The sequence below is a fragment of the Ranitomeya imitator genome, chromosome 5 (genome assembly GCF_032444005.1).
Source record: "Ranitomeya imitator isolate aRanImi1 chromosome 5, aRanImi1.pri, whole genome shotgun sequence".
In the NCBI taxonomy this organism is placed as follows: Eukaryota; Metazoa; Chordata; class Amphibia; order Anura; family Dendrobatidae; genus Ranitomeya; species Ranitomeya imitator.
Window position 1 is genome coordinate 427354793 of NC_091286.1, and position 72089 is coordinate 427426881.

At 43.4% G+C, this 72089-nt stretch overlaps 1 protein-coding gene across 1 annotated transcript; it reads right to left on the bottom strand.

The window, feature by feature from the left end:
- Window positions 1-12934: 12934 nt before the first annotated feature.
- Window positions 12935-34026, bottom strand: CLDN1 (claudin 1). The gene is made up of 4 exons (XM_069727109.1): window positions 33645-34026; window positions 23811-23975; window positions 20480-20564; window positions 12935-14732 (listed from the first exon to the last, which is right to left on the bottom strand). Exons 1-4 carry the CDS (start codon window positions 33865-33867, stop codon window positions 14567-14569), a joined length of 639 nt encoding a protein of 212 aa, XP_069583210.1. The 5' UTR covers window positions 33868-34026; the 3' UTR covers window positions 12935-14566.
- Between the last annotated feature and the right edge of the window lie 38063 nt (window positions 34027-72089).

The following is a 72089-nucleotide window of genomic DNA, read 5'->3' on the forward strand; positions in this document are numbered from 1 at the left end:
TTTCTAGACAGAACAGAAGCATCTCTACTGGTCACAGAAGGTGAAAAAAGTGTCAGAGAACCTCCAAAAGCAGATGAGTGGAAGCATGTGACCAAAAGAAGCAAGAAGACCATGGAGAAATCACCAACCACACAACTGAAGAACCGATATCAAATCTTTGTAGAGGATGAAGATGGCACACCTAAGGATGAAGCAATACCAGCAAGCAAAAAAGAAAAGGGCACACAGCAACAAGTGACAGCAAAAAGTACAGCCAAGAAGCAACGAAGAGTGGTGGTGGTGGGAGACTCACTACTGAGGCACAGAAGCAGTCATCTGCAGACCGGACATAACTGCAAGAGAAGTATGCTGCCTTCCAGGTGCGATGATCAAGGATGTGACCGATAGGATACCAAAGCTCTTCAGCTCCAAGGACATCCACCCATTTCTTCTGATACATGTTGGCACCAATGACACGGCAAGGAAGGACCTACCAACAATCTGCAAGGACTTTGAAGAGTTGGGGAAGAAAGTAAAGGAACTGGATGCACAGGTAGTTTTTTCTTCTATCCTTCCAGTAGACGGGCATGGCACCAGGAGATGGAACAGGATCCTTGATGCAAACAACTGGCTAAGACGATGGTGCAGACAACAAGGATTCGGATTCCTGGACCACGGTGTGAATTACTTGTACGATGGACTCCTCGCCAGAGATGGACTACACCTCAACAAACCTGGGAAACACACATTCGCCAGAAGACTCGCTACACTCATCAGGAGGGCGTTAAACTAGAAGAAGAGGGGACGGGAAGAAAAACATTAGACTTGAACAAAGAAGACCCAGGAAAACATACTCAGAAGGGAGGTAAGAACATTTCTAAAACAATCCACAGCGAGGAGATTGGAACAAAACAAAATCCTCTAAACTGCATGCTCGCAAACGCCAGAAGCCTGACAAACAAGATGGAAGAACTAGAAGCAGAAATATCTACAGGTAACTTTGACATAGTGGGAATAACCGAGACATGGTTAGATGAAAGCTATGACTGGGCAGTTAACTTACAGGGTTACAGTCTGTTTAGAAAGGATCGTAAAAATCGGAGAGGAGGAGGGGTTTGTCTCTATGTAAAGTCTTGTCTAAAGTCCACTTTAAGGGAGGATATTAGCGAAGGAAATGAGGATGTCGAGTCCATATGGGTCGAAATTCATGGAGGGAAAAATGGTAACAAAATTCTCATTGGGGTCTGTTACAAACCCCCAAATATAACAGAAACCATGGAAAGTCTACTTCTAAAGCAGATAGATGAAGCTGCAACCCATAATGAGGTCCTGGTTATGGGGGACTTTAACTACCCGGATATTAACTGGGAAACAGAAACCTGTGAAACCCATAAAGGCAACAGGTTTCTGCTAATAACCAAGAAAAATTATCTTTCACAATTGGTGCAGAATCCAACCAGAGGAGCAGCACTTTTAGACCTAATACTATCTAATAGACCTGACAGAATAACAAATCTGCAGGTGGTTGGGCATCTAGGAAATAGCGACCACAATATTGTACAGTTTCACCTGTCTTTCACTAGGGGGACTTGTCAGGGAGTCACAAAAACACTGAACTTTAGGAAGGCAAAGTTTGACCAGCTTAGAGATGCCCTTAATCTGGTAGACTGGGACAATATCCTCAGAAATAAGAATACAGATAATAAATGGGAAATGTTTAAGAACATCCTAAATAGGCAGTGTAAGCGGTTTATACCTTGTGGGAATAAAGGGACTAGAAATAGGAAAAACCCAATGTGGCTAAACAAAGAAGTAAGACAGGCAATTAACAGTAAAAAGAAAGCATTTGCACTACTAAAGCAGGATGGCACCATTGAAGCTCTAAAAAACTATAGGGAGAAAAATACTTTATCTAAAAAACTAATGAAAGCTGCCAAAAAGGAAACAGAGAAGCACATTGCTAAGGAGAGTAAAACTAATCCCAAACTGTTCTTCAACTATATCAATAGTAAAAGAATAAAAACTGAAAATGTAGGCCCCTTAAAAAATAGTGAGGAAAGAATGGTTGTAGATGACGAGGAAAAAGCTAACATATTAAACACCTTCTTCTCCACGGTATTCACGGTGGAAAATGAAATGCTAGGTGAAATCCCAAGAAACAATGAAAACCCTATATTAAGGGTCACCAATCTAACCCAAGAAGAGGTGCGAAACCGGCTAAATAAGATTAAAATAGATAAATCTCCGGGTCCGGATGGCATACACCCACAAGTACTAAGAGAACTAAGTAATGTAATAGATAAACCATTATTTCTTATTTTTAGGGACTCTATAGCGACAGGGTCTGTTCCGCAGGACTGGCGCATAGCAAATGTGGTGCCAATATTCAAAAAGGGCTCTAAAAGTGAACCTGGAAATTATAGGCCAGTAAGTCTAACCTCTATTGTTGGTAAAATATTTGAAGGGTTTCTGAGGGATGTTATTCTGGATTATCTCAATGAGAATAACTGTTTAACTCCATATCAGCATGGGTTTATGAGAAATCGCTCCTGTCAAACCAATCTAATCAGTTTTTATGAAGAGGTAAGCTATAGGCTGGACCACGGTGAGTCATTGGACGTGGTATATCTCGATTTTTCCAAAGCGTTTGATACCGTGCCGCACAAGAGGTTGGTACACAAAATGAGAATGCTTGGTCTGGGGGAAAATGTGTGTAAATGGGTTAGTAACTGGCTTAGTGATAGAAAGCAGAGGGTGGTTATAAATGGTATTGTCTCTAACTGGGTCGCTGTGACCAGTGGGGTACCGCAGGGGTCGGTATTGGGACCTGTTCTCTTCAACATATTCATTAATGATCTGGTAGAAGGTTTACACAGTAAAATATCGATATTTGCAGATGATACAAAACTATGTAAAGCAGTTAATACAAGAGAAGATAGTATTCTGCTACAGATGGATCTGGATAAGTTGGAAACTTGGGCTGAAAGGTGGCAGATGAGGTTTAACAATGATAAATGTAAGGTTATACACATGGGAAGAAGGAATCAATATCACCATTACACACTGAATGGGAAACCACTGGGTAAATCTGACAGGGAGAAGGACTTGGGGATCCTAGTTAATGATAAACTTCCTGGAGCAGCCAGTGTCAGGCAGCAGCTGCCAAGGCAAACAGGATCATGGGGTGCATTAAAAGAGGTCTGGATACACATGATGAGAGCATTATACTGCCTCTGTACAAATCCCTAGTTAGACCGCACATGGAGTACTGTGTCCAGTTTTGGGCACCGGTGCTCAGGAAGGATATAATGGAACTAGAGAGAGTACAAAGGAGGGCAACAAAATTAATAAAGGGGATGGGAGAACTACAATACCCAGATAGATTAGCGAAATTAGGATTATTTAGTCTAGAAAAAAGACGACTGAGGGGCGATCTAATAACCATGTATAAGTATATAAGGGGACAATACAAATATCTCGCTGAGGATCTGTTTATACCAAGGAAGGTGACGGGCACAAGGGGGCATTCTTTGCGTCTGGAGGAGAGAAGGTTTTTCCACCAACATAGAAGAGGATTCTTTACTGTTAGGGCAGTGAGAATCTGGAATTGCTTGCCTGAGGAGGTGGTGATGGCGAACTCAGTCGAGGGGTTCAAGAGAGGCCTGGATGTCTTCCTGGAGCAGAACAATATTGTATCATACAATTATTAGGTTCTGTAGAAGGACGTAGATCTGGGGATTTATTATGATGGAATATAGGCTGAACTGGATGGACAAATGTCTTTTTTCGGCCTTACTAACTATGTTACTATGTTACTATGTTACTATGAGTCTGACCGGTGAAGTCGGCTACGGCGTTGTTAAGCGCAAACTCTGCCCATGGTAGCAAGGATGCCCAGTCATCCTGCCTGGCATTAACAAAATGTTGTAAATATGTGACCAGGGTCTGATTGGCCCTCTCTACCAACCCATTCATCTCGGGATGATATGCCGAAGAGAGATTCAACTCAATACTGAGTAGACAACAAAGCTCTCTCCAGAATCGAGACGCAAACTGGGGATCCCGGTCACTAACAATTTTGTCTGGCATACTGTGTAGGCGAAATATATGTTTGATGAACAACACAGCCAGAGCCCGTGCAGAAGGTAGCCGTGGAAGAGGCACCAAGTGCACCATTTTGGAAAAATGGTCGGTGATCACTCAGATAATGGTGCAGTTACGAGACTCGGGTAACCCCACCACAAAGTCCATCCCGACCATCTCCCAGGGCCTGTCCGCCACCGGCAGAGGGTAAAGCAAACCAGATGGCCGTTGCCGAGGGGACTTGTTCTTGGCGCAAGAGACACACGCCCGAACATATTCTGCGACATCACGAGCCATATGCGGCCACCAGTATGTCCTCGCTAGTAACTCAGATGTCCTTTTGGAACAAAAATGTCCACCCACCCTGGATGAATGTGCCCAATAGAGAACCTCCGGTCACAAACTGGATGGTACAAAAGTCTTACCCGGAGCCACAGACTCTAGCGAAACCAGGCCCACTGTTCTCAAGCTCTTGGTGGGGACAATAAGCCCGAGGCTCCTCTTCCTCCTCCACAGATGACACAACAGAGCGAGAGAGAGCATCGGCCCGAATATTCTTCTCTCCAGAAAGGAAATGGAGGGTGAAATGAAACCGGGAGAAGAACAAGGACCATCTGGCCTGGCGAGAATTCAACCGCTGGGCTGTCTGAAGATACACCAAATTTTTATGGTCTGTGAAAACTTGGAAGGGAAAACGAGCTCCCTCCAAGAGATGTCTCCACTTCGAGAAAGCCAACTTCATGGCTAGCAACTCCCTGTCCCCGATGGAATAATTCCTCTCTGCTTTTGAGAAGGTCTTAGAAAAGAAAAAGCAAGGATGCTTCCGACCTTGAGCATCCTTTTGGAAGAGGACTGCTCCAGCACCAACAGAAGAGGCATCCACCTCCATGAGAAATGGCTTATCTACATCGGGGCGATGTAGGATGGGAGAGCTAGTGAAGTGTGACTTTATGGAGTTAAAGGCCTTGGAGACCTCCTCAGACCACAATTTGGGATTTGCCGCCTTCTTGGTGAGGGCAACCAAGGGAGCTACCAAAGTTGAGAAGTGTGGAATGAACTGGCGATAATAATTAATGAACCCCATAAAGCGCTGCACCGCTTTGAGAGAATGGGGTTCCTACCAGTCCATCACAGCCTGTAGTTTGGCAGGATCCATAGCCAATCCCTGGGCAGAGATGATATAGCCTAGGAAAGGTAAGGACTCCTGCTCAAACATACACTTCTCCAACTTGGCAACGAAGAAATAGATGATACACGGTCAAACACAGTATCATATGAAAATACAAACTTTATTAATAGTTACTAAAAACAAATGCATGGAAGGTGATACAGATAATGGCGTCACAGCGAAAACGCCGCGACAGAACGCCAGAGGCGCGTGCACAGGTATACCAGTCCTCAGTACCTAATATACATAGATCTAATCAAAAAACAAATTAGAATGTACAAAAGAAACCTAAAAAATAAACACAACAAACTGAATATAGCAATGTGAGACATTATCACTATAGGGTAGGAACCAAACTGCTGGCAGAAGTGCACTAAGAGTGATCAAAGACCTTACGCAAAGGTACACCTGATATATTATCAGTGTACCATGTCAACATCTATATTGGGTATAGAACCACTGTCGCACAAAGTAGCAGTGAGATACACCGCCACCGGTCTATAGTGTAACACAGATAAATATACCGCCGCAGAAAAGTACCCACCGCAAGAGGACTGGAACTCCCGTGGACGCGCCTCCGCCCCAACTTCTCCAACTTGGCATAGAGGGAGTTTACCCGTAGAAGGTCGAAGACTTTGCAAACATCTCTCCGGTGGGAGTAAATATCTGGAGAGTAGATGAGAATATCATCCAGATAGACTACGACCAAGGTGGAAAGCATATACCGAAAGATGTCATTCACAAAGTCTTGGAAAATGGCTGGGGCATTACAGAGCCCGAAGGGCATCACCAGATATTCATGGTGCCCATCCCTGGTGTTAAAAGCCGTCTTCCATTCGTCCCCCTCACGGATGCGAATCAGGTTGTAAGCACCCCGCAGATCTAATTTAGTAAATACCCTTGCTCCCCGAAGCCTATCTAAGAGCTCAGATATCAAGGGCAAAGGATACTTATTCTTAACGGTGATGGCGTTAAGACCCCTGTAGTCTATGCATGGACGCAATTCCCCATTCTTCTTCTGCACGAAGAAGAACCCTGCCCCAGCAGGTGGCACTGAATTCCTAATAAATCCTCTTGCCAGATTTTCCTGGATGTACTGTGACATGGCCTCCATCTCCGGGAGAGATAACGGGTAGACTCGACCCCGGGGAGGCTCAGCACCAGGCAAGAGATCAATAGGACAGTCATAGGGGCGATGAGGCGGAAGGGTCTCCGCCGCCTTTTTGGAGAACACATCTGCATAAGACCAATACTGCTTGGGGAGAGAGGATAAATCTGCGGGTACCTCTGTAGTAGCAACCTGAACGCACTCCCTCTGACACCTACCCCCACAAGATTCACCCCATCCCAGAATCCTGCCTGAGGACCACTCGATATGAGGAGAGTAGTACCGTAGCCAAGGTATCCCCAATAGAACCTCATCTATTCCCTCAGGAATGATGACCAGAGATATAATCTCCTGATGGAATGGCGACATGGACAGAGTAAAATGGATGGTCTGGTGTGTTATCTGTGACCCATTCACCACTCGTACCGTTACTGGTTGAGCTAGCATAACCAGGGGTATTGCATGACGTTGGGCAAAGGCAGAAGACATAAAATTACCCTCTGCCCCAGAATCCACGCAGAGCTCTACCGAGTGGGAGAATGAGCCTAAAGTAATTGTCCCCTTAAAGGTCAATTTGGAGGCAAACGTCGCCGTGTCTAGTGTACCTCCACCAACTACCACTAGACGCTGACGTTTCCTCGACCGCTGAGGACATCTGGTGGCAAGATGCCCTGACTGCTGGCAAACATGACAGACCTTGAGTGCATAAGCGGTCCAGGACTTAGATCCCGCTCGTGACACTTCCATGGCCTCATGTGACTCAGGAACCTGGACCGGAGATTCCAGCAGTTTGGCGAAGGTGGGAGCCAACCAGAATCTCTGCCTACACTGGGCTTGCTCTAACCTCCGCTCGTTAAAACGGAGGTCAATTCGAGCAGAGACAGTTATTAGCTCCTCCAGTGTGGCAGACTTGGGTCAGGAAAGCGCTGTGAAAGAGCATGGCGCCGCACTGGCGGTCACAGCAATTAAAGGCTGTACTGTGTGCAACGTGCTGATGGTTAAGTCCGGCGCTAGGTAGCAATCATCCACCTTCCGTGAGCAGTCATACAATAGGGAGGGGATTTTAAAGAACGACTTTCATCCATCGACATACATCCATCAACACACACACATTATCAAGACTATACTAGCACATGGCCGTGCGGCCATGTGAGCCTTAAATAGTTGCAGCACGTTTAGGACCTTCAAAGAAGGACCAATGGAGTTGCTGCAGTACCTGAGCATGTGACCCAAGATCTCCACTGAGAGATCTTGCCCTGGGCATGCTCAGAGTGCAAAACAGGACTTAGTCCTAGCACCCACAAGGACCTTCCAAGAAGGACCAATGAGCTAGCTGCAGTATCTGATCATGTGACCCTCGGTCTCCACTGAGAGATCTCACTCTGGGCATGGTCAGAATGCGAAAAGCAGGACTTAGTCCCAAAAGCGTCTGCTCGCCGCTGCCCAGCACTGACTACAATGGCAGAAGCAGGAAATGCAGCAGTAACTCTATTAACAGAGGGAGACTGAGCAAGATGCTGGGACCGACGTTTCCGCTGAGCAGACTCCACTGCGGCTGGAGAAGAATGGGAGACCGCAGTGGAGATGGTTCGAGATTCCCCCTGTGCAGAAGCGGGAACTCGTCACCTAACACTCACCTAACTACAATCTTTAATCTCTCCCTCTCCTCTGGCATTTTCCCCTCCTCCTTCAAACACTTTATCATTACTCCATTACTAAAAAAACCCACCTTCGACCCATCCTCCACAAACAACTACAGACCAGTCTCCAATCTCCCCTTCATCTCTAAACTCTTGGAGCGACTGATATACTCCTGCCTTACCCGTTGCCTGTCCACTCACTCCCTCCTAGACCCTTCACAGTCCGGTTTCTACCCCCTACATTCGACAGAAACTGCACTCATCAAAGTGACCAATGACCTTCTGACAGCAAAATGTAACGGTGACCATTCTCTGCTCATTCTTCTCAACCTTTCTGCAGCTTTGAGCACTGTTGACCACCCTCTTCTACTCTCTAGGCTCCAGTCACTTGGCATTAAGGACACTGCTCTCTCCTGGTTCTCCTCCTGTCTTTCTGACCGCTCCTTCAGTGTTCTGTTCTCTGGCTCCACTTCATCTCCTCTTCCTCTCACTGTCGGGGTACCTCAGGGCTCAGTTCTTGGCCCCCTTCTCTTCTCTCTCTACACGGCCCCAATTGGACAGACAATCAGCAGATTTGGCTTTCAGTGCAATCTTTATGCCGATGACACACAACTATACACATCCTCCCCTGACCTTACCCCCGCTGTACTACAGAACGCCACTGACTGTCTGTCTGCAGTCTCCAACATCATGTCTGCTCTCTCTCTGAAACTCAACCTCTCCAAAACTGAACTTCTTCAGCTCCCACTATCTACTAACCTCCCTAAATCTGACATTTCCCTCTCCGTGGATGGCATCATAATAACACCCCGGCAGCAGGCGCGCTGTCTGGGTGTTATGTTTGACTCCGATTTCTCCTTCACCTCCCATATACAATCTCTTGCCCGCTCGTGCTGCTTACACCTAAAGAACATCTCTAGAATCCGCCCTTTTCTCACCATGGAAACAACAAAAACCCTCACTGTCGCCCTGATCCACTCCCGCCTGGACTACTGTAATGCTCTACTAATTGGCCTCCCCCTAACTCGACTTTCCCCTCTCCAGTCTATCCTCAACGCAGCAGCCAGGGTCGTCCATCTGGCTAGTCATTACTCAGATGCATCTGCTCTTCGCCAGTCGTTACACTGGCTGCCCATTCATTACAGGATACAATTCAAAGTACTTGTTCTCACCCACAAAGCTCTCCACAGGGCGGCACCCCCATACATCTCCTCCCTCACTTCGTTCTATCTGCCTAGCCGACCGCTGCGCTCTGCAAATGACTTTCGACTAACCTCTGCACTAATCCGTACCTCCCACTCCCGACTCCAAGACTTCTCCTGTGTTGCGCCAATCCTCTGGAATGCTCTACCCAAGATATTAGGACCATCCACAATTTGCATAGTTTTAGGTGCTCGCTCAAAACACAATTGTTCAGAGCGGCCTATCACATTCAGTAATCAAAGTCATGTTATGTTTGTGTGTGTGTAGCCCATTCACTATCCCCATCTATCCCCCACCCCCTGAAGATGGCTGGACCATGATTGTAAATACATCATTGTAAATACACACCTGTACTTTGTATCTCCCCCACCTCATTGTAGATTGTAAGCTCTCATGAGCAGGGTCATTTTATTTCGCTTTAATTATTGTATTGTTAACGTTGTTACTTATGACTGTTGTGTTTGAAACTGTTAAACTGTATAGCGCTGCGGAATATGTTGGCGCTATAAAAATAAATATTATTATTATTATTATTATTATTAAGCATGCTACTCACATGAAACGTGCTAACTACTGCGTACTATACACTCAGCACCTGCCTCTAACTGAAACTACTAAAGTTAGCTCCAGTTTCTTCAATTTGTCCATTTAAAGGGAATCTGTCACCAGGGTTTTGCTATGCAATCTGAAAGTATAATAATGTAGAGACAGAAACACTGATTCCAGCTATGTAGTGCTGCTGCGGGTTATCCACCATTGATGTATAGAATACCACACTATTCTATACATCAATGGTGGGTAACCCGTAGCACTATACACTTAGGTACTGTCCTTGTGAGGAATGGAGCAATGCGGGGGCATGACAGGGAATGAAAGGAAACTTCTTCCCCCCCTCATATTTGTATTGTATATACCCTGCTCCTGTCCGAGGCGAACCTGCTGCAGTGAACTTCTAATATACTGGTGAGGCCGAACCATTTTATACTGAGCACTGGTGTGCACGAGCACTTTATATAAGTATGTGGTTTATATAATTGTGTGTCACGTTTCTTTCCAGAGTGTTTATTTTAATACTATCCATTAAAAGTAAATTTTATTTACGGGAAACTGTACAAGCTTTATTCCTAAGCCACAAAAGGTCATTGCTAAAGAAGCTGGCTGTTCACCGAGTGCTGTATCCAAGCATATTAAAGTTGGGTGGAAGGAAAAAGTGTGGTACAAAAAGATGCACAAGCAACCGGGATAACCGCATGAATGCTCTTACTGAACATACATTTCAGTTGGCCAACATTTCACATTTTTAAATCATTTTTCAAGCTGGTGTTATAAAGTATTCTAATTTATTGAGATAATGGTTTGGGGGGTTTTATTGGCTATAAACCATAATCATCAACATAAACAGAAATAAACACTTAAAATAGATCACTCTGCTTGTAATTACTCTAATAAATAAATACATTTCACTTTTTGTATTGAAGAACTGAAATAAATTAACTTTGTGATGATATTCTAATTTTATGAGAAGCACCTGTATGTTTGTAGCACAGCTGTGTATGTATGCTATGGATATAGCAAAGCTGTAGTGTGTATTTTGGTTAGAGCAGAGCTGTGTGTGTGTGTGTAAGCAGGTTACGGGATGCATTGACGTAAAAAAAGGCAGAGCAATGGTTAACAATTTAATTTAACAGTAAAGATACTCCTCGCAGGGAGATGAGCAGTTAAAGAGCAAATGATAGGGAAATAGACAACAACATTGTGGTAACAGTCCACTCAATAAACTTATCGTGTTTGTGGCTTCCTCTTCCACAGATGATCCGTTGAGGGCTGTAGTCCCTGTAACAGCCGATGCAATGTCCTCTCGAGAAGATTGCACAGCTCACGATATATCTTCTGGCTGCAGTGGGCGGTCTCTGGTTTTACTCGTTGAGCCAATAGTCCATGAACTTGGGCAGCCAAAGTCAAGGGAGTTGCGTACAGTCTATTGTTAAGGGGGATCTGAAGTGTGCTGTCCACAAAGAAGGCCACAACGAACAGTCCTTAACACGGCCCCCGTTCCTATCGTGTGCAGCACTCAGCTCAACGAAACCCAAGGCCCTTCCTCTGCTGCTGGACTCAGTGGCGTGCTCGTGTAGAGCCGCCCGTGGTACACTGTGGTGCTGCTGCACGCTAAGCGGAGCACGCTGCGCACACACCTGCTCTGTCCCCAGCAGCAAGAAACTGCCCGTCGCACTTTTCTGTTTGCCACGCCCCCCTGCTTCTGGGTGAAAAGGTCTGCCCGGTTCCCTATTCTTTCCAAGACAAAACCTGGGACGCAGCCACAACAGTACGGGTGCCCGCAGCCCAGTCTTCCTCCTTTCATGTGAACTATGGATTTTGCAGAGATGTGAGTGTATACTATGGTTGGAGCGGAGCTGTGTGTATAAAACATGAATGCAACATTTATCAGTGTACTTACTATATATTTTAGGCTCTGTTCATATCTTCTTCCGAACATGTTACAGCCCCCTGTATGTGTCCTTTGCCATATGCCAGACCAGAATGCTTTTCTCTGTTCCAGTGTCATGCCTCCAAGGGAGGTGACCCATGCAGATACTGAGCCCACCCACTTATGCAAGCCTGGTCCTGACTATCCAGCCTGGCCAATAAGTAGGTGATCTATTCATGTTTGCACCCAACCTCTTCTACATGCTATAACCCTGATAACTTTATTAAGAAGTGAAAATGTACATAAAAGATGCTGAATACAGACTATGAAGGCATTTCGGTTGAATATGCCATTAATGTAATCCTCACTGATATAGGAAAGTGATCTGTCTAATCCTCTTAACTTTTTCTAGATGTCATATGGTCAGTTATTTTCTATACAGTACAGTCTTCAGAATAATCGCAAAGTGGAACAATTGCATATCACAGTTATAGGTTACCACTATAGGTTAGTACTGCCGCTTTGCTGCCCTGGGATCTTGGGATCCAACAAAGGGCAACATCTACAAGGAGTTTGCAAAGCCTAAAAGTCTCCTTACACTGGCTTAGCCCTTTCTACAAGGAGAAATGTCCCCCCTTAGATCCCTAGGAATAGGCCTCTAACAGACACTACATACTTACATTCCGGTGTCTGTCCTCTCCGGCGCTCTGCTTCTCTGCACTAAGCGCTGGCCGGAAAGCACAGCGGTGACGTCACCGCTGTGCTTTCCGGCCGCTGCGCTTACACAGTGCAGAGAAGCAGAGCGCCGGAGAGGACAGACACCGGAATGTAAGTATGTAGTGTTTGGTTTTTTTTACGTTTACGCTGGTAACCAGGGTAAACATCGGGTTACTAAGCGCGGCCCTGCGCTTAGTAACCTGATGTTTACCCTGGTTACCAGTGAAGACATCGCTGAATCGGCATCACACACGCCGATTCAGCGATGTCTGCGGGAGATCCAGCGACGAAATAAAGTTCTGAACTTTCTGCGCCAACCAACGATGGCACAGCAGGATCCTGATCGCTGCTGCATGTCAAACACAACGATATCGCTATCCAGGACGCTGCAACATCACGGATCGCTAGCGATATCGTTCTTTGTGAAGGTACCTTAAGTATTGTGGAAAGGATTGTTAGAGGGTCAATATTAACTTTTAAGATTGCTACTTCCAACAGGTGATGCTAGATTTCAAGTTCTCTTTCTGTCTGAAGAGGCAATTTGCATAAAGATATATATTTATATGAGCAACATGAATAAATTTAAAACTTCAGTCAATAAACAAAATACCTTTTGGTTACTGTAAAAACATGTCATTTATTTAAAAAAAATATCACAAAAACATTCAAATCAGGTTCATTATAATAAGGAATGCACCACCTCCAAAGCTCATTGCCATGTGAGGATCGTTACCCTTCTGCCTCTTAGGACGCTTGAGATTTATCACGTTGACACTAGACAATACATATTCCTAATACTCTAAAATCCAAGTGTGGCGAATTGATATTTTAAAGAAAGAAAAATATACTTTTGGTATCAATTGCAAAGCGAATGTTATACATATATACATACAGAGTTTATTAAGGATATTGTACTTTCGTGGCTTTGAAATTATTGAATCTTTGACAAGACTGCAGAGAAATACTCTTCATCTGATTTCGCACCACAAAGCCTATTGTCATTTCCAAAAGAGCTGCAGGTCTGTGACACTTGTCTGGACTCATACAGCTACGTTCTCATGTGTTCACCTACTATTAAGGAATGGATAGGAAGAGAAAGCATTCATCTGAGCTATTTCAGCACATAAGAAGATTTTTTTTAAAGTATTTCCAAGGTTTGTTTTTTAAAGATCAGTCACAATAGTATTAAAAGAAAGGTGCAGATTGAGGAATTGGTTGATGTTTCTTTATTTTTTGCTAGTTTTTTCATATTTAGAGTTTTTTTCAGAGAGTCAAGACTGTACGTACCATAAGGGATGCCATGGGGTCCTGACAAGAAGAGGTCCAGCCAGATTGACTGAATCTCCTCTCTTCAGGTCCTGCAATAGTAGCAAATAGGATTATGGGATATTTACCCAGGGATCTTAAACATGGGCACCAAAAATATGAATTAATTCTGTCCCATGATGTTAGAATTGTGATAGCATTAACCAGCACCAAAAAAAGTCCCCTTTTAAATTATTGCTCTTGGGCTCCTTTCTACTACTAAACTATTATTTATAAACTATAAACTACTATACTACTAAACAAAGCATTTTTTTTTCAAAATTTAGTCCCAAGAAAACTACTATTACATAAAAAGACCATCGTTTGACACTAAGAAAATATCTCTATTTGTCAATGACATCCAAGATATAATGCGGCTGGCTTGAACAGTGGTTCATTTAATACAATAAATAGTCTCTTAGCTCTATTTAACTATGACTAATGAGAGGTACATCCCGTAATTCCAAATTATGCAAAAAATAACCTTTGAGATTCTGATATGTAAAAGTGCTTAATACTTATAAATGTATATATCGGACAGTAATTAGTGATGCTCTATATGTTATTAATATAGAAATGCATTTTAATGACCTTTTTGCATGATTTCCAATCTGTTCTTTATCATGACTGATGACTACATTTCCATAAATCTACTTATCAGTACATGGGATTTGTACATCTGGGAAATTTGCGATTTTGTTTTTTACTTTACTTTTCGTTTTGGACTTCCCATTGCCTCGTGACCTTTTAATCACCACTCAATTAATAAGTTAATAACTTTCGACGTTTCGAACCACTTTTCTTTCAATTACTAGAATCATGGACTGTGTTGCTGGTAAAATAACAGGTAATTTTGGCAAGTGGGACTATTTCTCTAGTGGCAGTAGGAAAAAAGATTGTCAATTCCGAGTGAAATATTTAGGCAGTATCATTCTGATTTACACGTAGTCTTTTCCTGAAGGTGCTGAAGGTGCATTTTTGTTGTAGCTTCTTGGTGGGTATGAAGTTTCTCTTCTGGGGCAAGAGCAGCACAGAAGAGCACCTCCTAAAATGGCAAGTGCAGCTCCAGCCCAGCCAATAAATAAAGCTGGACCAAACTCATACCTAGGACAAAAAAGAAAAAAAGATATAATTGTCTGCAGCTTTTGCATTTACAAAATTTATGATTTTTAAATGAGTAGTATAACTAGGTAAAAAGTTGATGCGTTTCAAGTGGAAATAGACTAAAGCTACTGATATAGCTTATTCATCATAGTTTCTCCAATGTATAGATTTCAGTTGCAGTCCCAGGGTCTAATCAGCTCTATTTCCACATTGGGTTTCAAACAGAAGAAAGATTTCTCCTCCCTCTATGTCTTGATAACTTATCTGAGAAGGCTGGTTCAGAGACAGAACCCTTTTTTGGCTATGAATAAACAGAGATAGAGAACGGCTTAAGGTACTGTCACACTAGACGATATCGCTAGCGATCCGTGACGTTGCAGCGTCCTCGCTAGCGATATCGTCCAGTGTGACAGGCAGCAGCGATCAGGCCCCTGCTGGGAGATCGCTGGTCGGGGAAGAAAGTCCAGAACTTTATTTCGTCGCTGGACTCCCCGTAGACATCGCTGAATCGGCGTGTGTGACACCGATTCAGCGATGTCTTTGCTGGTAACCAGGGTAAACATCGGGTAACTAAGCGCAGGGCCGCGCTTAGTAACCCGATGTTTACCCTGGTTACCATCCTAAAAGTAAAAAAACAAACACTACATACTTACCTACCGCTCTCTGTCCTCCAGCGCTGTGCTCTGCACTCCTCCTGCTCTGGCTGTGAGCGTCGGTCAGCCGGAAAGCAGAGCGGTGACGTCACCGCTCTGCTTTCTGGCTGCCCGGCGCTCACAGCCAGACCAGAGAAGCAGAGCGCCGAGGACAGACAGCGGTAGGTAAGTATGTAGCGTTTGTTTTTTTACTTTTTAGGATGGTAACCAGGGTAAACATCGGGTTACTAAGCGCGGCCCTGCGCTTAGTTACCCGATGTTTACCCTGGTTACCGGGGACCTCGGGATCGTTGGTCGCTGGAGAGCTGTCTGTGTGACAGCTCTCCAGCGACCAAACAGCGACGCTGCAGCGATCCGGATCGTTGTCGGTATCGCAGCAGCGTCGCTATGTGTGACGGTACCTTTAGTTTATGACTTGAGCCTGTTAGTCAGCTGTTTCCATACTCATCACAGACCAAACATGGGGGTAAGGAACCTTTTATCTGTGTCAGAACCATTTTGGAAGTGCCGGGTGCCTGGGACTTGCTCTACAATATGGACATTGAGGAAGTGTAGTGCTGTTCTACTTTGAGACTAAAGAAGGACATAATAGACTCTTATGAAGCCAACTTCAGTCTCAAAGTAGAGCATGCACTCAGCTAAGCATTTCTGCTCATTGCCTCTACATGCCAATTATTTTTAACATTCAGTTTAAGGGTGCATGTCCAGGGTCCGGATTGCCGGTGCTTTGGACGGAGCGGAAAACCCGCTCTGCCCAAAGCGCCGCCCCCTTCTATACGCACGGTGATTCCGGAAGTGTTCATTGTACACATCCGGAATCGCCGTACCCTATACATAGGACCCTGTTATTTACCTTGCGGCCGCATGTCTGGAAACGCAGGGCCGCCGGATGCGTGCTCACACACATAGTGGAGACAGGATTTCATAAAATTCCCTCCACTATGCTGTAACATCTTGATGCTGCACGTTGAATGCTGCGGCTGTACGCAGCGTTCAATCCGCAGCTAATCCGGATGTAATCCGGCACATGGACACTTACCCTAACAAAGGAAAACATTCAGATTGAGAAGAGGTTGTTCTAGTAGTAAATAACCCAGTTAAAATATATTAGTAAGTTCAATCTATTTCCACGTGAAATACATTCAGACAGCTTTTTATCTAGCTGGACAATCCCTGGGAGGCTAGATCTGGATGAAATATTGTTCATGTTGCTTGTAATCAACTGATCTCACTATCTTCTATAAGATCATGAATTAACCCTCTACAGTTTCAGTTGTTAGGTGTGTCTTGGCTTCATGTATCAAAACCATTAGGGTTTTCAGTATTTTACATCAAATATATAGAAAAAAAATAAAGCTGAATTTTGACTGATCTCGAAAAAAAAGACAATTTTAGGGTATGTGCACACGTCCGGATTTCTTGCAGAAATTTCCTGAAGAAAACCGGAAATTTTCTGCAAGAAATCCGCATTTTTTTGTGTTTTTTTTCCCGTTTTTTTCGCGTTTTTTTTTTAGCATTTTGCAAGCGAAATTAGCTTGCAGAATGCTAAAGGTTTCCAAGCGATCTGTAGCATCGCTTGGAAAAGTGACTGACAGGTTGGTCACACTTGTCAAACATATTGTTTGACAAGTTTGACCAACTTTTTATTATAGATGCTGCCTAAGCAGCATCTATAGTAAAAGATAGAATGTTTAAAAATAATTAAAAAAATGGTTATACTCACCTGCAGACAGCCGATCTCCTCAGCGGTGTCCGTTCCTATACATGGTGTGTGTGTGCAGGACCTTCGATGACGTCATGGTCAAGTGAGCGGTCACGCGACCAATCACAAGACGGCGACATCATCGCAGGTCCTTCACACAGACCATCTCTACAGGAACGGAAGCGGCAATGTGCACCGATGAGAGGCGGGTAGACTCCGGGGCCATCAGAGGGTGAGTATATGACTATTTTTTATTTTAATTCCTTTTTTTTTTTACCAATTATATGGTGCCCAGTCCGTGGAGGAGAGTCTCCTCTCCTCCAGCCTGGGTACCAACCGCACATAATCTGCTTACTTCCCGCATGGTGTGCACAGCCCCATGCGGAAAGTAAGCAGATCAATGCATTCCTAGGTGTGCGGAATCCCCGCAATTCCCAAATTTAATGAACATGTTGCTTTTTTTTCCGCAATGCGATTTTTTCGCGGAAAAAAAAGCAACAGTTGCACAAGAAATGCGGAATAGACTGTAAATAATAGGAGGCATATGTAAGCATTTTTTTCGCGTTTTTATAGCGAAAAAAACGCAAAAAATACTGAACGTGTGCACATGGCCTTAGATTTTTTTTCTGGAATTGTTCTTTTAGTGTAAGAAGTCTAACATCAATCTTAACTGCTTCAATTGGGGTAGTACCTCATGTTCTTATCTTTTGCATTAAAGAAGCATGCCTATTAAAGTGTTTATCCTCTTAATATATTACAAAATTCATATTATATAGCAGTATGTACTAACAATTGCTCATTTTGTCTTTCTACCCAGCTAATTAATCCATTTTCTTTCCTCTACAAAGTCTACTTAGAAACAGGTACCTTTTCCCTACATTTCTCATTCCTCTCTTCAATTTCTGTCCAAAGACATACTGATAGGGAATTTAGATTGTGAGCCCCATCAGGGACAGTGATGATAATGTGTGCGAAATGTAAATCTCTGCTGAATATGTTAGCGCTATATAAAAATAAAGATTATTATTATTATTATTATTATTTCTGACCTAGCTGCTACCTCTCCCCACGCCAGAGACTTCTGCAGTGCCTTATGACTCATGCAGGGAAAATAGACTTCCTATTTCTGTATATCTGTATAGAGCTTAGAAGGAGTTAGCTAGTCTGTGCTTTAATCATGTGACGTCATAGACATAATGGAAAAGAGAAGAATTAGCTGGGTAGAAATGAAAAATGAGCAATTGTAAATACACAGTGCTATATATTATGATGATTGCAATTTATTAAGAGGATAACAAAACTTTGATGAGAGAGCTTCTTTAATGACAGGTAAAGATGAGATTTCTAGAAATTATAATCTGAGATAAGTAACGAGCTGCATGTTATCACGAGAAGGGTTTACAGAGAGTTTTAAGTAATGCAAAACACAGTATATCCAAAATTAGTAAGGATGGATCAAAGTCAAAGCAGTCAACCATAATTTATAGATTGCACTTGAGTATAATTCATATTTTACTATTAGTATTAGTTGCTAAGGGGTAAAATGTTACTTTATGAAGAGTGTCAAGTTGACATAGTGAGATTATAAGCCATGCATTACTCCTCTGGGATTTTAAATACGCAAAAAACTTCTTCAAAGAGGAAAAGGAAGTGATTTCTAGTGCCACTTAACCCCTTCATGACCGGGGGATTTTTCGTTTTTCCGTGTTCGTTTTTCGCTCCCCTCCTTCCCAGAGCCATAACTTTCTTATTTTTCCGTCAATTTGGCCATGTGAGGGCTTATTTTTTGCGTGACAAGTTGTACTTTTGAACGACATCATTGGTTTTAGCATGTCGTGTACTAGAAAATGGGAAAAAAATTCCAAGTGCGGTGAAATTGCAAAAAAAGTGCAATCCCACATTGGTTTTTTGTTTGGCTTTTTTGCTAGGTTCACTAAATGCTAAAAATGACCTGCCATTCAGTACGAGTTCATAGACACCTAACATGACTAGGTTATTTTTTATCTAAGTGGTGAAAAAAAATTCCAAACTTTGCTAAAAAAAAAAAAAAAATTGCGCCATTATCCGATATTCGTAGCGTCTCCATTTTTCATGATCTGGGGTCGGTTGAGGGCTTATTTTTTGCGTGCCGAGATGACATTTTTAATGATAGAATTTCGGTGCAGATACGTTCTTTTGATCGCCCGTTATTGCATTTTAATGCAATGTCGCGGCAACAAAAAAACGTAATTCTGGCGTTTCGAATTTTTTTCCCGCTACGCTGTTTAGCGATCAGGTACCAAATATGCGTAGATTTGATATTTTTTTATTGATTTATTTTGATTGGGGCGAAAGGGGGGTGATTTAAACTTTTATGTTTTTTTTATTTTTTTCACATTTTTTTAAACTTTTTTTTTTAATTTTTGCCATGCTTCAATAGCCTCCATGGGAGGCTAGAAGCAGGCACAACTCGATCGGCTTTGCTACATAGCAGCGATCTGCTGATCGCTGCTATGTAGCAGAAATGGAGGTGTGCTGTGAGCGCCGACCACAGGGTGGCGCTCACAGCCACCAGTCATCAGTAACCATAGAGGTCTCTAGGACCTCTATGGTTACCATCCAGACGCATCACCGACCCCCGATCATGTGACGGGGTCGGCGATGACGTCATTTCCGGCCGCACGGCCGGAAGCGGTAGTTAAATGCCGCTGTCTGCGTTTGACAGCGGCATTTAACTAGTTAATAGGTGCGGGCAGATCGCGATTCTGCCCGCGCCTATTACGGGCACATGTCAGCTGTTCAAAACAGCTGACATGTCCCGGCTTTGATGCGGGCTCACCGCAGAGCCCTGCATCAAAGCAGGGGAGCCGGCATCGGACGGTATAGTACGTCCGATGCCGGTAAGGGGTTAAATGAAGCAGCAATCTTAAATGTCATTATCAATCCTTTAAAAAGCCTTTCCACATGGATATGATTGTTGTCATACACTCTAAAACACGTGTCTGCAAATGGAGTTCCTGGTTTGGCTTCATATCCTTAGTCATGTGGCAAAACCCTTTAGTTAGTCGAATTGACTTTTAGAATTGACACTTTTAATAGGTGGTAGCTAAGTTCCTGCCTTTCCATGCTTTTTGCATATTTAAATTCCCAAAGGAGCATTCCATAGCTTAAATGTTATCTTATATCAACTTGCACTCTTCACAAGGAGAAACTTTATCTCTTAAATACTCTTTCAGAAGCCTCTAATCCAGCCTTGCTTTCCACTGCTGAGTGGCAAACAGCCTGAAACACATATCTGCACATGGAGTGCCTGGTTTAGCTTCCTATCTTAAGGCACATGGGAAGTCATTTAAACTCAGTTGATTTTGACTTATAGCATTGCTAACTCCACTAACACTGAATAATATACTTACTTGGAGTTGCTTGGTGTGAAGGCATTATAGAAATCTCGTGCTATTTGGTTTCCATACCATGCTGTTGCAATAAGAACACAAAGACCTAAAGGGAAGAGAACAAATAATTCAGAAGACATGCACCGTGAAAAAATACAAGTTGGGTATCTTCAGTTAAAGAAGCACCCCACCAGTAGCATGGAAGGGCAGAGATGGGTGGGGCGTCTGAGAGCTGCCAGAAGAGATATGGTAGTTGTAGATGTTGTTTTGTAGATCACAAAAAGTCAGAGACTGACACACTGATTAGACATAAGAGCAGATACTGTCCTGGTAGTCAGACTGAAATCACATGACCCGACTGTCCATAATAAAGGGAGACAAATATATAACTGAAACTGAGCTGGGATGAAGCAAAATACACTGCTGGGATATTGCTGGTGAGTTACCATTAAATGTGGAGGTGTATGATGAAAGTGTTTATTTCAGTATATGCAAAAAATGTTACTGCTATAAGAAATCTATCACATACGAGAAACTTTGATGGACTACATTACATAGTTTATAATTAAATTATTAAAATTGTATTTAATAGAAACATGAAAATGTTCCTTTACTCAGTCTTGCAGCATTGGGCGCAAGAGCAGTGCACAAAATGTGACTGTGAGGCAGAGCAGAAGAGTATGTGCTGTATTTCAAGAGTCGTAATGTCCAGGGCCAGCGTTAACGGCAGGCAGACAGACAGCTGCCTAGTGCCCCCAGCCAGTTGCCTGCCGCCAGCGCTGACTCCCCCCTCCAGTGCTGACTCCTCCCCACCACCGCCATCGCATTGAACTATACTAGCATCATAGACGCCGGTACAGTTCAAAGCAATGATGGAGGAGAGAGTGTCAGCTGATGCTCCCTCTCCCATCATTACCCTCTGCCTCTGACACTGCGGGTGTGTGATGATGTCACTTCATCGCTTACCGGACCGGAGCCGAGCCTGGAGCACTGGGAGCAGTGCTGGGCACGAGGAGAGATGAGGATTGTGTGTTTTTTTTAAATATATCAATGAGTGATTACTGGACCGTGGGACCATTCTCGGTGGGGTCAGCTACATTATATTCTATGGGGGAGGGCTGTATTAGATTCTATGGAGGAGAGCTGTTATATCCTTTGGGGAGGGCTGTATTATATTCTATGGGGGCTGCATTATATTCTATGGGGGAGGGCTGTATTATATTCTATGGTGGGCTATATTACATTCTACGGGGCGGGCTGTATTATATTCTAGATTTTATGGGAGGGCTCTATTATATTCTATGGGGGCTGCATTATATTCTATGGGGGCTGTATTATATTCCATGGGTGACGGCTGTATTATATTCTATAGGAGGGCTGTATTATATTCTATGGGGAGGGCTGTATTATATTCTAAGAGGGAGGCTGTATTATATTCTATGGGGGAGGATTGCATCATACTCTTTGATGGGGCTAAATTATATTTTATGGGGGGCTGCATTATATTCTATGGGGGCTACATTATACTCTATGAGGGGGCTACCATATATTCTATGGAGGCGCAACTTTATACTATGTGAGGGGCTGCATTATATTCTATGGGGGTTAAATTATATTGTACGGCAGTGCTGCATTATACTCAGGGGGCTACAATATATTCTGTGGTGTGGCAGCATTATACTATATGTGGGCTGCATTATACTGTATCAAAGACTATGGGGAATACATTATACTATATGAAGAACTATGGGGTGCATTATACTATGGGAAGTGAATTGTACTACATGGATGACAATGGCAGTGCATTATACTATATGGAGCACTATTGAGGAGTCTATTATACTGTATGGAGGACTGAGAAGTGTATTTTAATATATGGAGGACTATGAGGAGTGTATTATACTATATGGAGGACTAAGTAGTATTTTAATATATGGAGGAATATGAAGAGTGTATTATACTATATTGAGAACTGAGGAGTATATTATACTATATGGAGGACTATGGGGCACATTATATTATATAGAGGACTATGGGGTGTGCATTTTACAATATGGATGACTGTGGTGCACAATAAACTATGTGGAGGACTATGAGGCGTATTATGCTAAACAAGCAAAATGCTGCATATTCATCGAGTGATTGGATTGTTTATGCGGGAACAAAAATTATTGTTCACAGCAGCACATCGCCTGTGTAAACTGTAGATATGCTGCTGATAACATGATACTGTATGGGGACAGATTGATCTAATTGTGATTGTTCTGTTCCCTTCATTCTTTCTCAGTTAAGGCCCCTTCACACTTAGCGACGCTGCAGCGATACCGACAACGATCTGGATCGCTGCAGCGTCGCTGTTTGGTCGCTGGAGAGCTGTCACACAGACCGCTCTCCAGCGACGCCGGTAACCAGGGTAAACATCGGGTAACTAAGCGCAGGGCCGCGCTTAGTAACCCGATGTTTACCCTGGTTACCATGCTAAAAGTAAAATAAAACAAACACTAGATACTTACCTACAGCCGTCTGTCCTCCAGCGCTGCGCTCTGCTTCTCTGCTCTCCTCCTGTACTGTCTGTGAGCCGGAAAGCAGAGCGGTGACGTCACCGCTCTGCTTTCCGGCTCCCAGCCAGTACAGGAGGAGAGCAGAGCACAGCGCTGGAGGACAGACAGCGGTAGGTAAGTATCTAGTGTTTGTTTTTTTTTACTTTTAGCATGGTAACCAGGGTAAACATCGGGTTACTAAGCGCGGCCCTGTGCTTAGTTACCCGATGTTTACCCTGGTTACCAGTGAAGACATCGCTGGATCGGTGTCACACACGCCGATCCAGCGATGTCAGCAGGAGATCCAGCGACGAAATAAAGTTCTGGACTTTATTCAGCGACCAACGATCTCCCAGCAGGGGCCTGATCGTTGGTCGCTGTCACACATAACGATTTCATTAACGATATCATTGCTACGTCACAAATAGCAACGATATCGTTAACAATATCGTTATGTGTGAAGGTACCTTTAGTGTAAAGAGGCCGGGAAACAAGCGAACGACTTAAATATTGTCGATCACATTCGTTTAGCGGCCTGAACTCAGTGCATGTAACTACAACAGAAATGCTTCCGTGTGATGTAATATGTCAGCATTTGGGGCCCCATTTTAAACTTTTACCTAGGGCCCCACTTTGCCTAAAACCGGCCCTGGTAATGTCGTATCCTCTTTAGGATGTCAATCACGCCACAATAGGCGGCATTATAGATTGGACTGCTTATCAAGTCAGAGAAACATATAAAGAAGTGAAAGTCAATTTATTCTTAGAGCATGGGGCGTAATGTAAATTCACCTAAATACAATGAATCTTACCAGCAATAATGAAAAGAGCGCCTCCTACAATCCCCACTTTGGCTTTTTTCACCTCATCATCTTGTAGACAAGTTAGGCATTTCATACCTACTGCAGCAATGCAAGCAGCAAAGAATCCCACAAGGATTCCACAAATCATCAGTGCCCGTGTGGCCTGCATAGTGCCTGAATAAAGAAGAAAGATTTGTTAGTAAATCATATTTACTACTAAAATACATAATGTATCACAATATTAGCCTTTATTTTGGCAGTGAGATTTGAATGACCCTAATATTGGGCAGAGAATAGAGTTGGAGTGACAGAGGTTTCAGATCTACAATAGCTCCTTAGCCTCATTTGCATCTGCTTACAGATTCCCTTAAAGCTGATAGTATGAAATCTTAAGGCCATTACTAAAGTGAACTTGACATCTGATACATGCTGCCAATCCATGGACACCATGTTTCAGACACTGGCAGTACAGTCTCAGCCAGGTATATATTAACAATCAATAGATTGGACTAGTTGGACTTCCTGCCCGCTGCCCTTGGTCCTTGCCTATATGCATACATTGACTATTAAAAGTATATTTTTCTCTGAAAGGCTGCAATGTTTCAATGTCAAACATACCTCGCTGAGACCATACAGCCAGTGCCTGATATATGCTGCCCGTGGACTGGGCAGAATGCATCAGATTTCAGGTTATCTTTGAAGGAAAACTGTCAAGTGACAACATGCTATTAATCTGCAGATATGGATTTAATTTGCAGGTTAATGTATGGAACCTGCTGGGTGCCCATATCTTGAGTCCCAGTGCCTGGAGCAAATTAACTTTATTCCTACTGGCAGAATTTGGTGTTCAGTCACAGTGTTGGCATCGGCACAGGTTCAATCATGGCCCTGTAACCCCGCTGCCGGCACTTACTAACAGCGGATCGGCATTAAACCCTGCAGTGGGGCTCAAAATGCGAGTGCCAGGCATCTTCAGAATGCTATTACCCTCCAGTTTTGCTCCATATCTGCAGGTTAATAGCATTATTTCACGTGACAAGTTCCCTTTAAGACCCTTTTCCGAAGGCTAATAATTAATGAGGGTTCATCAAAACTCTTGTTTCTGATCATTGGCCATTGTATACATGTCATCAATCAACTTGATGGATGAGCAAACTGCTAGATTGTTGGCAGATTTGATCGTTTATGCCGGACATTAAATCCCAGACAATATGTATTTTATATGCGGACAGAACTACTGTATTAAAGATTATTCTGTACATAAAGTTTGCATCGGTCAACGTGCAGAAATTGGCCAACATGCTGTAAATGCAGCCCTATTGTTCACACAACTTCCCTGATTTGCTGAGTAAGTAGCTGCAGGGACTACATGTGCCTTCATGCCGGTTCCCCAAATATGTTTCCATTGGGCGTGTGAGTATGTTTTCTCATTAACTTATTATATTTCACATTGATGTAATAGACAATTTGTGGAGAATACTGCCTTGGGTGATTTTAACAATGATACAGTTAAGAGGAATAATTCATGGTCTTGCTGTATATCACATGGCGGCTCAGAGTCTTCTCTGTTTGTCACATCCTGCTTTAGCTCCATATTGGGATATCAAACTTAATCAAAATAACAAAGGTTGTTATAAAGATTTCTAACCCCAGATATACGAATAAGTAGGAGAAAGCTCCCCAACCAAGTATTCTAACCAGTAACATGTTCTCAAAATAAACACCTAAAACCGTATTCAGTCATTGGTAACCAGCAGTGGATATTAAATGGAATAGTTTTTACAATTGCTTTTTTTTCTATTTTATTATACTTGGCAGATGTTTTATTCTTTTCATGGACGACCAATATTATGATGTCTTTCGCTTCCTAGATTAGGTGACTGTATAATAACAACATCTTTGAAAATCTTCCTGTTTTTAATTCTTTGCCAAGTTCTAACTTGAAAAGTAGCAACGTTTCTAACTTGTAAGCAAGTTTAAACCTGGCTCTGTTTTTATTATAAGTTCATCCAAAAGATTCTTCTACCTCCTGAAGCACGGAAACCCAACCCTGGTCTACCCTTTGTGCGGTTATGGAAGTTTTTTTTCACTGGATTATATTTTCTCAGAGATAAAGAACAGTAAAATATATTCTTAGCTACATTTACATCTGTAGCTCTACAGAATTTCATCCCTGTAGTTAGATTCAATTTTCAGCTTAGTCCATGTTTAAATGTGATTTTCAATTTGTTCATTTATTTAGATTTGTTTTATATTTATACATGGAGTTTAATAGATGGAGAGGGTTTCCGCTAACACTTCAAGTCCCTTCCCCCCCCAAAACAAGTAATTGTGAGCTGATCTGTTTTCATTGTATGTACTGTGCCTCTTAAGTAAAACAAACAGATTTTCTCGATAAAACATTGAAGGAAATAATACATTAATAAAATACTACAATATACTTCAAAAATTTATGTTTCTGTAAAAAATAATAAAAACAATAAAATGTCCCAATAAAATCCAATCACAATGCAAAAATGGGAAAGTAAAAAAAAAATACCGTACACTTGGTAATTGTGTCAAATTTATATAATAAGGTTAAAGAGCTATTTGTATCTTAATGTGAACAACATAAAAACAGTATACATATACAGTATACAGTATACTCTAAAATGACACAATTAAAAATATTAATTTGAGATAAGAATAGATATTGCAAATATGAGAGAATTGCAGAGTCCCAAATTATGACCTTAGTAGTGATGAGCGAGTGTGCTCGTTACTCGAGTTTTCAGAGTATGCTCGACTCTCAACCAAGTATTGATGGTGCTCGGATGCGATGCTCAGATCCATACCCTGCATGTTGCGTGGCTTAAAGAAAGATGCAGGGATTGCCTGCCATACACGGTTAAATTGTAGCCATGTTTATTGGCTGTATTACGGCCACGAAACATGAAGGACAGGGATCCGAGCATCGGCAATACTCGGTTGAGACTCGAGTATGCTTGGAAAGCTCGCTCATCACTAGACCTTAGGTTATACATAGATTGTTTTGCGGGTCTCTAAGAACTGTTGCAACTTCGTTATTGAATTGCTACTGCTATCTTGAAATAATTTTGCCAAATTGGTCATTCTTGGGAGGCTTGCAATTGTTTGTTTCCCCTATTAATTACAGACTAAAGGAGTTGGCCAGGTTCCTAGAACAGCGGGACGAGGCTGTTGAAATCACAAAATCAGAAGTACTTAAAGGGCCACTGTCACCCCCTCCAGCCGTTATAAACTAAAAGAGCCACCTTGTGCAGCAGTAATGCTGCATTCTAACAAGGTGGCTCTTTTAGTTTTTGGTGCATTTATTCCCAAAATAAAGCATTTTATAACTTATCCAAAATACCTGTCTTTAGCCAGGGAGGCAGGTCCTCACCCCCCTGCTTGAAACGCCAGCTTGCCCAGGAATCCCAGCCCCGCACTGTGCATAATGCATAACACACTGCGTGGCTGGGATTCCCAAGGTGGGTGTCCACACTGGCCGCACAGGCGCAGTCTGCAAGCCTGGCTGTGACATCAGATGGCCAGAGTTCACTGCGCCTGCACCAGACAGTACTACACAGCGCAGGCGCCGGATTTCATGCGAAAACAGCGTGGAGGGGGCGGTGCCCGGCGCCCCTGAAGATTTGAGTGATGGCAGTGTGGCGTTTCAAGCAGGGGGTGAGGACCTGCCTCCCTGGCTAAAGACAGGTATTTTGGATAAGTTATAAAACACTTTATTTTGGGAATAAATGCACCAAAAACTAAAAGAGCCAGAATAGTTAGAATGCAGCATTACTGCTGCGCAAGGTGGCTCTTTTAGTTTAGAACGGCTGGAGGGGGTGACAGTGGCCCTTTAAGCCCCTGCTGCTCCACTGCTCCATGACAATGTTTTATTTACAAGGAAGCAATGGAAATGTCACATCTATAACACATACCACTGCTGCCAATCACTGCCATCTGTGGTAATACCTAGTGAGATGGCAAGAGACTGCTGCATCATTTTATTTTAAATGAATTGTAACATTGTCCCTCATCCCTGTAGTTTTCTTAGTTGCCTGTATTTATAATTATCAACAACTGTTTGCTTCTTTGATGGTGACATACAGGGAAAACATTGTGATGAATGCAGTTGTTCTCTTGTTGAAGAGTCTCCATATTCATATTCCATAGTCCAAAGCTCAAACAAGTCCAGAGTGAAGATAGTCCATTTATAAATTTGACCGATGTTAAAACACTGCTGCCTCGGTTCATCACTATGGGCAATGGTCACGCCAGTCATTAACCATTGAAGGCTGCATTGACATCACCTTCAAAATACGGTCAGCTATCACTGGAGCTTCTCCAAGCCGATCAGAGGCTGGTGAAGAATGTCACTGTGGTCTTGGCTTTACAGCTTGTTTTTCAGGGCTTGGATAACTGTAGCTTCAGTGCACTCAGTTGCACCTTTCACCAGCTTTCCAGTTATGTGGCTAAGTGTTGTGGTTTCCAAAAGCATCACAACCAGCTGCAAGGAACTAATCTGACTGAAGTATGACGAGGCAGTATTTCCTCAGTAAGACACGGGTCTGGTAACTTTTTGAAGTGAAAATATATTTCACTGACATAAAGGAATCTTTTGGGATGGCAGTAGAGGGAAGAGCTGAACCCTGTGCCATGCCGGTGAGCCACTTACTTTACCCAAAGAGTCAATCCTAGCTACAAGATTCTGCCGGGGAGAAAGGGCCTAGTCTCTTAGTCTGAGATGGAAAGGAAGGAGGATTGTAGGCAACATATTCCCCAGCATGCCTATAGAGTGGGATACATGAAAGCCGTCTGCTATGGTATACATTTGGAGTCCACCCTATACAGGCCTCATACATAAGGCCTAAAACGAGATGTGAACAGGGTTTTACTACCAATTAGGCAGCTTGTAAGGGTGTGAACTGCTAATTTTCATAGATTACAAATATGAGCTAACTGTAAAAGGCACATATGAGCTGTCAAATAAACAAGGGGAAATCAGATGTAGCAAAGTTTAACATGACAAATAACACATTTTAATATTTTGTTGCAGAAAGCCATTTTATTTAACAAGGTTAAGATAACATTGCACAGATCATTGACCAATGACAAGTTGAGTGTCAAAATACATTTTTTTGTGCCATAATATTCCAGTGCTGTGTTGTCTGTGTTAAGGTAACATTTGCTACTTCTGTATATGCTGATCTTACACAGTGATCTTCTTCTGGCTTTGTCCACTGCTGTTCTTCAGTTTGGAATGAAACAGTTAACTTAGTATATTATACCTGGAATGTTCTACGGTTAAGGTTAGGTATTCTTAATTCTTGTCTTATATATTTTGGAGTTGTATTGCCTTGTCGAAAATATGCAACTCTCTAGGATGACTATTTTGACAGGCCTGATCTTGCCTGAATGTATTTAGAGACATGTAGAGCATTGTTCAGATCCAAACATCGATAGAGAAGACTGTGAACCAGCCATCTTTGTTGTGTGAAGCTTAGCCTACAAAATTGCTAACCCTTGATTTACTCAACTTTCATGTCTCAGGCCACAAGTCATTCATCTTCTGGATAAAAGGCACCTGCCAATTGTTTCCTGTAGTTAAAGTTTATTGGCTTTTTGATATAATTACTATAATATACATATGAGGGAGTTTAAAATTTCCCAACAGATTCTGTGGCTGCTGTAATATATCTTAATTAGCAAATCTCATGTAAAAAGAATAAAGGGATATATGAAAGCTGTGAAGTCAAAGGCTCCAGCTAACGTGATAATTTACAACCTTTCCCTGGTAAGCTTTATAAATTAGGATTTATCCATTGTTGAAACATCTATAAAGATGTGCAAGACATGGTCCTTAATGGGTAATCTTACCGGAAATGTATGGTAAATTGACATGATATTATTTAATTTGCTTGATTACATAGCGCCAACATATTTTTTTCTCATTAATGTTCACTCTGTACCCCATCTTGACTGAAAAAATAACATAAATGTAGAAATCTTTGCAACTTTATTAAAAAAGAAAAACTGAAATATCACATGGTCATAAGTATTCTGACCCTTTGCTCAGCATTGAGCAAGTACAGCCATGATTGTAGATTGTAAGCTTGCGAGCAGGGACCTCACCCCTAATGTCACTGTTTAAATTGTCTTAACATGTACTGAATTTATTGTCTGTACATGTCCCCGCTTAATTGTAAAGTGCTGCGGAATATGTTGGCGCTATATAAATAAAAAAAATATTATTATTATTAGGATTCTTCTTGGGAATGATGCAACAAGTTTTTCACACCTGGATTTGGGGATCCTCTCCATTCTTCCTTGCAGATTCTCTCCAGTTCCGTCAGGTTGGGTGGTGAACGTTGGTGGACAGCCATTTTCAGGTCTCTCCAGAGATACTCAATTGGATTTACCTCAGGGCTCTGGCTGGGCCAGTCAAGAATGTTCACATAGTTGTTCTGAAGCCACTCCTTTGTTATTTTAGCTGTGTGTTTAGAGTCATTGCCTTGTTGGAAGGTGAACATTTGGTCAAGTCTGAGGTCCAGAGCACTCTGGAAGAGGTTTTCATCCAGGATATCTTTGTACTTGGCTGCATTCATGTTTCCTTCAATTGCAACCAGTTGTCCTGTCCCTGCAGCTGAAAAACAATCCCATAGCTTGATGCTGCCACCACCATGTTTCACTGTTGGGATTTTATTGGGCAGGTGATGAGCAGTTCCTGGTTTTCTTCACACATGTCGCTTAGAATTATCACCAAAAAGTTTTATCCTCATCTCTTCAGACCAGAGAATCTTATTTCACATAGTCTGGGGGTCCTTCGTGTGTTTTTTTTAGCAAACTCTATGGGGGCTTTCATATGTCTTGCACTGAGGAGAGGCTTCAGTTGGGCCACTCTGCCATAAAGGCCTGACTGGTGGAGGGCTACAGTGATAGATGACTTTGTGGAACTTTCTCCCATCGCCCTACTGCATCTCTGGAGCTCAGCCACAATGATCTTGGGGTTCTTCTTTACCTCTCTCACCAAAGCTTTTCTCCCACGATTGCTCAGTTTGGCTGGACGGCCAGGTCTAGGAAGACTTCTGGTAGTCCCAAACTGCTCACATTTAAGGATCATGGAGGCCACTATGCTCATAGGAACCTTGAGTACTGCAGAAATTCTTTTGTAACCTTGGACAGATCTGTGCCTTGCAACAATTCTGTCTCTGAGCTCCTTGGCCAGTTCCTTTGACCTCATAATTCTCATTTACTCTGACATGCACTGTGAGCTGTGAGGTCTTATATAGACAGGTGTGTGACTTTTTAAATCAAGTCTTATTAAAACACAGCTGGACTCCATTGAAGTAGTAGAACCATCTCAAGGAGGATCAGAAGGAAATGGATATCATGTGACTTAAATATGAGTGTCTGAGCAAAGGATCTGAATACTTATGACCATGTGATATTTCAGTTTTTCTTTTTTAATAAATATGCAAACATTTCTATATTTGTTTTTTTTCTGTCAAGATGGGGTGCAGAGTGTACATTAATGAGAAAAAATGAACTTTTTTGAATTTACCAAATGGCTGCAATGAAGCAATGAGTGAAAAAAGTTAAAGGGGTCTGAATACTTTTCGTACCCACTTTAAGAGATACATGTTCCACTACTAAGACTCTCACATTATTGGAAATGGGGTGCTCTTCTCCCCCAATTAGTACTCTAGAGAGTGGAAGACCATGCACACCTGTAACGCTCTCCTTTGAGGACTTTGTGAAATGCAGCCATCTACTACAACACCCAATAGTCTTATAATAGCGAGAGCAGCATTAACAGCCACCACTTCCACTCACATATTCCTTTCTAGAATGCTAAATAGGGGTCCAGGAACCTTAGTCTATTGATATATGGAGGGCCTAGATATAGTTACATAGTGCTCTCTCAGTGCTTTCCCATCATTGTTCCTGAGCAATTTTCGCTATTTTTTCATTTGATGTGAAAATTACTGTACTCTATACATAAAGATGGGGCTACACTAAATTCCAAGGCGGGCTGCAGGTTGTGAACACCTTCTCTACGGGGTACGTAAGATTTGCTTATGCTCTATTTTTCATAGCACTAATTTTCATGTATGATCACATCCTTCACAGTACCGTGGTATAATTTGAGTAGGATGTACTTAGGAATATTGAGAAACACTGAACAAGACTTTTCAAGTTGGATACGTGAGTGATTGGTTCCTTTGAGCTAAGCACATCATTACCTTTTGTACCATACTATTAAATAGACCCTGTGTCTTGACTTGCCCTCACTTGTCTGTAAACTGTAGCAGCATTCCTTTGATGGTGTTATACCTAATTGCACTGGATTCTAACTTTTCATGCTATGAAGTGAATATTGCCTAGAACATAGTATTTTTACTGTGCTATCAGATAAGATCCTATCAAAAAAGTTCTAAAGCAATAATCATTGAAGCTGAATTGCTGCAGACCTCATGATCCAATGACAGGTCTGTATACTATGGCAACTTGAAAACGCCAGATAACTGTGACTAAATAATAATATACGGATCAATCTTAAAATGTTCTCCTAGTCATAAAGTTATCATGTACAAAATATGCTTTTATCACCTTTTAGAAGGTGTAAAACACAGCCCACACAGGTTTTTAACCCAATATCTGTAAGTAACAAAAGTCAAAGCCTCAAAAAATAGTCAAGAAAATGACTTAGATGTCTCAACAGGTAGATATTAATCATGTCCTAAGGTGTAAACACTCGTATGAGGTCATAGTCTATTAGCTGTGAGAGAACCATATATAGTCATTATTACAATATATTATAGTTACTATATTACATACAATATAGCATAAGCAGCCCATGATATTGTTTACTGTATATGCCTGGTATGCATAAAGGCCAGTCAATCAACTAAGGTAGTGGTCTCCAACACTTCTCACCTTGAGAGCCACATTCAACTCTGAGACATGGTTTCGAGCCACATCCAAGCCTGCCCCCACCACAAAAAGTGACACTCAGAGCCCACCATTACCAGTATTATGATTGCAACAGCTTGCCCAAAAAGACCTTGTACCCCACTCCTTTGTAAGCAGTATAATTACATCTAAGGTTTCCCACATTACCCTCATTTGGTGTTCTCATGTCAAGCATACCCTCCACACTATCATGTTCAGCTTCAAGCTCCCCTCTAACTAACAGTATCATCCTATCTACAGCTTACCATATTTAGTTGTCTCGCCCATCCCACAAGTATATGCATATCCAGATCTTCTCTTTTACGCAAGGCTACTCATAAAAGTCACCATCTACAAACCTTCTCCTCATAGCTAGTTGCTAAACCAGATGCTAATGCACAAAGCTGGCAGGCAGCCGAAAGCCAAACATCTTGCACTCGCCAGCCACATGTGTCCCACGAGCCTCTTGTTTGGTGCTCCTGACCTAAGGCATAGTCTTTCTATCTCACATAATTAATTACAGGACCAGAATAAGGCAAGGGTCACAGGTATGGATACTATTGCATTTCATGAAACCTACTTAACATACAAGTACTAGTACAAGCAAACTAAAAATGTATGAAATAGTTGACCATTTGTGAGGATAAATAGACATGATAGATAAATAGATAGATAGATAGATAGATAGATAGATAGATAGATAGATCCTTATGCATGTGCCAATAAAGCCCTCGCTTTTGCATTGGAATTTTATTAGAGTTTTTCCTTTTTTGTTATTTTCTATGTAGCTACATTAATAGATAATTAAACATGGGATAAATGTATAGCTTGATAAGGAGTAGAATATATAGAAAATGTCAAATACACCTTTTTCAGAGTTGTACTTACTTCCCATCTTCAGCAGAGAATCATACGATTTGCATTGCATTTGTCCTGTGCTCTGCATGACACAGGACATCCATAGTCCTTCGTAGGTCACTTGCGCTGTTATGATGGCATCTCCAGCAAAAGACGACATCTTCCATTGTGGAATAGCTACTGCCACTATAAACCCAATCCACCCTATACAAGCCAAAGCAAATCCTAACAATTGTAAGCCTGAATTGGCCATTTTCTATAATAAAAAATAGAGTAGAAAATTCAGTTACTTAGGGGAAACTGTGCTGGACACAGTGTCTACCTTCTCTATCACCTATCTAAAGAGCTGATGAGAGGCAGTCGTAGCAAAGAACTAAGTGCACAATGTCGTCTATCAGTCTTATTTAAAGTCTCTTGAGAAGTTCTCCTAGTGGAAGACAGTAACAACTGCATCCAGAGTAATCACTCCCGTTGCACAATCCTTCCTCCATCACCTCCCACTGCTTCTGATGATACCACATGTTTTTTTTCTGTGTTGCCTCGGGTTAGTGGCTATGCTCATCTCAGCCCTGAAGTCATTGTTATGAGTCTAATCCATAATACATGTTTTGTAAGCCAGGTGTTTTCCATACAGAGACAAGAATAGTATAGAAAAGTCCAAACAGCCCGAACAATACCATGGAAAATAGATGAATCAGACCATCACTACACAAGTTCCTCCTGGATAAATAGCAGTTAGTTGAAGAGGATTATTGTCCAGTTGTTTTGAAAAGATTCATCCCTTCTGTGGGGATTTGTAGTACGTAATTATGGGTTTAACTAAAACTTGAATTTACAGGCAGATAGATTGCTGCAAAAATAAATACAGTGGGGCAAAAAAGTATTTAGTCAGTCAGCAATAGTGCAAGTTCCACCACTTAAAAAGATGAGAGGCGTCTGTAATTTACATCATAGGTAGACCTCAACTATGGGAGACAAACTGAGAAAAAAAAATCCAGAAAATCACATTGTCTGTTTTTTTAACATTTTATTTGCATATTATGGTGGAAAATAAGTATTTGGTCAGAAACAAAATTTCATCTCAATACTTTGTAATATATCCTTTGTTGGCAATGACAGAGGTCAAACGTTTTCTGTAAGTCTTCACAAGGTTGCCACACACTGTTGTTGGTATGTTGGCCCATTCCTCCATGCAGATCTCCTCTAGAGCAGTGATGTTTTTGGCTTTTCGCTTGGCAACACGGACTTTCAACTCCCTCCAAAGGTTTTCTATAGGGTTGAGATCTGGAGACTGGCTAGGCCACTCCAGGACCTTGAAATGCTTCTTACGAAGCCACTCCTTCGTTGCCCTGGCAGTGTGCTTTGGATCATTGTCATGTTGAAAGACCCAGCCACGTTTCATGTTCAATGCCCTTGCTGATGGAAGGAGGTTTGCACTCAAAATCTCACGATACATGGCCCCATTCATTCTTTCATGTACCCGGATCAGTCGTCCTGGCCCCTTTGCAGAGAAACAGCCCCAAAGCATGATGTTTCCACCACCATGCTTTACAGTAGGTATGGTGTTTGATGGATGCAACTCAGTATTCTTTTTCCTCCAAACACGACAAGTTGTGTTTCTACCAAACAGGTCCAGTTTGGTTTCATCAGACCATAGGACATTCTCCCAAAACTCCTCTGGATCATCCAAATGCTCTCTAGCAAACTTCAGACGGGCCCGGACATGTACTGGCTTAAGCAGTGGGACACGTCTGGCACTGCAGGATCTGAGTCCATGGTGGCGTAGTGTGTTACTTATGGTAGGCCTGGTTACATTGGTCCCAGCTCTCTGTAGTTCATTCACTAGGTCCCCCCGCGTGGTTCTGGGATTTTTGCTCACCGTTCTTGTGATCATTCTGACCCCGTGGGGTGGGATTTTCGTGGAGCCCCAGATCGAGGGAGATTATCAGTGGTCTTGTATGTCTTCCATTTTCTAATTATTGCTCCCACTGTTGATTTCTTCACTCCAAGCTGGTTGGCTATTGCAGATTCAGTCTTCCCAGCCTGGTGCAGGGCTACAATTTTGTTTCTGGTGTCCTTTGACAGCTCTTTGGTCTTCACCATAGTGGAGTTTGGAGTCAGACTGTTTGAGGGTGTGCACAGGTGTCTTTTTATACTGATAACAAGTTTAAACAGGTGCCATTACTACAGGTAATGAGTGCAGGAAAGAGGAGACTCTTAAAGAAGAAGTTACAGGTCTGTGAGAGCCAGAAATCTTGATTGTTTGTTTCTGACCAAATACTTATTTTCCACCATAATATGCAAATAAAATGTTAAAAAAACAGACAATGTGATTTTCTGGATTTTTTTTTCTCAGTTTGTCTCCCATAGTTGAGGTCTACCTATGATGTAAATTACAGACGCCTCTCATCTTTTTAAGTGGTGGAACTTGCACTATTGCTGACTGACTAAATACTTTTTTGCCCCACTGTATATAAAATGTGAGAACAATTGTTTGTTTTAGTCTTCTTGACCTCAGGTTCACCGTTACTTGGCTTTACAATTTAGAATATTTCAGGCATCGTAGTACAGACAGTCTCACATTAAATTTCCAGGAACCACTGAAGACTAATGTGCCATGCATGTTACAGCAATGTACATATTAATAAAAGGGACAGAGATGAAAAACTACTAAGATGAACAAAATAAACGACTAAGGAGCCGGTCGTTATGCATCTCATTTTGGCAGTATGGAAAACTAACTGCTTTAGCCAATTGCTGACTGAAGTTTCAATGCATTGCTCACCCCTGTAGCCAGTGATTGGCTGCAGGGGTCACATGCCTCTCTAGCCGGATAAGAAAAGGAGAGAAGCTCAGACAACACTAGTAGAACAGTGAAGGATCTGCTAAAGAGACATCCATCATGGGTCAGTGGTGGATGTAGATCTCAATCTCTTAATAGAGCAGTGAATGTTCGGTGCTCTTGCCTTGTCAAGATGACTGCTGCAAAGTGGGGTTATACATTTTTCACTGATTCTGCAGTTTACCAGCATTTGGTTAAAAAAGTTTTCAACTAGCTTTAAAATCTTAACTGCTGAAGCCAACGAGAGGCCTCTAAATGATGCTGCAGTCATGTGCCATACAAGCCTAAAGAAAGAACTAGGAGATGACACATGACCATTGCAACCATTTAGTGGCTGCTAATTTCATGCAGACGTCACGTAACTGCCCCAGATGGAAGATAAAGTGGGGAGAACCGTGAGGGGCACAGGTTGCATTGCCAAGTATTTTTTTTATCTTTCAGACCACGTTTGGCCCATTTCAAACCACTTATATAGTCATGTTCCTCATGGGAGGTTCCCTTTAGCAAGATTTTCAGCCGATCACTGAGCTAACAATTATGACATGTCTATGTCCAGATTTAGATTTTGTATCTGACATATATATTTCAACTACAATTACTACTAAACTTAGTAGCAAAGCCACAAAAGAGGACTAAAAATCCTCCAATAATTCAATAATTAATTAATACAGCTGAAAAGGGGCAGCACCGGTTACCTACCCAGGTCTCTGAAAAAATCCACTACAGGAAGCAGCCAATCAGCCAACCCATGTAGCAAAGATGTTGGCAACACAAGTGCAAAATACTAAATAGACAGCCACTCACAACCTACCAGTTCATGGAGGGGTGACTGCTTAGTATATGTTTACACAATAGAAGCCTGTATAGGGCGCTGTTTACATGCAGGAAATGCATAGTGTCTGGTTCTCAGCCTATTAGTCACGCCCATACTATTTGATTAGGTGGGCTGGCCAGCACTCTCTTAATGCATTCCATGTGGACACCCATGTTTTCAAGACCTGACCTTGAATGGCTGTCTTAGGCTAGTTTCACACATCAGTTTTTTTGCGGCATGCCGAATCCGGCGTCGCGCTGCAGTGCCGGATCCGGCATAATTTGTGAAAACCATATGGGACGGATCCGGTTTTCAGCCGGATCCGATGTCTGGATCCGGCGAGAAATCGGATCCATCCCATCCATTTCGTCCGCTTTTCCATCCGGTTTTTGACAGATCCGGTTTTTAAGAACGCCCCTGGGAGGCTCCAAAATGTGATTGGCCCCCTCAAAACTATATATACAGTCTTCTTACAAGCCCATCAGTGACAGGTTGGAGAGGAGCCAGTGTTTGGAGAGAAAGATGGATGTCGTTATTGCGAAGATTCTGCAGAACAACGTGGATTTTATTGTGGAGGCGAATCACTTGAAAGCAGTTGTTCTGGAGAAGGAGCGAGAGAGACAACGCATCATGCATCTATGCCGACACCGTTTGTGGATCCACCCCATCACCACACAGAGAATGACACATGGAGTGTTTTCTACACTGCACATGGAGCTACGAGGAAACCCAGAAAAATTTTTCTCATATGTGCGGATGAAAGCGGAGAACTTTGATCTATTGGTGGACCTAATTGAACATCATATCTGAAGGAATGATACGTATTGCCGATTCTCTATTTCACCGGCCGAGCATCTGATGGTCACTCTTCGGTAAGCCATTTTTATTGTATGTACTCCGGTAGTACACTTCAATTGATTGTAATTTTATTTTGTAGTAATTTCTGCCTTGATTTTATTCACAGATTCCTTGCTACTGGAGAATCCCTTTCGTCACTATATTTCCAGTTCAGATGGGGAATTTCCACCGTCTCCGGAATTGTAAAGCACACTTGCCGTGCACTGTGGGACTCTTTGCATGATGAATTTATACCACATCTCACAATGGAGATTTGGCTGGAAGTAGCTGAGAAATTCCAGCAAGTGTGTCAGTTTCCCAATTGCTTGGGCGCGGTGGATGGGAAACATATCCGTATCGTGAAACTGGCTGGTTCGGGATCAGAATATTTTAACTATAAAAAGTACTTTCCCATTGTGCTGATGGCCATCGCCGATGTGGAGTACAAATTTGTAGATATTGGGGCGTATGGCCGCTCAAATGATTCCCAAGATTTCAAACTGTCTGCAATGGGGCATCATTTGTATGGAAACACCTTTCAATTGCCCCCCACCCAAGACCACTGCCTCAAACCTCTGGGCCACCAATGCCTTTTGTTTGTGTTGGGAATGAAGCCTTCCAGCTGTCAGAACATCTGCTGAAACCCTCCTCCAGCCGTGGGTTAACCCAAACTAAAAGAATTTTTAACTACCGCCTCACACGTGCACGGAGAATGGTGGAGTGCACTTTTGGGATTTTGACCGCCAAATGGCGAGTTCTACTGACATCTATAAACTTGAATACAGACACTGTTGATGAGGTGGTGAAAGATTGTGTTGTCCTGCACAATTATGTGATATCCAAGGAACAGATTTCCATTGAGGACCACTCTGAAGAAATCACCTTGGCTGATTATAACAACATCACGTATAGAAGTTCTGTGACAGTTTCCCAAATTAGGGACCAATTCGCCGAAAACTTTATGTCACCGGAAGGAAGAATAGACTGGCAGCATGAGGGATTTTGAACAATTTGTCTTTGACCTTGTAACCGTATTTTACCTTCTTTTACCCAAGTTGTGTACCTGTTTGGGTTCTACCCAAAGTATTTTACCTTCTTTTACCCAAGTTGTGTACCTGCTTGGGTTCTACCCAAAGTATTTTACTTTCTTTTACCCAAGCTCTGAACCTGTTTGGGTTCTACCCAAAGTATTTTACCTTCTTTTACCCAAGTTGTGTATCTGTTTGGGTTCTGCCCAAAGTATTTTACCTTCTTTTACCCAAGTTGTGTACCTGTTTGGGTTCTACCCAAAGTATTTTACCTCTACCAATAAACCTTCTTTAACCCAAGTGTTAACTATACCTTATAAAGAAAATACAAATTTTCTTTGAAAACACAGTTAAATTACAACTTTTTTTTAACAAAACAAAAATAAACTTCTTTGGCAACACACAAATAAACTTTATTTGGCTGCGCCAAAACTTAGAGGTTTGAATACGTCGGTGTGGAGATAGTGCTGAAGGGGCTGTCAGATAGGGACACTTCGACAGTGGGAGTGTGGAGAGAGGAATGTGGTGGTGGTAGGGAAGGATCAAAAGGTAGTGGTGAAGGAGTGGAGAAAGCAAATGAATGGGTGGACAGGAAACTGGGATTTGGGTTAGAAATTTGGTATGATGGAGGGGTGTAGCTGATGGTTTGGGAGGATTGGGAGGCAGAAGCGGTGATGGCTGGAGAAGGGGGTTGGGACATGACGGGTGAAGGAGGCTGGTGGTAGTGGGCAGGGAGAGGAGGCGCGGAAGATGTTGGGAACTGGTTTGGGGAGGGATGTTCATACTGGTCTGGATGGTGGGAAAGGGCATGGGCTGGACACTGGTAGTTGTCTGGATAGTGGGACGGGGCACGGTCACGATGTGGGTAATGGTGAGGTTGGTGGGATGGGGCACAGGCAGGTTGCTGGAACGGGTCAGGAGTATGGTAGTGGCTATAGTGAGGGACAGTGGCCGAAGGGGGGCAGGTGCAGGAGGGGTGGCAAGTGCAGTGGCTTTGGAGACAATGAGCGTTTGAGTAGACTAGCAGGCTTCCATTACTTGCATCTGCTGATCAGTAGATAGCTTCTCCATTTCCTCGAGTACCGACTGGAAAAAAGTGTGGTTCGGTGACTGACTTGCCTCTGAACGCATCGTTAGCAGAAGTGTATGCAACTTGAGTATGCTTTTATTTATTAAATTGAAACCTTCAGCCATTTGCTCAGACAAAACTTTGAGACAGTTCTGGAAGGATGCGTATAGGTGCAAGAACTCAGGCGCGTAGCTCTGTACCTGACCCCTCTGCCGCTGGCGCCCCGAAGCGACAGGTGTACTAGAGGTGGCAGCAGCAGAGGGGTGGGGTACAGGAAAAGCTATATCCTCACCAGCAGGTTCATGCAATGGAACCGGCCAGGATGCTTCAGCGCTGGTGTATGGGACCGAGGGATCAGATGGGTTGGAAGGCTGAGCAGGTGCAGAGTGGGAAGGTGCAGAGAGCCCGGGACTGTCAAAGTGTCCCTCGGTGGCGGACTCCTGAGAGATCGACCCAGAAAGGTTCAACGCAGCTGCAGGCTCCCGAGTGCCCCCGACAGTGATGTGGAACAAAGAGAAAAAATATATATTTAATATACTGATATTGCATGGCCCTTGCTGAAACAACAAAAGAGGGATAGACATGTAAAAAATTGGTTATTACATGTGGTGGGTAATATTTACCTTCGGGTCACCATCCTTGACCTGAGGAATAACAGGGCTTGGGAATATTTGTATCTGCTCCTGCATCCTCCAGAAGCACTCGGGGCCCGCATCTCTTTGTTGAACTCCTTCTTAAAGCGATCCCTGATAGACCACCACTGCTTTACAATCCTCTCACCTGTGAAAAAGGAGAAACACAAATTGGTTAAGATACAATACTTAGAATGCATCAACATAACTGAACTGTGTATACTTACGTTCTTCATTCTGGGCCCGAACATCGAGGTCCTCCCAGTTCTTAACTAGCTGTTGGCATACTTGCTCCCAGAGTCGACGGGTCACTATGACATCAGCATGGCGGCAGTCACCCATGTTCCACAGCGCCTCCTTGTCTCGGATCAGATCAATGAGGAGGTCAATATTGAGGCCGACCTCCTTACCATCCGAATCAGGAGCACGCTGTGAAGCCTGTTATAAAAAAGGACCAAAAAATACAATTTAATTCAAAACAACATAAAGAAAATACCAAAAAACAAAAAAAAACTGCTTACACGATGACGGCCGCCGGAGGGACTCTTGATGGAGCACCAGAATCCGAACTCTAAAAGAAAAATAACATACAAATGATGTGCTTGTAGTTAGCCCTTTTATGTGTTGTGTACATTTTGATATATATCTACAGTATAATGATCATTTTGTTTATGTTATGCGATGTGCCCAATGATCTGTTTCTATGTGTTGTGTGCATTGTTCTTTCTGTAAGGATCTTTGTTTTTATGTGTTGGGTGTAGTGTGTGGTTTGTGGGTCCGTGATGCATGAAAGAAACATACCAATTGTGATCCTGCTCCAGGTCTTTCTCCACCCCTTCGGTCTTCTTCCGGAAGCACCTCTTCTGCTGCAGCAGCATCTTCCTACAAAAATTAAAGATGGTGGAATACATTAATATATATATAGACAGAGAGAGAGCTAGACAGAGAGAGAGACCTAGACAGAGAGAGAGCTAGACAGAAAGAGAGCTAGACAGAGAGAGCTGGACAGAGAGCTAGACAGAGAGAAAGCTAGACAGAGAGAGAGAGCTAGACAGAGAGAGCTAGACAGAGCTAGAGAGTGAGAGAGAGCGAGCAAAAAATTATATAACAAAAACATATATTTACCTCAATGCGCTGCCGACGAGAGGGAGGGCTCCCAGAAGAAGACATGGCTGATGGCAGGCAGGCAAGCTCTTGCTGGCAGGCTAGGCTCTTGCTGGAAGGCAGGCAGGCTAGGCTCTTGCTGGAAGGCACGCAGGCTAGGCTCTTGCTGGAAGGCAGGCAGGCTAGGCTCTTGCTGGAAGGCACGCAGGCTAGGCTCTTGCTGGAAGGCAGGCAGGCTAGGCTCTTGCTGGAAAGCAGACAGGCTAGGCTCTTGCTGGGAGGCAGGCAGGCTAGGCTCTTGCTGGAAGGCAGGCAGGCTCTTGCTGGAAGGCAGTGTGGCAGGGTGTTGGCTCTCTTGCAGTATTGCTGGAAATGGGTGAGGGCCAAAATGGCATTGTTTTATATATGAGTCCTGGGGGCATCCCTATAGGTTCTGAGCATGCACAGATTAAAAAAACGGATCAGTCTGCCGGATCCGCTTTTTTCCGGATCCGGCACATTCCAGCATCCATAGACATGCATTGTAGTGAAAAGCCGGAAGAGCCGGATCCGGCTTTTTCGCCGCAGACAAAAAACGTTACAGTAGACATTTTTTCAGACGCCGGAATCGAAATTTTAGCTGGATCCAGAAAACAACGGAAGGAACAAATCAACGGAAGAAACGCTGGGCCATGCAGTGCAATCTGGCGCTAATACAAGTCAATGAGGAAAAAACGGTTTTGTTTTTTATCTTCGCCGGTTCCGGTTTTTCACAAAAGAGCCGTAATCAGCCGGAATGAAAAAACCTGATGTGTGAAAGTAGCCTTAGCATTTTGCACCTGGGTTGCTGACATTTTTCTACATTGGATTGCTACATCCTGAAGTACATTTGTTCAGAGACCTTGGCAGGTAAGCACTGCTGCCCCTTTTCAGCTGTATTAATTCTACAATTACTACCAATAATTAATTGGATGAGAATACATTTCCAGCTTAGATTTCTTCCACCAACAAATCATCGCACACAGGGTTCCTGCAACTCTGTTCTTTTGTTATGGAACACTTCTACATGGATTTATATTCATCTTGGAAAAATTCAGCTGGACAAATAAGTATGCTACTGATTATCTCTGTGGATGCAACTTGGAAAAGAAAAGGATTAGGCTACTTTCACACTAGCGTCGGTACGGGCCCGACGTACCGACGCAAACTGTGAAAAAAAAGAACAATGTGGGCAGCGGATGCAGTTTTACAACGCATCTGTTGCCCCATTGTAAGGTCTGGGGAGGAGGGGGCGGAGTTCCAGCCGCGCATGTGCGCACCAAAAAACGTTACATGGAAATTTTTTTGTGCCGACGGTCCGCCAAAACACGACGCATCCGTCGCACGACGTATGCGACGCGTGGCGATACGTCGCAATGCGTTGCTAATGAAAGTCTATGGAGAAAAAACCATCCTGCGGGCAACTTTGCAGGATGCATTTTTACTCCAAAACGACGCATTGCGACGTACGTCAAAAAACGCTAGTGTGAAAGTAGCCTTAACCTCAGTAAAGGGAATCTAGCTCCTATGTGCCAAGTTGTCCAACCATGCCCCAAAAGTGATTTGCCACACACTTTAAAAATAAGATCGACCAGACAAGGCAAGTCTTTATTGCTCAACCACCACAACCCCTTTGTATACCAGACCAATGCCCAAACCCCATAACCTCCCTATCCAACATCACTGAAGGGGGGCTTAATTGTCTCCTCTCCAAATCGCACCTCACCACCTGTGCGCTCGACCCCATCCCATCCCAACTCCTACCCAACCTCACCACCACACTTATCCCATCCCTAACCCACCTCTTTAACCTATCACTATCTTCTGGCACCTTCCTTACCTGACCTATCTATCACAGTCAATGACATCATGCTTTCCCCCGTACCCGAAGTCCGCTGCCTCGGAGTAACCTTCGACTCTGCCCTGTCCTTCAAACCACACATCCAAGCTCTTTCCACCTCCTGTCGCCTCCAGCTCAAAAATATCTCCAGGATCCGTCCCTTCCTCAACCCCCAATCTACTAAAATGCTTGTGCACGCCCTCATCATCTCCCGCCTTGACTACTGCAACATCCTTTTCTGTGGCCTCCCTGCTAACACCCTTGCACCTCTCCAGTCCATCCTTAACTCTGCTGCCTAACTAATCCATCTCTCTCCTCGCTACTCCTCCACTTCCCCCCTCTGCAAATCTCTACACTGGCTCCCATTCCCTCAGCGTATCCAGCTCAAATTACTAATACTGACATACAAAGCCATCCACAACCTGTCTCCTCCATATATCTCTGAACTAATCTCCCGATATCTTCCCTCACGCATTCTCTGGTCCTCCCAAGACCTCCTTCTTTCCTCCACACTTATTCGCTCCTCATCCAATCACCTCCAAGACTTCTCCCGAATATCCCCCATCCTCTAGAACTCTCTGCCCCAACACTTCCGACTATCAACCACAGTCGGATCCTTCAGACGGAACCTGAAAACCCACCTCTTCAGGAAAGCCTACAGCCTGCACTGACACCGCTGCCGCCTCATCACTATCGAAGCTACCGCCTCACCAACACCGGAGCTCCTGCAACCCTCAACCTATTGTCTCCTTCCCCATAATCCTGTAGAATGTAAGCCCACAAGGGCAGGGTCCTCGCCCCTCTGTATCAGTCTGTCATTGTTAGTTTGTTTACTGTATGTGATATCTGTAACTTGTATGTAACCCCTTCTCATGTACAGCACCATGGAATCAATGGTGCTATATAAATAATAATAATAATAATAATAATAATTAGCACCTTTCTGTCAAAATAAATGTATATTGAAAGATGAGGTGTGGGATTTCTGCACTAGGCTACATGTTACATGTAGAAACTCTGATTGTATCATGCTTAGATAAAGTAGCAACAACCTGGGGTCAGATTCCCTTTAAATGGCAATTTACTAATCTGCTGTATCTCTGCACATTAGCACAAATCTTTCAATCTTGGGATTTTTGCAGCAAAATTGCAGATCGGATAGATTGTTCATGTGTGAACATAGACTTATACAATATTATATCACATTTTTTAAGTTTGAAGCTTCAATCAGATACCCATATTTTGTGTTTGAAAAAAACTGATTGCTTTTCACCAGTGTGCCTAATTTAGTTTTCATTAAAAAAAATTCTGCCAGTTTCACAATGTGGTCTCTGTTTTTCTGATAGTCAAATAAAAAATCAAGCTTCTACTCATTAAACAGTAAAAACGAGACAGTGCTTGGATGACACACAGGTATAATTTGGGTGCTCTCTGTTTTTTTCATCAAGGACCCAATCTACTTGCATGAGAAAGTTTGATCCATAATTGAATCAAAAACAGATATATTTCTGATTTTCTATTTGCAGAGAATGGGTCTGAAACTTACTCCCCCCCCAAAAAAAAAACCAAACAAAAAAAAAACAAACCCAGGACATGCCTATATATTATAATGGGTGCTCGTTGAAAAACACATAGAAAACATACATGCAATAAGGATGTCTGTATCAGGCTTATGGATGTTATTTTTCACACACAGTGGCTTAGGGGAACAACTTAGGTGATTTTCCCAGTGTATGGTCCAATATTGAAGTGAGCAAAGCATTATATTTGTATTTTTGGCTTTGCCTCAAAGGATTTCCATAATGTTCGAAAAGCATGTGACAGGCAGTGGTTAGAGGGAGTTCTCATAATTTGCTCTACTTTGCTAAAATTCTCCTGCTGGGAGCAACCACAGAGCTGATGGTGTGATGAGGGAACACATATGGCCTGCAGCAGTGTCCATACTAACAGACAAACCTCTTTTTGTTTCTGAGGAAGAAAAAGGATTTGACAGCAATAATCTATGATTCCAATCCCTGTCCTTGGGGTGTGGATAGTTCATTGAAAATAACAATCATGATTGGTAGTTAAATTGTAAACGCTGTCCTGATTCCTCACATTCAGTTATTGTATTGATTTTTAAACTGGTTGTGAAGCTCAGTTCTTGTGACGAAGGCTCTAGCAAACAACCTAAGGCTAAGGCTATATGCACACAATGCTTTTTCTGGTGGATCCACTCTGAAACCCACCTGATAATGTGCCCAGAAAACACTCAAAAGAATGAACACTTGCATTTCTACGTAAAAGTTACTTACTAGTCATATGTTCAGGCTTTTGATTGTTTTTAACTTTTCCAAAGACTCCAAGCAGTTAAAAGAAGTGAGTTTCAGCTTACCATTCTTCAGGTGTTTTCTGCTCTATGCATTATATTACAAGACAATGGGAAGGCTCAAAAGAAACCGGGAAGACACCGGTCTGTCAATCGATGTTACGGCAACAGTAACCCCCTATCAACAGAGCAGAGCGTAAGAAAAGGAACTGCCCTGTCGACATGACATCACAGGAAGCTTGAGAATTGCAATCTGGAACATTGTCAGCAAGGAGAGATCATCATATAGATGTAACTCCATATATAAAGAAATACAAATTTAAACAGAAATTAAAATTTTTGTTATGTTATTAGTATTTTGTTAGGATTCTTTAACAAGGAGGAGGCTTAATTTATAAATATCTGACACCCTCAGCTCGCATTCTTCTATTACCTTCCTAAAATTCATAAATCTACCTCAAACCCTCTAGGTAGCCCTATAGTATCAGGGATAGGTTGTTTGACCTCAAATTTGGCCAGGTATGTAGATCACCAACTACAGACATGTGTCCCCTGCCTCCCTTCATACCTCAAAGATACTAAACATATTTTACAACTATCAAATAACTTCCAATGGAAGGAGAAGTATATTATGGGGTCCCTGGATGTAACCTCACTCTACACTGTTATTGAGCATAACAAAGGTTGTGAGGCATCAAAGGTTTTTCTAAATACTTTTAACCAAATTCCCACCGATCAGGTTGATTTTATCGGAGACTGCATGGAGTTCATCCTTACTAATCTTTTTTAAAAATGAAAATGATTTTTACCTGCAACAGTTGGGCACAGCCATGGGGACTAGGTTTGCGCCCAGCTACACCAATCTTTATGTTGGGTTATGGCAGGGGAGCCGCTATAATGAGGTGAGTTGAGCAATTCGCCTCTAGCGGCATCCAGTCCCTCAAAACAGGGGGCGGCAGCGCAGCGCCGCCCCCTGCAGTCAGATCAGATGTGCCAGGTACTAGCCATAAGCATGAGGCTGTGTCACCAGCAGGAGGCGGCGGGGATGCCGGGCGTGGTGCTGCCTCCTCACACAAACTTGTCCGGTTATAATTAAGTACTGAGGGACGGGATGGGGAAGGGGTGAGCAGCCCCAGCCAGGAAGACGAGCTACTTGTGATGTGATTGAACGAACTAAGCACAGCCTGTGGGCGGGGACTGTGGCTGCTTGCCTGCTACACAGTAGCTTAGGGACTGAAGGGGGCAGAGGGGGCCATCGCCCCGGGCTCTGTCACTTAAAGGGGCCCACCGGGAGCCAGGGCCACTTCTGTGACATACAGAACACCGCATAGGAGCCGAGCAGTATGATGTCTGCTCTGCTCCCATCTGACGGAGACTCTGCACACTGCTAGCACAGTGGTCGGCTGCAGTCTCCCTCCTGCAGTGAATGGTTTCACTCCTTTTGATCTGATCATGAAGCTTTTCCCTGGCTGCAGTTCTTCACTCTGTGCATGCTGGGATTGGCTCAGGCACGCTGGGTCCTAGTGCCCACATGTTGCATTTCACCAAGACACTTCCTGGTCCTGCCTGCAAACTTTATTAGTAAGTGCTGGGGATGGAACATTTTAGGCTTATTAAATTCAGGTATGTCACTGTGATGTGAATGTGAGACCATTGGGGTATTGTGGGTGAGGGGGGACAGGGTACTGAGGGGGTGGATGTGAGAGCATGGGGGTATTGTGGGGGAGGGAGACAGGGCACTGGGGGGGTAAATGTGAGACTATGGGGGTGTTGTGGGTGTTGAAAGTGGGTGAGGGGGACAGGGTACTGATGGGGTGGATGAGAGATGATGGGGGTATTGGGTACTGAAGTGGGGGAGGGGAGACAGGGCACTGGGGGGTAAATGTGAGACCATGGGGGTGTTGTGGGGGCTGAAGGTGGGTGAAGTGGGACAGGGCACTGAGGGGTGGATGTGAGATGATGGAGGTATTGGGGCTGAATATTATAATGTTTTGTTATGATATATGTACTCCATCACATGTAATATTTGCTGTCTGGGGAGGCTGGAGATGGGGGTGGTAGGGGGCTTTTGATACGTGCCACCTGGGTCTTTTATGAGTATTAGTATACGAAGCCCCCATATAGTAGCCAAGAGCTGCATCACATTTACAGCACCACTCCGGCATTTTTTTTTTATTTCACTGTTGGAGCGGTGCTGAAAATCCAAGTCCGCTGCCCCCTGTCTGATACCTTCTGGCGTTCTCATCTGTTTTTGTCTCTGTTCGGCTCCGTCGCCTGCAGTTAGTGACCTGTCCGCAGCTCCAGTGTTTCATGGAGCAGCGCAGAGGTCACTAATCAATGTGAGTCTATGGGAGCCTCGTTCTAGCCTCTCTCTCATTCTCAGGCTATGTGCACACGGTGCGGATTTGGCTGCGGATCCGCAGTGGATTGGCCGCTGCGGATCCGCAGCTCTTTTCCATGCGTTGTACAGTACCATGTAAACCTATGGAAAACCAAATCCGCAGTGCACATGGTGTTGAAAATACCACACGGAAATGCTGCGTTGTATTTTCTGCAGCATGTCAATTCTTTGTGCGGATTCTGCAGCATTTTACACCTGATCCTGTATAGGAATCCGCAGGTGTAAAAACGCAGGCGAAATCCTCACAAAAAAGCAGGAAATCCACGGTAAATATGCATGTAAAACGCAGCACATTTTACCTGTGGATTTTGCAAAAATGGTGCGGGAAAAATCCGCATATGCATCCGCAACGTGTGCACATAGCCTCATAGTCTTACATTGAGCACTTGTGACATAGCTTCTCACTTCTGGCCAGTCAGAAGCTGCACTCACAAAATTGAGCCATGGGACTGCAGCAGTGCCACAAAATAGTGAATACGCCGGAGGATGAGTAAATGACTGGGAACGGGGACCTGCACTTAAAACACCACTCCAGCGGTGGAAAAAAACACCTGCTAGAGTGGTGCTTTAATAATTTAATAATAAGCAATTTAATACTATAAAGTTGATAAAGGTTTGGAATAAATGTCTGCAGTTACTTTATGTGACTACACACTGCCAAATCATGACAGGGAGCTGCGGGCCCATCATACTGTGTATAAGGGAGCTGTGGGCCCATCATACTGTGTATAAGGGAGCTGCGGGCCCATCATACTGTGTATAAGAGAGCTCTGGGCCAATCATACTGTGTATAAGAGAGCTGCGGGCCAATCATACTGTGTATAAGGGAGCTGTGGCCCCATCATACTGTGTATAAGGGAGCTGTGGACCCATCATCTTGTGTATAAGGGAGCTGTGGGCCCATCATCTTGTGTATAAGGGAGCTGTGGCCCCATCATACTGTGTATAAAGAAGCTGTGGTCCCATCATACTGTGTATAAGGGAGCTGTGGGCTCATAATACTGTGTATAAGGGAGCTGTGGGCCCATCATACTGTGTATAAGGGAGCTGCGAGGCCATCATACTGTGTATAAGGGAGCTGCTGGCTCATCATACTGTGTATAAGGAAGCTGTGGCCCCATTATACTGTGTATAAGGAAGCTGTGGCACCATCATACTGTGTATAAGGAAGCTGTGGCCCCATCATACTGTGCATAAGGAAGCTGTGGCCCCATCATACTGTGTATAAGGGAGCTGCAGCCACATCATACTGTGCACAGGAGAACTGTGAGGGACATCATACTGTTTGACGGAAGCTGCGGGTCCATCATACTGTTTAGAACGGAGCTGTGGACCCACCATACTGTGTATAGGGAACTGTGGGGGACATCATACTGTTTGACAGGAGCTGCTGGCTCATCATACTGTGTATAAGGAAGCTGTGGCCCCATTATACCGTGTATAAGGAAGCTGTGGCACCATCATACTGTGTATAAGGGAGCTGTGGGCCCATCATACTGTGTATAAGGGAGCTGCGGGCCCATCATACTGTGTATAAGAGAGCTCTGGGCCAATCATACTGTGTATAAGAGAGCTGCGGGCCAATCATACTGTGTATAAGGGAGCTGTGGCCCCATCATCTTGTGTATAAGGGAGCTGTGGGCCCATCATCTTGTGTATAAGGGAGCTGTGGGCCCATCATACTGTGTATAAGGGAGCTGTGGCCCCATCATACTGTGTATAAAGAAGCTGTGGTCCCATCATACTGTGTATAAGGGAGCTGTGGGCTCATAATACTGTGTATAAGGGAGCTGTGGGCCCATCATACTGTGTATAAGGGAGCTGCGAGGCCATCATACTGTGTATAAGGGAGCTGCTGGCTCATCATACTGTGTATAAGGGAGCTGTGGCCCCATTATACTGTGTATAAGGAAGCTGTGGCCCCATCATACTGTGTATAAAGAAGCTGTGGTCCCATCATACTGTGTATAAGGGAGCTGTGGGCTCATAATACTGTGTATAAGGGAGCTGCGGGCCCATCATACTGTGTATAAGGGAGCTGCGAGGCCATCATACTGTGTATAAGGGAGCTGCTGGCTCATCATACTGTGTATAAGGAAGCTGTGGCCCCATTATACTGTGTATAAGGAAGCTGTGGCCCCATCATACTGTGCATAAGGAAGCTGTGGCCCCATCATACTGTGTATAAGGGAGCTGCAGCCACATCATACTGTGCACAGGAGAACTGTGAGGGACATCATACTGTTTGACGGAAGCTGCGGGTCCATCATACTGTTTAGAAGGGAGCTGTGGACCCACCATACTGTGTATAGGGAACTGTGGGGGACATCATACTGTTTGACAGGAGCTGCAGGCCCATCATACTGTGTATAGGGAACTGTGAAGGCATATTGTGCATATGGGAGCTGTTGGCCCATTACACTGTATATAGGGGAGCTCTGGGAGGGCATTATACTTTCTATAGTGGAGATCTGTCAGCATTATACAGTATAAAGAGAGCAGTGAGAACATCATACGGTGTATAGGGGAGTTATAGAATCATCATACTGTGTATAGGGGAGCTGTGGGGGCCTTATACAGTGTATATGGAAGCTTTGAGCTCACCATACTGTGTATAATGGAGCAGTACATGGGGGAACTTAGGGGACATTATTAAATGTAAAGTGGGCACTTCAGCATTATTGTATTGTTATAAGGGCACTCAGAGTATTGCGACCATCAAAGTTGCATATTGTCACAATATGGCGGTAAAATCAATGTTCGTTTTTGTATATAGATTTATTTTCAATAACAGAGCAGTCATATTCTGAGGTTCCACTATATTCACAATTAGAGTGCGCAACCGTCACTGTAATTCTCTCGTCCTCCCCTCTGTTCTCTCGTGCCCCCCCTCTGTTCTCTCGTGCCCCCCTCTGTTCTCTCGTGCCCCCCTCTGTTCTCTCGTGCCCCCCCCCCTCTGTTCTCTTGTGCCCCCATCTATTCTCCTATGCCCCCGGTATTATGCGCTTGTCACTGTCACTAGAATATAGCAGTGATGCCAGCAGGGTAAATCCCACGTCATAAATTGCTTCCTTAATATGACAATGGTACCAGTCCCCCCCGGCTGCCTGCTGTGTACCCTCTTTGGTATACAGCAGGTAAGCACAGGAGCCACAGGCAGCAGGAGACTGTGTGACCATGAAGGTAAATAGAAGAGGATGTATTATGTTTGTATTGTATCCTGCCTGGCATTAAAGGGGTTATCTGAGATGGGGAAAATATACAGTATATACATACTAGTTTATTTAAAATAAATCCTATACAGAGAGATATTGCCCTCCTGTCACCCCCGGGAATTCAGCCACAGACCTCTCTGGTGGTCGACAGCGGTTCTGGAATTGATGACTGCACCATCTGGATGTAACAGAACAGATAAAACCTGTGATTAACTGCAGCGGTCAAGTGACTGTGAGGCTATGTGCACACGTATTTTTGAGGGCTGCGGATTTTTCCGCAGAGGATTTCTGAAATCCGCAGGTAAAAGGCACTGCGTTTTACCGCGGATTTACTGTGTTTTTTTTTTTTGCGTATTTTGTGCGGATTCCACCTGCGTTTTATTTTACACCTGCAGAATCCCATTATGGAGCAGGTGTAAACCGCTGCAGAAACCGCACAAAGAATTGGCACGCTGCGGAATGTAAACCGCAGCATTTCCGCATGATTTTTCCGCAGCATGTGCACAGCGGATTCCGTTTTCCATAGGTTTACATTGTACTGTAAACGCATGGGAAACTGCTGCGGACCCACAGCGGCGGATCCGCAATGTGTGCACATAGCCTTAGACGTTCCTCTGAAGGGGGGCCTGTGCCAGTCACCTGACAGTTGTGGGCTTTAATTTTCTCTTAATTTGCCAAATTTTCAAAAGAGTAAGGGATGGTCTTAAAAAATAAAATTGAAAACCCCCTATTACATTACTTAGTGATTCTCATTCGTGTCGGTGTTCCCCTCTGGTACCAAAAGTGATGTCGACCTGTGCATTATTTACATGACCGCTGCAGCCAATCACTGACCTCACAGTCATTTGCTGTACATAATAGTATGACCACTGCAGCCTGTGATTAGTGGGGGTCAAATGGTGAAGGCCCCTGCAATCATTATTATTTATCGTACATCTGGATACAGATCTACAGTACGTAGCAATTAAAGGGGTGTTCAGGGCTGTAGACATATTTCTGCACTCTATGTGACTTCAAACTACTGAATGCATGTAAAGAGTAAATGTAATGTAAATTGAAAGTAAGTAAAGAGTAAACCAGATTTATTTATACTGATTTTACTTTTTTTGGGGGGGAGGGGGGGGCGCCGTTTTGCAGTTCGCCTCAGGCAGCATAGAGGCTAGGTTCACCCCTGGGTTATGGGAATATCAGCATGTTTTCACTCAAGGTGAGCTGTGCGCTAATCTAGTCTTTGGAAATGTTTTATAGATGATGTGTTTTTATTTGGTCAGGGGATTCATGATCCTTATCCGTGTTTTCAGATGCTTTTAATAAAAATTATTTTTATTCACATTTTACATCCTCCATTAGTAGGGAATCCCTTCACTTTTTAGATTAAATCCCTTAATGACCAGAGAAATTTGACAGCGGCATTTAACTAGTTAACAGCCTTGGGTGGATTGCGATTCCACCAGCGGCTGTTAGAGGCACATGTCATCTGTTCCAAACAGCTGACATGTGCCAGAAAAGATGTGGGCTCAGTACTGGAGCCCACATCAAAGGGAGGGAGTCCGACATCGGCGTACATTTAAGCCCGATGGGAAAGGGGTTGACCACATTTATTCATGAAAATAAAATATGCACCCATACTTTCATGAAACTCACTGACTGCAATAGCTATATAGCTCTTAATAGCTACCATTTACTACACTGGCTACTCAACGTACACAGAGGCCAATTTATCCGTCTCCACAGAAACTGCACAGTAAGTACGGACTTTGAACAGGAAGCCAATACACTGACTAATAAATTTGCAGAAAAAGGATGTCACAAGGACTTTCTGAACAAAGTTAGAGATGCGGTAACTAGAATCCCCATAGACACACTAATCTCAGATAGAATTTCTAATAAAAAGAATTATGACCATACTAACATCCCTATTATATTACAATCTCATCCCCAAAATTACCTCCTGAGGAATACCGCTAAAAAATACTGGAACTTATTGAGGGAGTACAAAATTGTAGTGGAATTGCTACCAGATCAACCACAATTTATCTTTTGGAAGGTACAAAATATCGTAAATTTGGTAGCACCTACTGTGTAAAAAACTGTGCACGGCAATGGACATATTACTTCACATCTTGATATCAGGGTCTTCTTCCCATGTAGATAATGCTAAATGTGCCGCACACACCCAACTAAAGAACACATTTTGTTCATGAGAAGGAGACCTTTATTATAAAGGACTTCATCTCCTGTTACACCAAAGGAGTCATTTATTGGATAGAATACCCCTGCAATAAAAAATATGTGGGACTGACCAAGAGACCAATCTCAAAAAGAATGGGCGAGCAGATTAATAATAACCCTTTGTCCAAGTATTACACTGAAAAACATGGGTGCAGTATTGTAGGGACACAGATATGGGGCATACAAATATTGAAGTGGGATTGAAAGGGTGGTGATTACATAAAAAAATGTACTGCAAGGAAACGGAATGGATTTTTTACCTCAACACTTTAAGAACCCTAGTATGGGGACCATTAGGTGATAAAAAACAAATACCTCTTTGTCTTGGGATCATAACACCAAAAACTAACAATATAAAGAGTAATTATTTCATTTATTTTTATTTGTAAAACCACAATTGATGACACACAGTACGTCATAGTGATATTTTTTATCAAAAATCCAGCATCTATACCACTAATACTATTTACAATTAATAGAGAAACCCTCCCAATGTCTTTTCAATCCAAACATCCTTTATGCCATAACATTGTCTAAGTGGGTGGGTGTTCATGAGAAGTTCATGTTGCTCCGCTCAGTCCATCTACTTTTCCAAGTTCCTGCAATGAGGTAGTTACATAATTGCAATTTTGAATCCAGAATATGTACAAAATAAAATAAAGTCCTTTTCTCCCTTGGGGAGATCTCCGGGGTAATTACAAGTTACATGACTAGCTGGACCTATTGATCCTGCGAAGTTCACGTGACTAAGGTCTGATGAAGGAAGCCGTTAGCTTTCAAACCGCGTTGGATTGGATTACTATCCTTCTATCATCCCGATTCTATCTTGCACATCACCAACACAGTTCCGATAGTTGTATACTACCGCTCGAGTCAACCGGCAGTGATGTCTTAGCGCTTGTCACTGGCTGGGGCTACGCTGTCCCTTTGGATCACGGCACTGCAGTCATTTTGAACTTATAACTCTGGACTTATACTTCTGGACATCTGCACTCAGGCGGACCGGAGAGAGACTATGAACTACATGCACCCTCCGCATGCAGCTCCAACATCAGGTAAAAGACCTCATCCTCTTACCTACTATCGACTTTAAATTGCCTGCAGTGTGACAGACAGGCAATGATCCAGGAAAGTTCAAACAAAAGTCTCTTTTAATAGTATCTTTTAATAGTCAGCGTACTCACAAATCAGAAAGTAACTAGGATCCTCTGGATCGCAGATGGGAAACAAGATAATCCGTAAATGGGACAGGTCAGTTACTGTGGACGACTGCACCACCGTGTACACTGAGCGGTGCCAGGCTTTTTGGCTCCGCTTGGCTCTATGTTGCCTCACACAAGTTGAGCACTGCAGAGCCTCCTGCTTTCAATGCTTGCAAAACCAAAACTGACACACCTACCCCTCTGCTGCAGGGGTCTTTACAAGGAACCTGTGGCCTTAGGCCACATGGAAAACCCGACCATGGAGGAAGTGGACCACCTCACTATCATCCTGTTGTCCGCTTCAAAAATAAAAGCCCATGGCAGGTTTTCCTAAATCTGCCTTGGACAAATAGCTTGTCCAAGACAAATACTTACTTTTATTTTGCATTGCAATCACAGGTATACCTGTGACTGCAATGCACTCCCATGGCCTCAATACGCTTCTGTGCGCATCATGGGGGACACATAGTATCACTGCCTCCCACGTTATCCTCCTGACGTGGATCAAAAGAATCTGCAGCAGTCCTGTGGTATCACCACGCTTGTGTATGCAGCGACGCACACTGTCTCTTTAGCCAGTGTGTGAACGTTTAGAATCTCTATTTTCCCTACGGCAACGCTATGCAAGGAAAACACCACACAGTGTCTCTTCTCATCTCTCCTGAAGCCCACGCCATAGGACATCACAATTACGCTTCTCCTACTATGGCAATAACCACAGGTAATACCCTATCTTGATCCTGCAAATACCTCTGAGTTAGCTTTGTGTTTTGTCACAGACTGCACTTTATTTTGCCTCTCCACTAAGTTGAAACCATCATACAGGTCACCTATATTCCCTTTTACTCTGTACGCACTGACAGAACTTGTGGTATTACATCCTTATTCCCATGTTATACCCTTTGTATGATAGAGATTAGATCATCTTTCATACAAGTTACTAAACATCCTTTTTGCGCTGTACTCATTGATATTTATTTTGGGATTACTGCATCTCTATCCCTAAATTATATCACCTGCAGGATAGAGCAGATATACAATCCTCTGAGTCTAAGCGACGTTTGGGAACATTTTATATTTTGTTATGACTGGCTAGGATAGTGGTGCTGTATGATGAGCGGGTGGGATGGGCGGACGTGTTTGATGAGGGAAGGGGTTGTATCTAGGAGCTGCGGAGTGTATTTTTTTTTCTTTCATAACTTAATGTGTGTACATTCCGGCAGCCAATCAGGGCTCAGTAACCATCCACAACGTCATAACACAAGGTCTTATGCCGAAATCTCACATCCTTGTCCATATAGAAAGCAGACAACTTGTTTTGCTGGTGCTATTTTCTCAGTGTCACAGTGAATAGGAATGGCTCCTGCTAGTGCTGGTGCTGCTGAAAGTGAACTTGTCAGTTAGCTAGATAAAATTATGTCCTGTGTGAAATCGATCTTCCAGCATCTACATAATTAGATTGTGCTAAATATGTGTTGTAGTCTCAGGAGACCCTGTTTGCTAATCCAAATCGTTTGTGATAAAATTGTGTTTCAGTGAGAAATCAGAAGGCCAGTCTTAGGCGCCAGGATTCTCTCACTGCATGGGGTAGGTCCCAAGCTTTGTCTGCCTCTGCAGTCTCCCATTCTGCTTCGGCCACAATGGGAGCTGCTCAGCAAAGACATCGATCTCAGCATCTTGCCCAGGCTCGTGCTGTTCGCTTGGTTACTGCTGGCTATCCAGCCAAACCTATAGTGACTAGCAAGAGGCAGCGGCGAACAGGTGTTCCAGAGGCTAAGTGAAGAAATCACCCTACTGAGCATGCTCATGAGGTAGCGACCTGTCATTGGTGGTCAGTCCTCAGCTGCTCGGGTAGCGTGGCAGTTCCTGATTATACCATGAACAAGGTCCTTTCTGACTGGAATTGAAAAGGAACGTATAAATGTTTACTGAAGCACGCGTCGGCATGCTAAGATAATTTTTATTATATGTGTGTGTGGAACATACATGCTCGTTAATCTAGTTTCTCCAAGCATGCTCGGGTGGTCTCCGAGTATTTTCGGCTGCTAGACAACTTGACTACATGTGGGGATTGCCTGTTTGTTAGGCAATCCCCACATGTATTCAAGCTGTCTAACAGCCGCAAATGATGCAGCTGCGTCGAAATATACTAAATCTCCAAGCATGCTGAAATCTACTCAGAGACCACCCGAGCATGCTCGGAGAAACTCGAGTAACAAGCGTACTCGCTCATCACTACTGGGGACCAAACCAGAACCTCTAGTTCATTGTCAATGAACAATTTCTTTGCCAATCTCGACATATGTTTCAGTCATTGACTTCCTGGAACACTATGTCTTCATTTTGATACCCATAGTACTCCAGTGTATGAAGTAATTACTCTTGTAGGATGCTCTCATATAGCTCAGAATTGAGACCACTATTGATCAAGGTCAAGTATCCAATGCCTTTGGCTGTGAAACAACCCCATATCATCAGGCGTTCTCCACAGAACTTGAAAGTTCCTTCAATTTCTCTATCAGTTTGCACATTTTCCCTTGTTTCTTCCAGACCCTTTGGCACACATCAGAGCCTACTCTATTGGCTTTCATCTTATTGCTCCAATTCACCCATTTCCGATCTTCTACTGTCCACTTTTTTGCACTTTTTTGCAAGCTCGAGCCGATGCCTACAGTGGGTTTGGAAAGCATTCAGAACCCTTTAAATTTTTCACTCTTTGTTTCATTGCAGCCATTTGGTAAATTGAAAAAAGTTATTTTTTTTTCTCATTAATGTACATTCTACCCCCGATCTTGACTGAAAAAAAACAGAAATGTAGAAATTTTTGCAAATTTAATAAAAAAGAAAAACTGAAATATCAGATGGTAATAAGTATTCAGACCCTTTGCTCAGGCACTCATATTTAAGTCACATGCTGTCCATTTCCTTGTGATCCTCCTTGAGATGGTTCTACTCCTTCATTGGAGAACAGCTGTGTTTAATTTAACTAATAGGACTTGATTTGGAAAGGATAAAAATAAAAATAGAACCTGACACTCAACTTAGTGTACTAAAGATTGTTGGTGATTTTTATTCTATCCCACACAGTAGCATTACAAAATGTTTCGGTCCATACAAAAGACCTTTGTCAGTTGCGTACTGGGGATTGTGATACAATTATTATGGCCAACCACAGGATAGCACTATGGTGAATGCCAAGTGGGTATGTTGTAGTCACATATACTAGGTAGCAGGAAGTTGGATGCAGTCTTAGTTGTAGCTGCTGACATGGTGTTAAGTCACATGCTGTCCATTTCCTTGTGATCCTCCTTGAGATGGTTCTACTCCTTCATTGGAGACCAGCTGTGTTTAATTAAACTAATAGGACTTGATTTGGAAAGGGACACACCTGTCTATATAACACCTCACAGCTCACAGTGCAAGTCAGACCAAATGAGAATCATGAGATCAAAGGAAGTGGCCAAGGAGCTCAGAGACACAATTGAGGCAAGGCACAGATCTGATCAAGGTTACAAAAGAATTTCTGCAGTACTCAAGGTTCCTAAGAGCACAGTGGCCATCGTTATCCTTAAATGGAAGAAGATTGAGACCACCAGAAGTCTTCCTAGACCTGTCCGTCCAGCCAAACTGAGCAATCATGGGAGAAGAACCTTGGTGAGAGAGGTAAAGAAGAACCCCAAGATCAATGTGGCCGAGCTCCAGAGATGCAGTAGGAAGATGGGAGAAAGTTCCACAAAGTCAACTATCACTGCAGCCCTCCACCAGTCAGGCCTTTATGGCAGAGTGGCCCGACGAAATAATCTCCTCAGTGCAAGACATATGAAAGCCCGCATAGATTTTGCTAAAAAACACATGAAGGAATCCCAGACTATGAGAAATTAGATTCTCTGGTCTGATGACACGAAAATAGACCTTTTTGGTGATAATTCTAAGTGGTATGTGTGGAGAAAACCAGACAATGCTCATCTCCTACCCAATACAATCCCAACAGTGAAATGTGGTGGCAGCATCATGCTATGGGGGTGTTTTTCAGCTGCAGGGACATGAAGAATGGTCGTCATTGAAGGAAACATGAATGCGGCCAAGTACACAGATATCCTGGATGAAAACCTCTTCCAGAGTGCTCTGGACCTCTGACTTAAGGTACCGTCACACTTAGCGACGCTGCAGCGATACCGACAACGATCCAGATCGCTGCAGCGTCGCTGTTTGGTCGCTGGAGAGCTGTCACACAGACCACTCTCCAGCGACCAACGATGCCGGTAACCAGGGTAAACATCGGGTAACTAAGCGCAGGGCCACGCTTAGTAACCCGATGTTTACCCTGGTTACCATCCTAAAAGTAAAAAAAACAAACACTACATACTTACCTACAGCCGTCTGTCCTCCAGCGCTGTGCTCTGCTCTCCTCCTGTACGGACTGTGAGCACAGCGGCCGGAAAGCAGAGCGGTGACGTCACCGCTCTGCTTTCCGGCTGACCGACGCTCACAGCCAGTACAGGAGGAGTGCAGAGCACAGCGCTGGAGGACAGACGGCTGTAGGTAAGTATGTAGTGTTTGTTTTTTTTTACTTTTAGGATGGTAACCAGGGTAAACATCGGGTTACTAAGCGCGGCCCTGCGCTTAGTTACCCGTTGTTTACCCTGGTTACCAGTGAAGACATCGCTGAATCGGTGTCACACACGCCGATTCAGCGATGTCTGCGGGGAGTCCAGCGACCAAATAAAGTTCTGGACTTTCTTCCCCGACCAGCGACAGCACAGCAGGGGCCTGATCACTGCTGCCTGTCACACTGGACGATATCGCTAGCGAGGACGCTGCAACGTCACGGATCGCTAGCGATATCGTCTAGTGTGACGGTACCTTTAGCCAAAGGTTCACCTTCCATCAAGACAAAGACCCTAAGCACACAGCTAAAATAACAAAGGAGTGGCTTCAGAACAACTCTGTGACCATTCTTGACTGGCCCAGCCAGTGCCCTGACCTAAACCCAATTGAGCATCTCTGGATAGACCTGAAAATGGCTGTCAACCAACGTTCATCATCCAACCTGACGGAACTGGAGAGGATCTGCAAGGAAGAATGGCAGAAGATCCCCAAATCCAGGTGTGAAAATCTTGTTGCATCATTCCCAAGAAGATTCATGGCTGTACTTGCTCTAAAGGGTGCTTCTACTCAATACTGAGCAAATGGTCTGAATACTTATGACCATGTGATATTTCAATTTTTCTTTTTAATAAATTTGCACAAATTTCTACATTTCTGTTTTTTCAGTCAGGATGGGGTGCAGAGTGTACATTAATGAGAAAAAAATGAACTTTTTTGAATTTACCAAATGGCTGCAATGAAACAAAGAGTGAAAAATTTAAAGCGGTCTGAATACTTTCCGTACCCACTGCATTATGAAGATATTCATAAGATATTCAAGTGCATCTCACCACCTGTGCACTTGACCCACTCCCATCCCACTTCATCCCAAACCTCACCACAGTCTTCATCCCAAACCTAACCCATCTCTTCAACCTATCACTAACAACTGGCATTTTCCCCTCAAGCTTTAAACATGCCTCAATCACACCTATCCTCAAAAAGCCCTCTCTTGACCCATCCTCTGTATCTAGCTATCGCCCTATATCACTTCTCCCCTTTGCCTCAAAACTACTGGAACAACATGTCCATCTTGAACTGTCCTCCCATCTATCTTCCTGCTCCTTCTTCGACCGCTTTCAATCAGGCTTCCAGTCACACCACTCCACTGAAACTGCCCTAACTAAGGTCATCAATGACCTATTAACCGCCAAGAGCAAGCGACACTACTCTGTCCTCCTCCTCCTGGACCTGTCCTCTGCCTTTGACACAGTGGACCATTCCCTGCTGCTGCAGACCCTCTCATCCCTTGGAATTACAGAATTGGCCCTATCCTGGATCTCATCATACCTAACTGACCGTACATTCAGCGTCTCCCACTCACACACCACCTCCTCACCTCGCCCCCTATCTGTCGGAGTCCCGCAAGGTTCAGTTCTAGGACCCCTGCTCTTCTCCATTTACACCTTTGGCCTGGGACAGCTCATAGAATCTCACGGCTTTCAGTATCATCTCTATGCTGACGACACACAGATCTACATCTCTGGACCAGATATCACCTCCCTACTAACCAGAATCCCTCTATGTCTGTCTGCTATTTCATCCTTCTTCTCCACTAGATTTCTAAAACTTAACATGGACAAAACAGAATTCATCATCTTTCCCCCATCTCACACGACCTCCCCAACGAACCTATCCATTACAGTAAACGGCTGCCCACTCTCCCCAGTCCCACAAGCCCGCTGTCTTGGGGTAATCCTTGACACTGATCTCTCCTTTAAACCACATATCCAAACCCTTTCCACTTCCTGCCGCCTCCAACTCAAAAATATTTCACGGATCCGCACATTCCTAAACCAAGAATCTGCAAAGACCCTAGTCCATGCCCTCATCATCTCCCGCCTTGACTACTGTAACCTCCTGCTCTGTGGCCTCCCCTCTAACACTCTTGCACCCCTCCAATCTATTCTAAACTTTGCTGCCCGACTAATCCACCTGTCCCCCCGCTATTCCCCGGCCTCTCCCCTCTGTCAATCCCTGCTCTGGCTCCCCATCACCCAGAGACTCCAGTACAAAAGCTTAACCATGACATACAAAGCCATCCACAACCTGTCTCCTCCATAGATCTGTGACCTCGTCTCCCGGTACTTTCCTGCACGCAACCTCCGATCCTCACAAGATCTCCTTCTCTACTCCCCTATTATCTCCTCTTCCCACAATCGCATACAAGATTTCTCTCGTGCATCACCCCTACTCTGGAATTCTCTACCACAACATATCAGACTCTCGCCTACCATCGAAACCTTCAAAAAGAACCTGAAGACCCACCTCTTCCGACAAGCCTACAACCTGCAGTAACCACCGATTGACCAAACCGCTGCACGGCCAGCTCTACCCTCACCTACTGTATCCTCACCCATCCCTTGTAGATTGTGAGCCCTCGCGGGCAGGGTCCTCTCTCCTCCTGTACCTGTTGTGACTTGTATTGTTCAAGATTATTGTACTTGTTTTATTATGTATACCCCTCCTCACATGTAAAGCGCCATGGAATAAATGGCGCTATAATAATAAATAATAATAATAATAAATAAATAAATAATAATAATATTGAAGTCGAGGCTTCTTCACTATTTTTGGACCATCATTCCATACTTGTGTAACATGCATTGCACGGTACTTGCATGGACATCTGCAATCTCACTATTGCAAAGCATACAAGCCACCTCAACTAACGTGTTGTTGCATCAGAACTGATTGACATTGTGATAAACTGATTAAGTAACTCCGATATTCTGCTTGGACATTCACCTCTTGGATTTTTAATGGATAGATGGACCATATTTAGTATTCTTCCAAGTGGCAAGGCGCTCACATGATGCAGTTTTGCTATTTATTTGGCCAAGAGAAAGCTATATATGATCTGGATTGGATTATGAGGTTTCTCTTTTCTTGGAAAATCTCCTTTATGGCTACTCCTTGATTTTAACCAGTGACCGCTCGCTTGAGAATCAACCTAATAACACTCTAAGCTATTAAGGAATGTGATAACAGGTTGTATTTTGTAGTATACAGGAAGAAAAAGATATTTCCACCACCAGGATCAAGTACTAAATAATTGAAAGTCAAATTTATGTATGAGATAGCCAAGGTGATTGTCTATAAAATGATTGTAGTTTCACATTTGAAGCAGTATTGGATGGTGAGATGTGGAGCCTGAAAGTCAAAAGTTCAAAACATTGTTACCCTTTTGCTCATCACTGTATGTCTATATAAATTATCATTATTAACCTCTTTCTGACATCCGACGTACTATTCTGTCCATGTGACCTGGGCCAATTTGACCATGGATGGAATAGTACGTTATTTCTTTAATGTGACACTGCGACCGAAGTTGCGGTGGTTGCATTAAAATTCTGGCGTCATCTTACCTGTGATAGATGTTGCCATCATCCTGGGGGGTGTCGCCATCCACCTGCACTCACGGTCGCTGTGATTGGCTGTTCAATTCTGAACAGCCAATCACAGCCTCTCTCATTATTTCAGGCAATCAGAGTGCATGAAACAGTGAAATCCCAGCCTAAGGATCGAGTAGCGATATACTCAATCCTAGGTTGGTGCCTTGCAATGCCAGGCATCGCCGAAGACTGCTCTGATGCCGCGATCGACGATCACATCGATCGCACAAATCACAGGGCACAGCCGCGTTTGTCAGTGTATTCAGGACAAATTGGACAACTTTTTTGGTCCAATTTCATACGATACCCTTGGGACAATAAAAAATTGGGGACTAAAAGATCATGTTTGTTGAAAAAATATGATTTTTTATTTTCACGCCCAGGCATTATAAACTCTAATGAAACATTTAGGGGTTCAAAGTGCTCACGACACATCTAGATAAGTTCCTTGGGGGGTCTAGTCTCCAAAATGGTGCCACTTGTGGGGGTTTCCACTGTTTAGGCACATCAGGGGCTCACCAAACGGGACATGGCATCTGATCTCAATTCCAGCCAATTTTGGTTTGAAAAAGTCAAACAGCGCTCCTTCCTTTCCGAGCCCTGACGTGTGCCCAAACAGTGGTTTTCCCCCCACATATGGGGTAACGGCATACTCAGGAGAAAATGCACAACAACTTTATCTGTCCATTTTTTACTTTTACCCTTGTGAAAATAAAACAAATTGTTGCTAAAAGATCATTTTTGTGACTAAAAAGTTAAATATTCATATTTTTTTCCTTCCATGTTGCTTCTGCTCCTTGGAAACACCTGAAGGATCAACAAATTTCTTGAATGTGGTTTTGATCAGCTTGTGGTGTGCAGTTTCTAGAATGGTTTCACTTTTGGGTATTTTCTGCCATATAGACCCCTCAAAGTGACTTCAAATGTGAGGTGGTCCCTAAAAAAATGGTTTTGTAAATTTTGTTGTAAAAATTAGAAATCGGTGGTCAACTTTTAACCCTTATAACTTCCTAATAAAAGAAAAATTGTTTCCAAAATTGTGCTGATGTAAAGTAGACATGTGGATAATGTTATTTATTAACTATTTTGTGTGACATATTTCTCTGATTTAAGGGCATAAAAATTCAAAGTTTGAAAATTGTTAAATTTTCTAAATTTTTGGCTAAATTCCATTTTTTACTGAAATAAACGCAAGTTATATCGAATAAATTTTACCACTTACGTGAAGTACAATATGTGACGAAAAAACAATCTCAGAATCGCCAAGATCCGTTGAAGCGTTCCAGAGTTATTACCTCATAAAGGGACAGTGGTCAGAATTGTAAAAATTAGCCTGGTCATTAAAGTGCAAAATCACCTTTCGGGGGTAAAGGGGTTAATCTCTTTTTGTGGCTCAAGAAATTCTGGTAGCCAATTCCATTATCATTCATTCTGATGCTATCTAAAATGCAAAATATAGTACAGAATCCCTTTTTGCTTTATTGTTTAAACAAGTTTTTCCCAAACTCCAGTTTTCATGGCCAACAGCCTGTGGGAGTTTCTGATGCCTAAGTAAAAATTCAATCACATTTTCAATACTAAGGAAATTCTGAAAACATGACGTGTTGGGAGCTGTAAGGACTGGAGTTTGAGAAACACTGGTTTTAACAGTTTCTTGAAAAACAGACGTAAAAATGGTTAAAGGTCGAAAGAAGATAAATCTTGCATAATGTGTCCTGTTTCACCCTCTCATGATAAGGCTGAAAATTTTAGTTCCAGCAGAAATTGTGAGTCACTTCCTGGCAGTGTAGAGAATCATCCATGAAATTTTCCCAATTAGGATATTTTATGTCATGAAACCAACACACAGCAATGCAGACCAGTCTACACATGCAATGTGAATATGTATAAGAATTGAATATAAAAAAGACTTTTTGTGTCCAATCTGATATTGTTTAACATTCTAGAAAATGCAACACTAACTTTTAACTTAGTATTATTTACTAATGTTGTTATAATTGATATTTTATGTCTTTAAGGCCGGGATCACACATGGGATAAACACGTCCGTGTCTCGCAAGTGAAATCCAAGCTCTGGCGCCGGCACTCCAGAGCGGAGCGTGCGGCTCCATGTGTTTCTATGCGGCCGCACTCTCCGCTCTGGAGTGCCGACGCCAGAGCTTGGATTTCACATGCGAGACACAGACGTGTTTACCGCATGTGTGATCCCGGCCTTATTATTTTGCCGGATGTCATATCGTCTAACTTCCATTACAGTTGTGCTCTTGTGGCTGCAGTGCTTCTGATTGTCTAATGATTAGGGTTCATGCTAGAGATTACTGAAGCAAACCAAAGAAGATCTAGTTCTAGTTGAATTTCCTGAAATTCTCAGGTCAATGAATGGTTGGGCATAGTGTGTGGCCTAAAGGTACCGTCACACTGAACGATATCGTTGCTTTTTGTGACGTAGCAACGATATCGTTAACTAAATCGTTCTGTGTGACAGCGACCAACAATCAGGCCCCTGCTGGGAGATCGTTGGTTGCTGGGGAAAGTCCAGCACTTTATTTTGTCGCTGGATCTCCCACTGACATCGCTGAATCGGCGTGTGTGACGCCAATTCAGCGATGTCGTCACTGGTAACCAGGGTAAACATCGGGTTACTAAGCGCAGAGCCGCGCTTAGTAACCCGATGTTTACCCTGGTTACCGTTGTAAATGTAAAAAAACAAACACTACATACTTACATTCCCGGTGTCTGGTCATGTCCCTCGCCTTCAGCTTCCCGCACTGACTTTTGAGCACCGGCCGGCCGTAAAGCAAAGCACAGCGGTGATGTCACTGCTGTACTTTATGGCCGGCACTCAGTCAGTGCTGGAAGCTGAAGGCGAGGGACATGACCAGACACCGGGAATGTAAGTATGTAGTGTTTGTTTTTTTACATTTACAACGGTAACCAGGGTAAACATCGGGTTACTAAGCGTGGCCCTGCGCTTAGTAACCCGATGTTTACCCTGGTTACCCGGGGACTTCAGGATCATTGGTCGCTGGAGAGCTGTCACACAGACATCTCTCCAGCGACCACACAGCGACGTTGCAGCGATCGACATCGTTGTCGGTATCGCTGCAGCGTCACTAAGTGTGACGGTACCTTAATAGAGTCAGATGCAGTCTTGTGGCTTCCACATAATGCCCTGCAGCACTTATATCTCAACGTTTAGCATATTTCCCATAAGGGATGGGGGCAGTGTTCTGGAATCACTGCGTTGAGAAACACGTGATGGTGTCTCCGCAGTGTTGGATGTTTTGGTCTCCCCGAGGCCAATCATCTGTGCCTTTATAGCCTTTTCACTAGGCACTGCTCCTAATAGCCAGATTCCTACTCCACACTGATGAGGGGCAAAAACCCCGAAACAGCTGTCTGTGGATGGATACCATGCTTGGCATAGGTGGCTTTCCTTCATAGGATGCTGCCCTTCCCGTGGTTGTTCCTTCCCGGGGAAAGGCCTGGCTATTCACTGCTTGCGTCGAGAAACACGTGATGGTGTCTCCGCAGCTTCTTTACATGCATCTGCATATTTTCCATAAGGGATGGGGGCAGTGTTCTGGAATCACTGCGTTGAGAAACACATGATGGTGTCTCCGCAGTGTTGGATGTTTTGGTCTCCCCGAGGCCAATCATCTGTGCCTTTATAGCCTTTTTACTAGGCACTGCTCCTAATAGCCAGATTCCTACTCCACACTGATGAGGGGCAAAAACCCCGAAACAGCTGTCTGTGGATGGATACCATGCTTGGCATAGGTGGCTTTCCTTCATAGGATGCTGCCCTTCCCGTGGTTGTTCCTTCCCGGGGAAAGGCCTGGCTATTCACTGCTTGCATCGAGAAACACGTGATGGTGTCTCCGCAGCTTCTTTACATGCATCTGCATATTTCCCATAAGGGATGGGGGCAGTGTTCTGGAATCACTGCGTTGAGAAACACGTGATGGTGTCTCCGCAGTGTTGGATGTTTTGGTCTCCCCGAGGCCAATCATCTGTGCCTTTATATCAACGTTTAGCATAGGCATTCAAGGGGACTATCACATCTAGTATAAAAGATAGGGATCAGCCAACAAACAGTATTCTAAGCTTGTAAAGTGTAGGGATATGAGCTCAGAGCACACAGCATAGGAACTGAAAAAGTCTAATGTGCTTGTGCTGTACTACTTCAATGCTGATGTACCAGATTGAAAATGAAAATTGATATTTCAATCTGTGAATACTAATCCAAAGATTCAAGCGATGTACCATATTTTGTAAACTATGAGATACACTTTTTCTCTCCAAACTTTGACGGAATGTGAGGAGGGGTGTCTAATAGTCTGAATGTACCTGGCTGTAGCTGTGGGGTGTGGCGGTGGCAGAGGAGTGAGTCACAGGAGGCAGGTGCGGCGCTGCGGCTAACACGTGTTGGCGGCTACTAAAATGTACGAATATTCACTGCTCCCAACACCAAAAATATCTCCCTCCTCTCTAAACTGAAGCCAGTGCTAAAAGGTGGGTGGTATTACGGGCATGGGGAGCAGTGTATATTCATTTTCTTTAATAGCTGGCGCATGTGTTAGCCACAGCTGCCAGCTTCCTGCAATGGCTGGGCAATTAGGTGTGTCTGCTATTAAGGAAAATTAATATTCACTGCTCCCCACACCCATAGTACCAGGCAGAGGGAACACTGAATATTCAGGCACCTGACGCTGGCGTGTGAGGGCACATGCCAGTGACGTCATGTGTTGCGCCGCTCACATGCTGAAGTCAGTTGCCGGCATCAGAAGAGGACACCGCGCTGGGAGGGAGCGCAGGGAAAATGAGCCATATTTACCAGGATGGGGGCCTTATATACAAGTATGGGGATGCATATATACCATGATGAAGCCATATATACCAGGATGGAGATCATATATACAGTACCAGGATGAGGGTCATATATACTGTATCTGAATGGGGATCATATGCTGTATATCAGGATGGGGATCATATATACCAGGATGAGGGCCATAAATACCAGGATGGGGGGCATTTATACCAGAATAGGAATCATATACTGTATACCTGGATGTGGATCATGTATACAAGAATGAGGGCCATGTATACCAGGATGAGAGTCATATACTGTACACCAGGATGGGGATTATATATAACAGGATAAGTTAAATATATACCAGGATAGAGATCACATATACCAGTATGGGACAAGAATGGGCCACTCCAGAGTGGGGGAAATTAGGACAGAATTGGGGACATTACCCCATAACAGTGTCAGCAGCAGATCCCCCCTCCATAACATTGTGTCAAGACCACACTTTTTGCTTCAAAATGTTTTTTTTTATATTTTCCTCCTCTAAAACCTAGATGCTTTTTATAATCTAGTCCGCAGTGTTCCTCAACTCCGGTCCTCAAGAGCCACCAACAGGTCATGTTTTCAGTATTTCCTTAGTATTGCACATGTGATAATTGCATCACATGGACAGGCAAGCATTCAGTCACCTGTGCAATACTAAGGAGATCATGAAAACATGACCTGTTGGTGGCTCTTGAGGACTGGAGTTGGGGAACACTTTCTAGTGCATCTTATAATCTGTAAAATATATTGGTAACTACTGTAGCTATATAATCACTCTTTGCGAATTAATAGATCTGAATTAACAGTACCTTAATAGCTGTATTTTTTTCACACAGAGCAAACAAGGAGGGGCAGTATTAAATTCTTCATTGCTAATTTTGCAGCTGAAAACAAATTCTGAATTCAAGGCTTATGTGTCACTGAAAGTGTGATTTCTGTATTTTGAGATGTGTAAACCATTTTTTTTATAGAAGTCTTTAAAATATTGAAATATAAAACAACTGTGTCCTTACCAAATCGCATTGGTTAAAATATATTTTTAGGCCACTTCATTGCTCTTATAGTCTAATATTACATACTAGATTGTGGCCCGATTCTAACGCATCAGGTATTCTAGAATATGCATGTCCATGTAGTATATTGCCCAGTCACGTAGTATTTTGCCCAGTCACGTAGTATAATGCTCCATGCTGTTATGGCCCCATAGATGCCCCATATAATGCTCCATGCAGTTATGGCCCCATGGATGCTCCATATAACGCTCCATGCAGTTATGGCCCCATGGATGCTCCATATAATGCTCCATGTAGTTATGGCCCCATGGATGCTCCATATAATGCTCCATTAGTTATGGCCCCATAGATGCTCCATATAATGCTCCATGTAGTTATGGCCCCATGGATGCTCCATATAATGCTCCATGCAGTTATGGCCCCATAGATGCCCCATATAATGCTCCATGCAGTTATGGCCCCATGGATGCTCCATATAATGCTCCATGTAGTTATGGCCCCCTAGATGCTCCATATAATGCTCCATGCAGTTATGGCCCCATAGATGCTCCATATAATGCTCCATGCAGTTATGGCCCCATAGATATCCCATATAATGCTCCATGCAGTTATGGCCCCATAGATGTCCCATATAATACTCCATGCAGTTATGGCCCCATAGATGTCCCATATAATGCTCCATGCAGTTATGGCCCCATAGATGCCACATATAATGCTCCATGCAGTTATGGCCCTATAGATGCCCCATATAATGCTCCATGCAGTTATGGCCCCATAGATGCCCCATTTAATGCTCCATGCAGTTCTTTATGGCCCCATAGATGCTCCATACAGCATTGTGCCACATGTAATGCTGCAATAAAAAAAAATCACATACTCACCTCTCGTCGCTGCTCCTCAGCGTCCCATCTCTCCGCACTGACTGTTCAAATTGAGACAGTTAGCTGTACATATCTTTTTTGCCACACGTGTTGAAATTGTTAAATTAGAGACACATATACCCCACACCGACATCCTTTTTGTACGTCATGTAAACCCTGCCAATGCAAAGCATTGCTGTTTCATGTCATATTTTTCTAGGGTTGACTAAGTTATCAGGAGATCTCCAAATGGGACCCTTCTGAATGCATACCAAATAGTAAGCCCCTTTCAGATTAAGTTTAGGAAACTACTTGACCACCAGAAGCTTATTATCGAGGATCAGTGGAAGTGGATAAGTAATTTTAGCCATAATTTTGTTTAGTTCTCAGAAATCTGGAAGAGGAAGGATGCATATGACACTTCCGTAAACTTTCGTTAACATTCTTTCATAGTGGTCTGTTCAGTCCCAGACAAATTGTAAAAGCAAGCTTTAGGTAATTTGGCATTAAGGCCCCTTCACATTAAGCGACGCTGCAGCGATACCGACAACGATCCGGATCGCTGCAGCGTCGCTGTTTGGTCGCTGGAGAGCTGTCACACAGACCGCTCTCCAGCGACCAACGATGCCGGTAAGCAGGGTAAACATCGGGTAACTAAGCGCAGGGCCGCGCTTAGTAACCTGATGTTTACCCTGGTTACCATCCTAAAAGTAAAAAAAACCAAACACTAGATACTTACCTACAGCTGTCTGTCCTCCAGCGCTGCGCTCTGCTTCTCTGCACTCCTCCTGTACTGTCTGTGAGCCGGAAAGCAGAGCGGTGACGTCACCGCTCTGCTTTCCGGCTCACAGACAGTACAGGAGGAGAGCAGAGCACAGCGCCGGAGGACAGACAGCGGTAGGTAAGTATCTAGTGTTTTTTTTTTTTTACTTTTAGCATGGTAACCAGGGTAAACATCGGGTTACTAAGCGCGGCCCTGCGCTTAGTTACCCGATGTTTACCCTGGTTACCAGTGAAGACATCGCTGGATCGGTGTCACACACGCCGATCCAGCGATGTCTCCAGGGAGTCCAGCGACGAAATAAAGTTCTGGACTTTCCTCAGCGACCAACAATCTCCCAGCAGGGGCCTGATCGTTGGTCGCTGTCACACAGAACGATTTCATTAACGATATCATTGCTACGTCACAAATAGCAACGATATCGTTAACAATATCGTTATGTGTGAAGGTACCTTTAGGGACAAAATTAATAGAACAATCATATGGACAATGGGAAGGTAGTATCTCCACATCTTTTTCAAGGATACATCCCCGAAGTCCTTCAGTTACCGCGGCAGACCCTTCAGACCGGCATAGTATATTTGTACAGACTTTAGACATTTATCATACCCCCTTGTGGAACTGGCACCTGAGAGCTTCACTGCTCCACAAAACGTCAGTGGACCACTGCCAGAGTGTCGTAGTCCTCAGCTATACAACCCCGTCTGTGCCAGATTCGTGATCTTAGTCTCAGCAACCTGGATCCCATTGGGTTCATCATAAATCAGACCTAAAGCATCAAAAAAGAAGTCCAGAGAAGACCATTTTGGGGCTTATGAGGACAAGGAAAATGCCTAGGTTTGAAGCCCCACTCAGCTGGAACTCATCCCCTGAGGACCAGGGATGCAGGGTAAAAAATTACCCACAGCTCTCCCTGAACACCTTAAATTAATCTTTCTCTCCTGATAATTTATCAAGGAGGTCCATTACATGTTTGGGAGAGATCAACTGTATGTCGGTACTGACCTCATAGCCACTGCCGGCAGTGGAGGGCTATAGGAAGTATTCATAAAATCAATTATTTGAACTTGGAACTGATATTGTGATGACTGCAGACTTTGGCATTCCTTAGCCAAATCCTGAGTCATCTGTGTTGAATTTGCCAACTGATCACTAATTTTGTGAACCGGACCCATACTGGAGAAAAAGTAAAATGCATAAGCCAGACATAATGTGGCACTGAGTAACTTCTCACAGACAAGCCATGAGTTGAGATAATCAAGGAGTCCTATGCCATGAGGGTACGTCATAAACAAAGGGAAGAGACAAAGATGTAGTCAGTTAATGGTCTGAGGTCAAAATACTAGGAGGATAGCAGATCAGAACAAAGGAGTTAAACA

What these genes read in the sequence shown, in the direction of transcription:
- CLDN1 (XM_069727109.1), bottom strand. Translation starts at nt 33,867, where the DNA reads ATGGCCAATTCAGGCTTACAATTGTTAGGATTTGCTTTGGCTTGTATA. An exon ending in CGCTCTTTTCATTATTGCTG is followed by an intron (nt 20,565 to 23,810) that starts GTAAGATTCATT and finishes TCTTCCCTTTAG; the next exon opens with GTCTTTGTGTTCTTATTGCA. An exon ending in TTCACACCAAGCAACTCCAA is followed by an intron (nt 14,733 to 20,479) that starts GTAAGTATATTA and finishes TTTTTGTCCTAG; the next exon opens with GTATGAGTTTGGTCCAGCTT.